The 72089-nt window shown below is 43.3% G+C and overlaps 1 protein-coding gene across 1 annotated transcript; it reads right to left on the bottom strand.

The window, feature by feature from the left end:
• Positions 1–21020: 21020 nt before the first annotated feature.
• On the bottom strand, positions 21021–55377 carry LOC141102991 (uncharacterized). Its single transcript, XM_073592081.1, has 7 exons — positions 55104–55377; positions 54336–54423; positions 51500–51568; positions 29807–42754; positions 28090–28187; positions 25408–25521; positions 21021–21791 (listed from the first exon to the last, which is right to left on the bottom strand). The coding sequence occupies exons 2-7, from the start codon at positions 54376–54378 to the stop codon at positions 21765–21767; spliced, it is 13299 nt and encodes a 4432-aa protein (XP_073448182.1). The 5' UTR covers positions 54379–54423; positions 55104–55377; the 3' UTR covers positions 21021–21764.
• Positions 55378–72089: the final 16712 nt, after the last annotated feature.

Genomic DNA, 72089 nt, shown 5'->3' with positions numbered 1-72089 from the left:
CCTGGGCACGGTCTCTGAAATCCAGGCACAGGGATGGAGTTGTGTGGGCATGCTGTATTCTCTTCAGTTAATACCCTGTCCTAAACTCCTTGCGTACCTTAACTAGTGGTCTGTGTCCTGCATGACAAGAAGACCAGTGCCCCATAAGGTGTGCAGCCTCTATAAAGAAACAAGTGTGCCTGGTGGCAGGTGGTTTTCAATCCGGGTATTCTGACTATTTCCCATCCTTAGGAAAGAGAGGCTTAATGGAGACTGTCTTTGGAGCTGGAGGTGGGGCACTGGGTACCTTAAAGCACTATGGAGCTGGAGATATTCAGGATCACATTGGGGGGGTTTTGTGCTACAAATCAGGGAAGGGGCCAACTTGCTCTGTCCAGCATCACTTTGCAAGGACAGACGGGGGGGGGGGGGGTCTTATCCAGGTTGTCTATGAGTCGTAATAGATTGGTGGATGACTTAGTTCCAGGATTGTCAAAAATCTTACTTGCACTGTTCTCATCCCTAATGGCAGGGATGGAACATTGTGCAGATATCACGGTCAGTCTGGGTAATATCCTATCAGACTCTACTGGATTACACCCTGGAGTCCATCTTGTTCTGATGGTTTGAGTATGGACAGCCTCAGATGACTGGTACTGATGAATGCTGGATAAAGGAAGGTGTTGTGCTATGGGAAAAGGCAACAATGCTGGCAGAGGTGGGGGTCATGTCTAATAGAATCCGGGGTAGTGTCCCAACTGGTCCTAAACAAAGTTAAAACTACGTGGGACTGGAGACCAGGGTACTGGTGCTGGTATCACATGTCTAATGATGCACTGTTTTCAGCATCAGGTTAAATGGTACTCAGCAGGGTACACTACCTCAGGGAGTCTATGGTACACCTCCTCTGGCCCGTGGCATGGATATAGCAGGAACACCGGGTGGTACCCCGATCACCCCTGAAGAAAGGTTTTATAGCAAACCTGACATTCCCTTACACCTACAGAAACTTCCTCTGGGATTTGGGGCTGAGTTAAAAGCTTGGCTGATGGATTTCGGACAACAGGATTAAATATTAAATGTACTAAGAGATGCTGAAAAACAAGCCACCATACGACTCACCCATGATCAAAATAGATTGATCCAAGTATCCCCCGCTTTAGACGCAGACGCTAAGATTTCCTGGTGGGTAATAATGTGCGTTACTATCAGGAGAATGAATGCCAAAGCTATGAGAATGTGCACCTCAACGAGGTATCTTCTCTCAAGGAACAGAAAGGCCACTAACTCAGAAACAAATCTCTGAGGAAGCCAGATCCAATCCAGACCAGTACACAGAAGTTGCGCATTTAAGAGAGGACCCTAGAACTATATTTTTCTTGTTCCAGGGATAAGCCTCTTTAATTTTTAGTAATAAAGTGCAGTCAGGTTTACCTAAATTCCAAAAGTTGTTAATCATTTTTTATTATTTTTTAATTTTTTTTTTCTCTCCCTTTTGTTGTTAATATCTGTGTACCTGACCTGCAAAAATACTGTTAATGGGAGAGGAGTTTTTTTTAAAGAAAAACATTTGTTTTGTTTTTTTGTTTTTTGTTTTTTTATTATGTATTAACCAATGTATTCATCTTTTTTTATATACGGATTCAAGGCTCTTTAACAGTCTTGGTTGGAGCAGCGTTCAATCTGTAGTTTTTTTTTCGTTTTTTTTTGTTCTTTTTTTCATTATTATTCCCACTATTTTTCCTGTTCATTTTCATTACTCACCTCTCTTCCATTCCTTTTTCTTCTTTAATATTATGCTCTCTGAGTTTTTCCTTTGGTTTCTATCATCTATCTTCTCAAGATAATGTAACTAAGACATCAGTCATATCATTTTTGTTTAAAAAAGACTTTGCCTGCCCACAAGTACCATATTTTAACTAAAGTATCCCTGGACATCCAGTTTTTATGTCTTAATGTAATTCCACCTCCTCTAGTCTACCTACTGCTTTAACCTAAGCCCTGTGAGCAGGTGTGGTGAACCCAGGGACCTGGAAATAACAGACAGTATTGTCTATCCCTACCATCAAGGGCCATGGATGATACTGGCTGTTGCTCAGACTCTGTACCCTGTGGGAAACCCACTCTACTCTTCCACATTACACCCTTTATGAGTATTTAGTCTTAATGGCCAACACTCTGCTCCTGTCCGGCATTTCTCCAATATCTGTACACTAACGTTCTCCTCTCTCTTTTTGTATTCATGCACGACTGTCTGGAGGCCCGCCCGACCCCCACCTGAAGAAGCAGCGACCACCAAGGTATTTCTTGAGATAAATGTGTCACGAATAAGACTTTCCTAAACTTTCCTTCACCATGCTGAAAAGTGCTGTCTCGCGGTCCGATCCAATCGATGCAACCATTACATGATCTTACAAAGATACAGGACTAGATATGCCAGGATCCCGCCATCAATGTTGGAGTTCCGCTCTTCCAAGGCAGAGGGGCGATGAAACATTGCAGTACAGACACTCATGGTTTGGATGTGAAGTCTCAAAGGCACCAGGATTTCTTTGCTATCTTAAGCCTACCTTGAGGAGTTCCGGCGTGTTCAAGAAAGGAAGAGGAGGCCGCAGTGGTGGTGGGGAAGGGTCGGGGCTTCTGGGCTGTTGTGGGTGGGTGCAAGATCATTGAAGGAGGACATAAGTTCAAGAATGAACTTCAGGGGAAATGTGATGGAGATATTGAATTTCATATTTATATCAATGAGGTTCAAGTGGACCATTGCAAGGACTCCAATTAAACTGCCTTGCCCCATAGGATGTATGTATGTGTATATATGTGTATATATATATATATGTAGTATGGGTGTAACTTTAGTTATTGAATTACAAGAAACTTAGTAATAGTTTTAAGGTGATTACTTATATATATATATTTCTATATATGTAAAATGTATGTTTCTGAGCTAACAGATGGCCATTCACAGAGGGTCATTGTCTCTGAACCATTCTCTGGCTAGCCTATTGTTAGTACCAGATTAAACCAGCTTTTCGCGCCTGATATTTTGCCTTTAAAAAGTCAGACAATAGAGCAGAGGATTGAACTGCAATGAGGACGTAAGAGGTCCCCAGATCTTGGACTGTCGCTTCCAGAACTATCTGAAAACTCAGAAGTTGAGAGGTTCCCTGGATTGAATGCTAAATTTATCCTGTATTGTAACATCTGTAATACATCTTTAATCGAAGCTAAGTAAATCTCTTTTATTACATTCTTTGTTTTGTGTTTTAATCATTGCATTTACTGACCACATATCTAAAAGGGTAAATATATAAATGAATCTATGAATAAATGTAACACAGAATTTAGCCCCTTGTTACATAATGGCGCTGTGAGCAGGATATTTAACCCTTTCAGTGCTGGTTTGAAGTGCAGTGATTAATCCTAGTAATACTGTTGTGAATTGTAATGTTTTTTGACAATTGGGAAACTGTATTATTAGTGTGCACTGTGATGGGAGGTTTGTTGCTAGCTTTGCTTTGGTGGCAGTTAGTGGCAGATATGTTTAACTGGATAAAAGAAGCGAAGGGGGGAGACAGTCAAAAGAGCCCCATCTCAGAGTGGTCAGATTCTAGACGCTGGTCTACTCTGGCTCGTGAATTGATCAAGTATCAGGATGCATTTAAAGTGGATGACCCCCGCCACTGTCTCCTGATTCTTGATTTGTTTCGATATTCAAAATCGGAACAGAAAGCTGCATCTATATTAGGATGGATATTTTTGCAGGCATTGAAACAAAAAGGGGGTAGATGGTCAAATGTTTCCACTCATTGTGTGCTTAGCGAGCCCCCGGCAAGCTTTTGATCTTTTGAGATATAGAACAGATGAGCTGATGACCGCGTTAGGTGGATGAGTGGCCCTTTCGCTGGTGCTCACATAATTGTTCTTTGAGGTTTGAAAACGATGAGCAGAAAACAGGTAGGAAAAGGAAAAATATGACCTGTATTGATGCTTAGATTGTGATTACTTGGCTACTGATGTTTAAGTGAGTTTTTGCATGTTTGACTGAAAAGATCAGTTAAACATACAGGAATGGCTGCAACTTTCAGTACCCCCCCCCCCCCCTCCCCGGACAATGGACAATAGTCCAGCATGTTGTGAAAGGAACTGCAGCTGTAGACTGCTTGGATTTGTGAGAGCTTAAGAGAGGGGGACAGAGTTGTTGCAGCTATTCCCCCTCAAACCCCCCCTCCCCGGACAATGGACAATAGTCCAGCATTTTGTGAAAATAAGAGCTGCAGCTTTAGACTGTATTTGTGAGAGTCTGCCTGAATGAGACGATCCCTAAGAGAGGGGGATAGAGTTTGTTGCAGATATTCCCCCTCAAACCCCCCCTCTGTAAAAAAGCTTATGCCTATGATAAAACAGGACAGTGCTGAACATCTGAGAAATGTCTAATCATGTTGAAAAAATAACATCCTAGTTGAAATTGTTAGTTTTTTAAATCTAGGATTATTTGAAACAAAGAAAGTAAATGGCTGATTGATGTTAACACCCTTTAAAATCCTGAATAGCAGTCATGATTATTATAATTTTATTGGTGAATGTAATAAAGTGTCATGTTCTAGGATACAACACTAATGTTTTTTATTTAAGTTTTTCGTTAATACAGAAGGAACCAGATCTATTCCTAGAAGTTTCGTAGATCTGTATGGTATTGAACGAGAGGTTGCAATAGAAACATCAATATGAGTTTGGTGATGTATAATGTTTGTGCACAAATGTAATGAACACCATATAATGTTCTTGTGAATTATTTCAACCATGGTTAATGACAACTTTGAATGGACGTCCTTTAATGAAAATCCACGTGGTGATAATTAATTAAGTAATATGAGCTCAATTAATAAGGGTAATAAAAGTGCACTCATGAATAACAGAAATAATGGCCATATGTTTTGTTGTTTGTGGAAAGTGTTGGTTAAATGTGTTTGTTGCTAACTATTTGTTACTTTCTAGGAAGGAACGGTAAAAATATCACACTAAATACCTTTTTTATTTTGTTTAGTTCCTAGACAATATTAAACAGCATCAACCCACCTGTCTGATATGGTTTGATGTCCAAGAATTAAAGATGAAGATTACAGTCAAACTAAATACTTTATGTTGTTTTTGTTGTTATTTTTATGCAATATGCAAATGTACTGAAAGTTTTCATTGGAACTGATTGTAAACCAGAGCAGCTAATACTCTCGATGCTGCATAATAGATTTATAAGGGTTTCCTCTGATTGAGTTGAATTTAAAATGATATAGAACAAATAATGTTTGAATATTGACAGCAAGATTGTTTTGATATCTGGAATGATATAATACTTGAAATGGTTTGAAGGGTGTAAGAATACCCAAACATTTACATATTGTTCTTTTCTGTGTATATGTAAGCTAAATTATGGCGGCATCTATACTTCTGTATATTCTGCCATAATTATTTTGGTACCACTGTGGGAGTGTGCCTGGGGTTTTACATATAAAGTACATTTTTCTGTATGATTGACAGTTTAAATTTAAAAATATCATTTTGTTTTTTCAAGAAAAAAAGTACTTATGTCTACTTATAACTGTACATTTAGGTTAATATTATTGCACTGAACACAATTTTTAAGTCTATCAACATGAGGTGTTCTAGTGTTATATATATGGTCAGTTATATCTGACACTCAGTGATTCTTTGACCACCCTGTTCTATACACCTGGTTGAGTTTTCATAAAATTTTCTTGGTAAAGGAAAAAGTTATAAAATAGGTTCTTAGGTTTTGTTTTCCTCAATTCTCCTTGATTGCTTGGGGCGGGACTGGCATGTAGAGTACAGTGACACATATGCATGGGCATATTATATGCACATATTGGGATCAGTGTAGACAAAAGAGCCAGTTAGCCTGCCAGAATGTCTTTAGAGTGTGGAAGGAGATCAAAGTGCATAGAGGAAACACACATGAAGTAGTTTAAAGTTGGGCCTATAATTTGAGACAGAGTAGTGTATAGTTCAGGTGGGGGATGAGTAATATACCTGTAATAATATTTCACCTTTAATGTAGACAGCTGAGTTTTTCAGTGTTAAGACAGGTCACTAATGATTATCGATTTGCCTGTTCAGAAATCTATAATGGGCTATATGGGCATTGTTGTTAATTAAGGAATGTTGGACTGACATATTTGGTAACACACATGTCAGGATGTCAACTAGAAGCATATTGGAGAAAGGAGACAAACACTTTTGACAGCAGCAATAGTCTATAAAGTCTTTACCAATGATCAGCAGCTGAACTGTTGGTGCAAGTTCCACCTGTTCTGAGGGTCGAGTACCTGAACTGTTCCATCCGCTATCATGGTTAAGTACCTGAATCTGATGGTGAAGTACTTGAACTGTTTTATCTGCTCTGATGGTCATGTGCCTGAACTGTCTGTAGAAGTTCCAGCTACTATGTGGTTATGTGCCTGCACGTTTGTGACTTGTGAGCTGCAATAGTCCGAAGGATATGGACTTTGTATTCTACAGTTCTTTCAGTTCTACAGTGTTTCAAGTGTCATGCTGCAGCTGCGATCTGGTAACCGGATGTCTAAGACTCTGCTGTCCATCACCAGATATGGAGGACTTTGACAAGTATCTATGCGTTTAAACTCTTGGAAAGGGAACTTTGATGCTCATGCCTGTACTTTCAAAAGGAAGTTTGGTGTTATTCTGTTAGTCCAACATATAGTTGTTTTTATAAGCCTGGATATTTTTTATATTTTTCAGCCCTAACATAGCAGAATGAGATTTCCTGGACAGGTAAATCAGACAGAGAAAGTGGGTCAAGAGATAGAACTTTAGATAAATAAGACGAGGTGTGGAAGGATGTAAAACTGTTATACATTGATTTACATGTGGAAAATACCCAAGGGGTGGGATATATGGGACCATATTTAATAATGAGGAGTGTTTCGCATACATACTTATAATACTGGAAATGTGAAGGATGAAATTAATGAAGTCAGAAATGTTTATATTGGAGTACAAGCGAAAGGACTACCTTAAGTAGAACATCTTGATATATCTATAAGTAATCCTGAGTATTATAAACTAAACTAAGAATCTTGTAAGTCAAGGGGTGGAATGTAGTATGGGTGTAACTTTAGTTATTGAATTACAAGAAACTTAGTAATAGTTTTAAGGTGATTACTTATATATATATATTTCTATATATGTAAAATGTATGTTTCTGAGCTAACAGATGGCCATTCACAGAGGGTCATTGTCTCTGAACCATTCTCTGGCTAGCCTATTGTTAGTACCAGATTAAACCAGCTTTTCGCGCCTGATATTTTGCCTTTAAAAAGTCAGACAATAGAGCAGAGGATTGAACTGCAATGAGGACGTAAGAGGTCCCCAGATCTTGGACTGTCGCTTCCAGAACTATCTGAAAACTCAGAAGTTGAGAGGTTCCCTGGATTGAATGCTAAATTTATCCTGTATTGTAACATCTGTAATACATCTTTAATCGAAGCTAAGTAAATCTCTTTTATTACATTCTTTGTTTTGTGTTTTAATCATTGCATTTACTGACCACATATCTAAAAGGGTAAATATATAAATGAATCTATGAATAAATGTAACACAGAATTTAGCCCCTTGTTACAATATATATATATATATATATATATATATATATATATATATATATCTACGTGTATATGTGTGTATCTATGTGTGGGTATATATATTTATATATGGGTATATGTTTCTTAATATCATGATAGAACATAGCTCACCTTAGGAATGTAGTTACACGAGAAGGCCCCCCCAGGCGTTAATTGGATCAAAGGGTATTGGCAGACCTTAAGGCATCCATTCTTCAGGGGGCCATTAACATGCTTCCAATACACTGGTGGTCCCCAGGCGTTAATTGAATCAGCTCACCAGGGGGCCATTAACATACTACTGTCGGGACTGTTTGGGCTGGGAGATTAAAGGAGATTGTTCATTAATTCATAGACTGTTAGGCACGAGGGGTCGTAATCTCCCAACAATGTTCGAGCATGAACTTTTAGACAGCTTCAGATATGACCAATCAGAATTTAAGGCAGCTGTAAGCCAATTAGCAAAGGGGCTTCAAATGTAGCCAACCAGACTTTGAGACATCTCTGACCCAATCAATATGTTGCATCTGTTGATTGGTGGAGAATGCATATAAAAGAGAGAGGGCTAAATGGTTTTACATTGTCCAGCCCGAAACCATCTAGGGGATATGCTGTCTGAGTAATGTATACTGGAATCTCTGTCTTTCTTTCTAACCTTTTTGTATCCTAGGATTTGTCTTATGCTATTGTATATCTTGTGTATGTCCATTGTAAACATTTATGAGTTCGGCCTAAATTAACTTTACAGCCTAGAGCAACACTGTACTTATGACATCACTGGAGATATATGATAAATTCTAATTATTCTAACTTTCTTTTCTGTGTAAATAAATGTAATTGTTTATCTTTTTCCCAGTTATCGCTCGTTTTTATTCTTATATAGACAAAGGTTTAATCACTAATATTTGTATCGTTAATCGTTTAAGTGAGGTATAAATATTTCCGAAACACCTTTCATTATATCTTGTAATAATATTTCCTCTTTTTTTAGCCCATCTGGTGAAATATATGTGTTCCTCTTTCCCTGGCTTAAAATAATTTGTGCCCAATATCAATAGTAGTGGTGAGTTATGGTGCCAATGGTGCGTTCTTCCTAATCCATCCCAAATTTTAAAGGGGTTTCTAGTTAGTGGATTTGTACTGTTAGCTAATTCTCGGTGCTGCCGTGGTATCCAGACCATCTTCCCTAAGTCAACCTTGCTTTGTGAAATCTCCATGTTTATCCAACTTCTCCCCTCTTTATTATAAATCCACTCTACCAATCGAGAAATACAAATCGCCTGATAGTATATAGTAGTATATTAGTCAGTTTTCCGTATCTTGTTAGCTCATCTGGAACGGGAATTGTTATTCTAGGGCAGTGATGGTGAACCTTGGCACCCCAGATGTTTTGGAACTACATTTCCCATGATGCTCATGTACTCTGCATTGCAGTTGAGCATCATGGGAAATGTAGTTCCAAAACATCTGGGGTGCCAAGGTTCGCCATCACTGTTCTAGGGTTAGACACATAAAAAAGCAGGTCTTCAGCATATGCAGCGAACTTAAACTCCCTTTCCCCTACTTTTACCCCTCCAATATCTGGGTTTTTACGGATAGCCGCTAACAGGGGTTCCAGTGCTATTACAAACAGCATTGGCGACAGGGACAACCCTGCCTTGTCCCATGAAATAAGTCCAATAAGGGGGATAAATTCCCATTTATTCTAATTTTGGCCGTTGGGTGGTGATAAAAGGTCGATATCCATTTCATAATTTTTGCCCCAATACCCAGATGTCTTATACCGCGTACACACGACTGGTTTTGCTGTCGGAATAAACTCCGAAGGTTTCTCCAACGGAATTCCGCTCAAGCGGTCTTGCCTAAACACGGTCACACCAAATTCCAACCAACTAGAAAAACGAAGTTCAATAGCCAGTAGCCAATAGCTTCCGTCTCTTACTTGTTTCAGAGCATGCGTCGTTTTTGGTCCGTCGGAACAGCATACAGACGATCGGTTTCCACGATAGGAATTGGTTCCGTCGGAAATATTTAGAACATGTTCTCTTTCTAGGTCCGTCAGAATTTTCGAAAAAGAAAGTCGGATGAGGCCCACACACGATCGGAATAGACGATGAAAAGCTTCCATCTGACTTTTTCTGTTGGACATTCCGCTCGTGTGGACGCGGCTTAAGTGTAAGTGTTCCAAACATGCAGCCCGGTTGTCATAGGTTACTAATGCATAAAAATAGCTTTTTTTTTTTTTTTTTTTTTATTATTTTCTTTTTCTCTGATTTTATGTAAAGTTTATCTGATGAGACAACAGACATGATCTGGTTTCTATTTGCCTATTCCTGAGTCTGTTTCGGCTCAAAAGATTAATAGTCCTCCTTAATTACAAGGGACAGTCATGTCAATAAATGAATTAGAATAGCAATGTTTTCTTTACACATAAGTGGTGCAATGTTCCCTTCATATATGCAGAAAATACTTCAATTAAATCAATTCCCTTATCAATTATTAAGCAGTTTGCCTTGTTGGATCCTTAGAACAACTGCACTGTGTGATTGATGACCTTGTCATCCACGTGCGATACGGTGTGGTGTGATCATTTTGAATTTGTTAGCTTTAACCTATATGATTGTGTTTTGTTGCTGGCAGTGTTCACTGTGGGGACTGTGAAAACCTATTTTGGTGCCCACTATGCATTGCGGTTCCCATTTAAATTTGTAGCCGCCAAGTAAAGGCAGATGGACTCCCTAAGATGGCCGCGGCGGGTTTGCGCATGCGCGGTACGGCGCGATGTGTCGACTGCAACCTGCAGGTCTTAGTGGGCCCATTTTGAGTATCTAGCTATTGGTGATCACTGTTGGGACAGAGAGTATACATTTCTGTGTCCGTTGTGGTCCGCTTAGTCTGCAATTCACCTTAGCCGCCGAGTATCCTACTCCAGCAATGAAGTCCTTTGCTTCCTGGGGGTGTATAACTATTCTTGTAATTCTTTTGTTTTTTTCAGGGGTTAATCCCTTGTGATAGATTGAAAGTAGTTTTTCAATCTTCACTGGTTAAAGAGGTGTCATACTGACACTGAGCTAAGGAACAGTGGTAAACTGAAAGAGAGGAATGCTCAGGTAAGAGCTGCATGATAGCCAATTAAAATCTTAGCAAGACACAGTGGCAGCTGGTGCTCAAAATTTTTTTTGGGGAGCGTAAAATTTTTTGGAAAAAAAAATCATCAATTGCAGCCACTGTGCCCTCAAATGCTGCCACTGTGCCCATCAAACGCTGCCACTGTGCCCATCAAATGCTGCCACTGTGCCCATCAAATGCTGCCACTGTGCCCTCAAATGCTGCCACTGTGCCCATCAAATGTTGCCACTGTGCCCTCAAATGCTGCCACTGTGCCCATCAAACGCTGCCACTGTGCCCATCAAACGCTGCCACTGTGCCCATCAAATGCTGCCACTGTGCCCTCATATGCTTCCACCGTGCCCTCAAATGCTGCCACTGTGTCATCAATTGCAGCCACTGTGCCTTTAAACGCTGCCACTGTGCCCTCAAATGCTGCCACTGTGCCATCAAACGCTGCCACTGTGCCATTAAACACTGCCAGTGTGCCCATCAAATGCTGCCAGCGTGCCCATCAAATGCTGCCAGCGTGCCCACCATATGCTGCCAGTGTGCCCAGCAAATGCTGCCAGTGTGCCCATTAAATGCTGCCAGTGTGCCCATTAAATGCTGCCAGTGTGCCCTTGAATGCCCCCAGTGTGACACCCCGCCCGTGTGCGTCTCATGCCATCCTCATCTCCTGTCCTCTCCTCCTGATAGGCATCCAATAGTGGCGCCTGTCATTTCAGCCAATCAGGTGACAGATAACAGACCCGAGCACCTGATTGGCGGAGAGGCGGTTTAGTGTTAGGAAAGCGAATATTCATTTGCTTTTCCAACACAGCTGAGTGACCTGCGAGCGCCCAGGATGGCGCTCGCAGGTCACCTTTTTTGACGCCTATTAGAGCCTATGGCTCTAATCAGGTGCTTCAAAAACACACCCCCCCCGCTGTAATTCAGGTGCCTGGATAGGGGGTGGCAGCAGCGGCCATAGATAGATTCATGCAATGCATGAATCTATCTATTGGTAATAGAGGGGGTGGCAGGAGAGAGGGGGTGGCACCCGTGCGCCCTTAATGCACGGGCCGCCACTGGCAAGATTTTATTTGTTTAATTAGTAAAAGCCTTACGTTTAATTAATTATATTGTTAATGGCATAATTTCCCCGAAAAATTTGCTGGCACCAGAGGAAGTGTTAATATATTAATTTGATAAATTGATCCCATTACTGCTGTTGCTTGTGTGGGTGGGAAGTGTACTGCGCTAATCCCTGCTGACCCTCCTCTCCTATTTATCCCATGTGATTGGCGCAGTACACATCCCACCCACACAAGCAGCAGCAGTAATAAGATGCTCCGCCTCGAGGTTCTTCCTTAACCCCCTGCAAAGGGCATGGGTGGGGCCTCATGTCTAAATTTTGCCTAAGACCTCACAAATCCTTGCGCAGTTCCTCTGTTCGGGTTCACCAGATCGCAACAGGAATACACCGAACCCGGGCAAACTCCCCCATCCCTGATCATGCTCTGATTTTTATCTAGATATTAGCAAAGCAAAAACTCAGTTGCTTATCCCTGGTTGCTGGAAGTGACTTCACATCGGAGATCTTTCCAATGTGTTACTAGAAAAAATCCCAATTGAAGATTTAAGGATGGTACCGCAGTCTGCTCACATAATTTGTAATAAAAATATCTTTTGCCATTCTGAAGCTTCCCTCCAAGCACTTTGCATATTATTTTATACATACTGTGATTCTGTACTTGCCAAATATGCTGCAGAAATCTCCCATCACTGAGTCTGGCTGCGGCCATTTTAACTGTGGGCAGCTGAAGCAGCTGGCTGTTCACTTCCTGGATTCACACAGAGGCACACCTCCAGCTCTGCAGCTCTCATTGACCCTCTTATGACTCATCCCCCCCCCCCTCCATTCCTGGCAAACTCTCACAAGAGTAAGAGAGAGCTGTGTATGATGTTATAAGCCCAGGATAATGACCAGACAAGAAACAGGAAGTGGGCTGTATAAGGGATTTACTGGCAGAAAAAAAAATGTTTTACTATCCAAAGTTAAAACAACAACTAAAGCAGAAGATTTAATAGATGGAAAGTTGAAAAAAATACCGAAGGTCCGCTTTAAGGATGGCACTGTAGTGTAGATGACTTGAGATCATGTGACCTGTTTCATTTTTTGCTACATTCTCTGACTGCTGTGAGGCTTCTGCAATTATCATCGGAGATACACAAAGATATCAGAGGAATGTAGTTTGATCAGACGGCACGCTTTTTTATGTAGGTCAATGACATGAAATTATTTTATGCATTAACAAAAGCACTGCTTTACTGATATTTCCAGCTCTGAATTCAATAAAACCACCAGGTTTCTGTATGTCACTATATTTTATTGGTTTGTAATGTTTTGTACCAGCTGCTGTTGTTACCCACACATTTTACCAATTGCCTATTTGTTTCTCCCATATTGTCAATTCATTTTCTTAAAATTGTAACAACTGCCTGTTTGTTGCCCACACATTGTCATAAATACCTGTTTGCACTCTGTGTAATATTATAAATGATTTTTTTGTTGCCCACGTAGTATAACGATTGTCCATTTGTTACCCACCAAACGTAACTATTGCCCATTTGTTGCCAGAGTATTGTAACAATTGCCTGTACATTGTCCATAGATTGTAACAATTTTGTAACGATTTTCCATTTGTTTTCTATGCTTTGTAATGATTGCCCATGTCTTGGAATCATTGCCCGTGTGTTGCCAGCATATAGTAATGATTGCGTACATGCTGCCCAGTGCCCACATCTTATCATGATTGGCTGTTTGTTACCTGCATATTTACTGTACATAAACTCTCATTTGTTACAGGTGGTGTATTATAACGAATACCTATTCATTGCCAGCCTATTGTAACACTTGCCCCTATATCTGATCTATGTCTGTTTGTTGAATGTACACTGATGCCCCGTACACACGGTCGGACATTGATCGGACACACGGTCGGACATTGATCGGACACACGGTCGGACATTGATCGGACATTCCGACAACAAAATCCTAGGATTTTTTCCGACGGATGTTGGCTCAAACTTGTCTTGCATACACACAGTCACACAAAGTTGTTGGAAAATCCGATCGTTCTGAACGCGGTGACGTAAAACACGTACGTCGGGACTATAAACGGGGCAGTGGCCAATAGCTTTCATCTCTTTATTTATTCTGAGCATCTGTGGCACTTTGTGCGTCGGATTTGTGTACACACGATCGGAAATTCCGACAACGGATTTTGTTGTTGGAAAATTTTATAGCAAGCTCTCAAACTTTGTGTGTCGAAAAATCCGATGGAAAATGTGTGATGGAGCCTACACACGGTCAGAATTTCCGACAACAAGGTCCTATTACACATTTTCCGTCGGAAAATCCGACCGTGTGTACGGGGCATGAGAGAGATGGATGTGGCGGTAATAGGGTGCTTGAGATCAGGGCCGGCGCTACTATGAGGCAAACTAGGCAGACGCCTAGCGCACAGCCATGGCCAGTGCCACATTCCTCTTCTGTCACCATTGAAGGGGAGCAGTGTGTGCCAGAAGGGGGCAGTATATACAGGAAGGAGGGTTTTGGTTTAAAGGGGGGAAGTGTGTGAAGGAAGGGGGCAGTGTGTGCAGGAAGGGGGTGTAGGGTTAAAGGGGGGAAGTGTGTGAAGGAAGGGGGCAGTGTGTGCAGGAAGGGGGTGTAGGGTTAAAGGGGGGAAGTGTGTGAAGGAAGGGGGCAGTGTGTGCAGGAAGGGGGTGTAGGGTTAAAGGGGGGAAGTGTGTGAAGGAAGGGGGCAGTGTGTGCAGGAAGGGGGTGTAGGGTTAAAGGGGGGGAAGTGTGTGAAGGAAGGGGGGCAGTGTGTGCAGGAAGGGGGTGTAGGGTTAAAGGGGGGAAATGTGTGAAGGAAGGGGGACAGTGTGTGCAGGAAGAAGTGTAGAGTTAAAGGGGGCAGTATGTGCAGGGGAAATAGGGGGGCAGTGTATACAGGAAGAGGGGCAGTGTATATAGGAAGGAGGGTGTAGGGTTAATGGGAGGGGCATTATGTGCAGAAAGGGGGGTAGTGTGTAAAGTTTTATTTTTATTTATTTTTTGGAAGGGGGGTGCGCTGTGCCCGCAAAATGCGTTGACCTTCCTCATCTCTCTACGGTGTTCAGTAGTTGTATTTCGTTGCCTTTTATATTTTTCCCTTTGTAGTTTGAGCACAGTACCCCTACTTATGCACACAACAAAAAAAATTAAAAATAAATAAACACACTTACACAGTGTTTGCCCTGAGTTTTGAAGAGGCATTTTTATGAACTTGGTGAGTTTAAATGTAAAAATAAATGTATTTTCTAAATGAAATGCTGTGTACATGTGTGGTTTGTTATTGTAGCACCTGAAAAGTCCCCAAAAATTGTTATTGGGTTGTATACGCTCATGCAAAAATCACATGCTGCAGACAAGCGTGTTTCTGATAAATATATTCCTTTTGTATCTTTTGCTTCAGCCTGTAATAACAAAATGATAGATCAAATCTGGTTTAGTTACATTGTTTCCAACAGGCGGGCTGGAATCCACTTCTTCATAATGACAACAGCAGACCTTCCATAATACTTCTTTATTAAGAAAAGCATAAACATAATAAAGTTATGGTGCTTAAATACAAAATGATAAGAATCAAGGGCTGAGAATCGAGAGCGACGATTGGAACGCACGCCGGCTTCATGCTGGATGTGGTGGTGACAGTGGCAGCTGGTGGTATATTTTTTTTGGGGGGGGGGGGCCGTGGCAAACAATCCACCCACCGCCACACCCCTGATCGGTCGGTCACCACCCCCGCACTTACCCCATCTAGGTCGCAGGCGGCGCTTCCTCCAGGCAGCAGTTTCATATCCTCCCTCCTGTCAGAAACCATGAAATCAGGCCGAGACAGAAGTACAGTTAAACCACACTTGTTTAATAATAAAAGTAGATAGAACAAACATAGTCAAAACATAGTCAAAGTTCAGTAACCGGAACGGATAGTCAGCCAAGCCAGAAGTCAGGGATCAATGTAGTGGAACAGCAAGCAGGATCTGGAGCCAGAAGGGATGTCAGCAAAGCAAGTCTTGAACAGGATCGCAGGAGATCGTTTCTGTGATGTTGACCAAGGCGAAGGCAGAGATCATCTGGGCTGGATGGCTTAAATAGGCAGGACTGACGAGCAGGATATCATCAACAGCTGAGTAACTGTGGAGAGAGATGGGAGCTGGCAATTAGCCAACAGCTGAGCAGCCAGCTCAGAGAAGGAAGGGCTGAGCCCAGCCCTGACATCTCCTCCTCCTCGGCGGCCAATAGAATCGTTTCTCCTTTCGGCCAGTCGGGTGAAGGACCCGCCTCATAATTAGCCGGGAGGAGAATCAGGAGGACAATAGCGAATATTAATTAACTATTGTCACACAACTGGGTGGACTCGGGCGCAGTGCTCTGCATCCCAAGCCCACCCCTTTTTTTTTTGTATTCTTTTTCAAAAGATTAAGGTTTAACAAAACAGAGCCTCTGGGCATTCCCCGACACGAACATAACATCAAGTCCTACTGCTCGGTTCCACCAAAAGACAGGAGTAGAGGGAATTGTCATAGGATATAAGAACTGTCACTTAACCACCTTTTTATTAAATAAACGTATTACCTGGATATGATCCTAATACAACTTCTGACTCAGTAAAAGTACATAAAGGAGGGGTACCGTTAAAGAGAACTTGGGGCTTAGAATTATGCACGTATGGGGTGCTACTCATTGGGAGCACTTCCTAGGTTTCGTTAGTAGAAAGGGATTCCGTCCAGATGTTCCACACTTTACCGAACTTGGCTGGCCAGCCTCGTGAGGAGTGGGTGGCTTTATATAATGGGAAGGCATTATTTATCAGGGATTTCCAGAAATTTAGAGCTGGTACCTCATTCAGCTTCCATTTAAGCACTATGGCTTTCCTTGCATAGAATTTAAGCCAATTAGCTTCACGGTTGCTCGGAGAAAAGCCACGGATCCCACTAGACCAAGCAAGCATATTTCACTTGGCTACCGGGCCATAGTCAAATGACGTCCTCACTTTGGGGGGGGGATATCTGAATGGTGCCTGTAGCTACAGACATCATTCATATATCATTCTTTTCAGCCGGCGATTCTGTGCACGATAAGAATGATCATAGCGGCACTTCCACCACTTGATCGTTCTTATAGGCGATGGGAGGGGACGCCCCCCCCTCCCACCGCCATCCGGTGCTTCTCCGGGCTCTCCCGTGCCATCAGGAGCCTGGAGAATGAATCGGCTGGCGCCGGATGAGGACGATAGAGATGACTGGTGACCAGATGGTCACCAGTCATCTTTATTACCGTCGGAGGCCCGGGCGCGATGTTATGACGTCACGCCCGGACTCCGCATTGTAAACAAACCCACGATCGCGGCTGTCAGCATGAGATCGGAGAATTTTTTTTTCCCGATCTTATGCTTTACAGCCTGGAGGAGAGATGTGGGTTCTTACTGACCCCGCATCTCTCCATAAAGAGGACCTGTCACGATAGATTCCTATTACAAGGGATGTTTACATTCCTTGTAATAGGAATAAAAGTGATCAAAAAAAATTTAATGTAAAAAAAAAAAAAGTGTAAAAATAAAAAAAAGTAAAATAAATAAATAAATTTAAAAAATATATTTTTTTAAACGCCCCTGTCCCCGGTAGCTCACGCTCAGAAGCGAACACACACGTAAGCCCCGCCCACATATGTGAGGTGTCGCCGCGTGCATTAGAGCGAGAGCAATAATTCTAGCCCTGGACCTCCTCTGTAACTCTAAACTGGTAACCTGTAAAAATTTTCAAAGCGTCGCCTATGGATATTTTTAAGTACCGAAGTTTGGCGCCATTCCATGAGTGCGCACAATTTTAAAGTGTGACATGTTAGGTATCTATTTACTCGACATAACTTCATCTTTCACATTATGCAAAAACATTGGGCTAACTTTACTGTTTTGGGTTTTTTTTAGGCACAAAACAGTTTTTTTTCCAAAAAAAACGTATTTGAAAAATTACTGCGCAAATACCGTGCGAGATAAAAAGTTGCAACAACCGCCATTGTATTCTCTAGAGTTTTTGCTAAAAAACCATATATAATGTTTGGGGGTTCTATGTAATTTTCCAGCAAAAAAATGATGATTTTTACATGTAGGAGAGAAATGTCAGAATTGGCCTAGTAAGCAAGTGGTTAACAAGAGGATGTAGATAGTAGTTAGAGAAGAGACAAAATCAGTAACCTCTACCCAATACCTACTCACGTTGGGACATGTGTTTGAAGTCCACCATGGTTTCCATGCATTTCCGAGCCAACCCATTTTTGAAGCAAATTAGAGCCTCGGGCTCTCACCATGTGCTTCTAAAAAATAAATAAAGAAAGAAAACCCTATTGGAATCCATGCGTCCAGCGCCTTGCATGTAGATTAGGGGCCGAGTGCATGGATTGTGGGGGCGGCGCCCCTGCGCCCCTAATGGACGGGCTGTGCCACTGGGCTGGTGCCGGTTTCTATGCACCAATACATGTTAGCAGGGCTGCAGTTAAAAATCACGGGGCCCCGTACAGCTTATCTGATAGGGCCCCACCCTCCTTTTTTTTTTTTTTTTTTTAACATCAACCTGTCACTGGACAGTGAATGAATAGGAAGCGCTCTGAGGCTCCCATTTCCTTCACAAACACAGTTTACTATGCTTCAGTGATGAATGGACACAGTGCCAATCACTCCCTGTGTTCATTGAGGAAAGGAAGGGGCTGGTAAATAGGACACATTTACCGCACAATCCCCGCTCTCCATCCTGAAACATCCCCCTGTGTGCCTTCAGCAGCTGCTGGCGGGAGAGGAGAGGAAGGAAGCTGGCAAGGCTGCAAGGGAGGGGGGCACACAGGGGGGCACACAAGGAGGCCTGGTCACCAGGTGGGTGTAGCGCAGCCGGAGGAAGAAAAAGGAAGAGCTGCAGTGGGAGCCGCAAGAGTTGGCAATCAGGCTGTACAGCCATCGCTCCTGCTTAGCAGATGCCTGGACCCCTCTTTTGAAGTGATGGGGCCCGGGCCCGGGACAGTAGGGCTGGCTGTACTGCCTTATCAGCGGCCCTGCACGTTAGTGTAAATTATTTTTATTCTGCCAACGAATTTTAATAAAAAATACTTCACTACTATGATACTTTACACCTGACTCCCGTTTGGTCATCTTATGCATGAGTGACACCAAAAATGGAGGAATTACTGGCGCCTATCCAAGGGGGGGGATCCTAACCTCTGAGAGCAAAAAAACGCTTTTTGAGCTGCCTGTGTAAAAAAGGGCGCATCCATATTCTGCGCACAAGCGGTTAAGGAATTTGGAAAATTGCGCTGGAAGATCTTTTTTGGTTTTGGAATTATATCCCATTGGACTATAATACAAATTTCACTTCCCACCTTGCGGTATCATATTGTATTTAAAACGCCATACCTTTATTATGTTTATGTTATACATGGATTCATTCCATCCAAAGGGGCAGCTACTTTTTGTATATTTTCAGATTATACTGTATGTTTTAGAATTAGGAGCCATACACTGGTTTAATATTAAAATTATTTCACTTTATTAGGAATAGAATTTGTTATAAATAATAAGATTAATCATCATAAATATTGGGTGCCATGTCCTGACATGTTCCCACAATTTCACAGAGATACATGGTATAAAATATATAAAATATATAAAAATAAAATCAAGTTTAAAATAAATAAATTAAAATACATTCGCTAAGTAAACACATTCAATAAAGGAGTATTAGGCCTCATGCACACGGGACGTTAAAATAACGTTATGAAAACGCCAGTAGCTTTGCAGTGAGTTTTTTAAACTTTTTTCAGCTTTTTTCAACGTTTTTGCAATAGCGTTTTTTAGCGTTTACTAGCATTTTTAGCGTTTTTAAGCGCTTTTCCGCGTCAGCGTTTTTTAGCGTTTTTTTTTTTTTCCAATTTTTTTTTTTTCAATGGATCAAAAACGTTAAAAAATGTTGGTGAGTGACGTTTTTGAGCGTTTTTGAGCGTTTATCAGCGTTAGAGCGTTTTTACAGCTGAAAAACGTCTCTCAGAACCCACTGGTCCGGGGGTTTTTTTACAGCTTAAAAACGCCTATGCCATTTGCAGCTCAAAAACACCTAGGTGGGCATGAAGCCATAGACTAACATAGACGGGCGTTTTTAAGCTGCAAAAAAAAGCGGCTGTAAAAATGTCCGTGTGCACGAGGCCTTATAGTTAGGCAGCATTGTGTTACATTAAAAAGGTAATATAAAAAGTGCATTTTGTATGCAAGTATATAGATAACACCAAAATGAGGGACAAATGAGGAGGAAAGAGCGGCAGAGGGACATTGCTCCAAATCAGGGACAGTCCCTCGAAATCAGGGACAGTTGCGAGCTATGTGTATATCAGCTTACCAATCATTAGCTGTGCATTTGTTTTTTGTTTTTTTTAGGCTTTTTTCCCCTCTGTTTTCACCTGGTGATCTGGCCAGCAGCACACCTCCTGTGTTGGAGTGCCTCTTTCATATTCAAAAAGTAGGCTGGAAGGGCACTTGCCTTGTTGTACTGCAGTGGCCATTTTAAGTGTGGGCAGCTGAAGCCAGCGTCCTTTGATTTCCTGGTCATTCAGCTGAATCTCTGGCCCCTCTAATTGCAAGTGTCATGCACGAGCGGTGCGGCCGCTTTTGCACTGCACATACGTGTGGCTCGGCGGTCATAGTGCGCGTCCGCGCACCTCGGCAGTTGTACTGCGCACGCACAGTGCCAGCGGCCGTAATGTCTGAACCTTGAAAGTTGCCGTTATAGAGGGTGGATAGGCGGCTGGTTGGTGTGGGCGTGTACCTGTGAATGAGCAGTGCGGGCGCTGCGCGTGCACGGCAAGGACAGTGAAAAAAAAGAAAACCCGATAACTCCTGGGATTACCGACCATTGTATCCCAGGAGTCATCGGGACTGCATCTGCCTACGTCATTCCCCTAGGCGTATGACCTTAATGGAAACATAAAGTGCATGAATAAGGCATGTACTGGCACCAAATTGTAATTTTCTTTTTGCAAAAAAGACAGCAAAGAAGGGGCAGAGAATTGATACTAAAGAAACTTTTTTAAAAAATGACTGAAGGTCCGCTTTAAGCTTCAAAAAAAAAAAAAAAATTACTGCTCCTGTCTTTCACAGCTCGGTCACTGTGAGGTCCATAGGCGTGCGCACAGGGTGTGCCGATGTGCCTGGGCACACCCTAATCAGGAGCTCAATAGCACATCATTTACGGTCTACCCGTCAATTACGGGTCAGGTGATGGGTAGAATTTTCCTTGCCAACCCCCCAGAAAAAAAAAAGAAAATTGTAAAGAATTATAAAAAAAAAGAAAAGAAAGCTGGAGACCGCCTTGTGCTTTTATGTATACGGCAGAGCGGCTTCCGAGTTCCGACAACGCTCATCCCTCTGCAGAGGAGCTGAAAAGCGTTGTCAGACCAGGACAAGATATTAATTCAGATTGGGGAGCAAAGACTGGATCACCAGGTACACAAAACAAGGCTTTCACCAATGAGCATACTGCCAGCGTACATCAAAGTTTGCCAAGGATTGCTTATCATTTTTTTTTTGGCTGGAGAACAACATCAAGCTGTTGGTGGCGATGCCCTGGATCTCAACCAGAATGAGTCATTAGATAGATTCCGTCTGTACTAATATACATGAGTCTATTTCCACTGCAAAGAGTGGCCTGAGAGGTAAAGTTCAGTGCAATTCAATTCTTAATAAATATGTCCGGCGTGCCGGAATCCCAGCCAGGGATAGCAGCATTGTAAACAGATCCACCACGTGGCTTCATTATCGGTGATCTCTGCAGAGCCGAGGCGTGGACAGTATAACCGTTTCTTATTGCACGTGTCCCCGGATAAAGTTCAAACATTCCGATTTCTCCCAAAGTATTCCGATGTGGCCGGTGGTCTTGAGCTAGTGGATTAGTCTATCTGGGCATATTATACCTTCCAGTCTGTAAAAAGAAGAAATTATTAATAGGTGTGGGAACAAAAAAAAAAATACCAGTTCTGCCAAAACAGACCCATAAAAAATACGGTAAGTTTTAGGGGTCTAGGTACAAAACGTTCAAATAATTAGGATGAAAATTGTGGTACTTTTCCTATTATGTGAGCTTCTTATATCATCAGCACCACCTAGTGCAGGGGTAGGCAACCTGGGGGGCCCTCCAGCTATTGTGGAACTACATTTCCCATGAGGCATTGCAAGGCTGGCAGTCAGAATTACTCTCAGAGGCATGATGGGACTTATAGTTCTGCACTGGGCCAGTGCTACCACTAGGCAAACTAGGAAGCCGCCTAGGGCGCACTTCTGCCTAGGGCGCCCGGCCACTGGTGTTTCTACTTTTTTCTCTCTGCAGCAAGCAACTTAATCTCAGCATCAGCAAGCAGCCAGCTGTGTCCCGAATCCTGAATGAATGGAAGCAAGCAAACACTCATTGATGGGCACTGGTAGGCTACATTGATGGGCGCTGGTAGGCTGCATTTAATGGGCACTGGTGAGGCTACATTTGATGGGCACTGGTGAGGCTGCATTGATGGGCGCTCGTAGGCTGCATTTAATGGGCACTGGTGAGGCTGAATTTGATGGGCACTGGTGAGGCTGCATTGATAAATGCTGGTAGGCTGCATTTAATGGGCACTGGTGAGGCTGCATTGATGGGCGCTGGTAGGCTGCATTGATGGGCGCTGGTGAGCTGCATTTATTGGGCGCTTGTGAGCTGCATTTATTGGGCGCTGGTGAGCTGCATTTATTGGGCACTGGTAAGGCTGCATTTGATGGGCACTGGTAGGCTGCATTGATGAGCGCTGGTAGGCTGCATTGATGGGCGCTGGTGAGGCTGCATTTGATGGGCACTTCATTAAAAAGGTGGGGTATACATGGGCAGGGCAAAGGGGGTGGAGTCGGGGGGGGCGGCAAAACAAGGTTTTGCCTAGGGTGTCAAAAATCCTTGCACCAGCCCTGGTTCTGCAACAGCTGGAGGGCCCCAGGTTGCCTACCCCTGATCTAGGTGTCTTTCCTTCCCTTATTGAGGTATTTCTGGGAAAAAAACTATTACGGCCACTGATGAAAGAACTGCACATATTATAGACATGACGGCAATTTTCATCCTGACCGTGTGAATGTTTGTCATGTCCACACAGCAAACATTTTGCAGCTACTACCGTAATTGTCACTATCTTCTGGGTCCTAAGCCCTGCTGCATAGTAACCACAGGGGCTTGCTCACTCTGCATAGGCACCACTCGCAGAGCATTTTTCTCAATGAACGCAAGACCTTTCTCTGAGTGATGTCACAAAACCTCCCAACCTGTTTAAGGCAAGGATTCTACCTCGCAGAATAGCTTGAAGGATCCTAGAAGTGTGTGATAATTTTGAGGCTTATAGTGCGCCAGATTGTATCTGCCTTTGTATGGCCAGGCAGCTAGATATGTAGTGAATGGTGGCCTAGATATTGAAGGCTGCGAAACCTTTACCTGTCCAGGAAGGTAAAGCCAGCTGTGAAACAGGTTTCACAGCCTCACAGCAGGTTTCGCAGCCTCATTTCTCCTCCACCAAATAAGGTTCTCGTCCAAGTTAGTGATTTGCTGCAGGCCTGTGTTCTTGACATATGGGTACTTCCCTCCCCCCACCTTTTTGTTACTATAACAGCCTCTGATCTTCAGAGATGCCTTTTGCACAAGATTGGAAGGGGGTGTCTTTGGGAATTTGTGCCCATTTGTAAAGTCAGGTTCTAATTTATGCGATAAGAAGACCTGGCTTACAATCGTTGTTCCAATTTATCCCTAAGGTGTTCAATAGAGTTGAGGTCACGGCTTTTTGTAGGATACATGAGTTCCTCCACACCAAACTGGTCACACCATGTCTTTATGGAGCTGGCTTTGTACACTGGGCACAGTCATGCTGGAACAGAAAAGGATCTTCACCAAACTGTTACCACAAAGATGGAAGACCGTGGAGGTACTGATGTTGGATGAGAAGATCTGGCTTGCAATCAGCATTTTAATTCATGCCAAAGGTGTTCAGTAGGGTTGAGGGTTGGGGCTCTGTGTAGGACACACAAGTTCTTCCACACCAGACAGGTTACACCATGTCTTTATGGAGCTGGCTTTGTACACAGGGCATAGTAATGTCGGAACAGAAAAGGATCTTCACCAAACTGTTACCACAAAGATGGAGGACCTTGGGGGTACTGATGTTGGATGAGAAGATCTGGCTGGCAATTGGCATTTTAATTCATATAAAAGCTGTTTAGTAGGGTTGAGGTCAGGGCTTTGTGCAGGACACTTCAGGTTCTTCACACCAAACTGGTTAAACCATGTCTTTATGGAGCTAGCATTGTACAAAGGGGCGCAGTCATGCTTGAGCAGAAAAGGGTCTTCACCAAACTGTTACCACAAGGATGGAAGAGCATAATTGTCTACAATGTCTTTGTATGATGTAGTATTACCAGTACCCTGACTAGAAACACCTGAACTCAATCACTTGGAGGGAAGTCCACACACCGTTGGCCATATAATGTACGTGTCACTTTAAGGCCACTAGTAGACAAGGTACACTGGCACACTTCCAACTAATGGAGGCAGGACTATCGAAAGTGTAAAAAAGCTAAAGCCCAAACTCCAGCCAAGTTTCTCTTCTTTAAGTTTTGTACAGTTGGGAAGTTTACTGGTATTTATGTTCCTGTTGGATAGGTGAACACCTTTCTGTCCTGTGACAGGGAATCATAAGGACAGGAGATATTTCTTTGATAGAAATCAAGAACTTAACAAAAACACTTCCATTTAGTAGAGTGGGGGATGGTAATACACGTCAGGTTTTTATTGGTCCCCGTGTCTTTCTTTTCTAGAGAAACATGATGACACCTGGACACCCAAGGTCACCTCCTGTTTCCAAGACAGAACGGCAAAGCTGACCATTAAAATAGAAAAATTTAATTTGATTTTTTTTTTTAAGAACCTTTCTTTGATTGTCTAATGGTTAATGGGGGTCACAATGATGAAACATTCAATATAGTTATTTTCAGAAAATTCAATTCACTCAAGATTCCCATTGTTTTCTGTCCCAGTGACAATGGTCACCAATGATTGATAACCAGGACCAATCGAGATGGTGAAGTTTCAAAACAGAAAAAAAGGTTTTGGCTCTACACTTTAAATCTTGCTTAACACTGGAAATAGATGGTGTCTCTTTTAGTAGATGAATCCACTTATATAATGGCAGCCCTTCCAATGTTGTAAATGAAAATAAAATAATCATTAAATGCTTTTATATTGGTTCCATTGGGGGGGGGTTACTAAAAATGGACCATGCAACATCTGGTGCAGCTCTGCATAGAAACCATTCAGCTTCCAGGTATTTTGTCAAAGCTTCATTGAACAAGTTGAAGTTAGAAACTAATTGGCTACCATGAACAGCTGCACCAGATTTTGAGTGTTCCAGTTTTAGTAAATATCCCCCCCCTGTCTCACCAGTCAGCCCCCTACAAATATTGTATATGGGACTAAATCACTTTTTAACCCACTCAGTAAGTGCAAATTTTCAATTTTAAGATGAAATGAGTCTTGTTACCCTGGATGATGGCATTCGCAGTTCGAAACTTCGCAGCCTCATTCCAGTCTCTGGAAAGTTGTATAACGGGACCTCTCTTGGAACGAAGGTAGCAAAAAATCCCAGTTTGGCCACCTGTGGATCAAAAATTGATGAGGGTGAGCAAGCAAAACAAATTGTATAAAGTTGTACAAACCTATAAAATTGCATAATTTATATATATATATATATATATATATATATATATATATATATATATATATATATATATATATATATATATAAAATAAAAATCAAAACGCTATGTGTGGTGGAAAATTAACACTGCATATCACCCTGAACACACCATCCCCACCGTGAAACATGGTGGTGGCAGCATCATGTTGTGGCAATGCTTTTCTTCAACAGGGACAGGGAAGCTGGTCAGAGTTGATGGGAAGATGGATGGAGCCAAATACAGGACAATCTTAGAAGAAAACCTGTTAAATCTGCAAAAGACCTGTGACTGGGGTGGAGGTTCACCTTCCAGCAGGACAACGACCCGAAACATACAGTCAGAGCTACAATGGAATGGTTTAGATCAAACCATATTCATGTGTTAGAATGGCCCAGTCACAGTCCAGACCTAAATCCAATTGAGAATCTGTGACAAGACTTGAAAATTGCTGTTCACAGACGCTCTCCATCCAATCTGACAGAGCTTGAGATATTTTACAAAGAAGAATGGGGATAAAATGTTCCTCTCTAGATGTGCAAAGCTGGTAGAGACATCCCCAAAAAGACTTGCAGCTGTAATTACAGTGAAAGGCGGTTCTACAAAGTATTGACTCCGGGGGGCGCCATACAAATGTACCCCACACTTTTCACAAAAATTGAAAACCATTTATCATTTTCCTTCCACTTCACAATTATGTGCCACTTTGTGTTGGTCTATCACATAAAGTCCCAATAAAATACATTTCTGTTTTTGGTTGTAACATGACAAAATGTGGAAAATTTCAAGGGGTATAAATATTTTTTCAAGGCACTGTAAAAAAAAAAAAAAAAAAAAAAAAAATATATATATATATATATATATATATATATATATATATATATATATATAAATTTTAGCATTAAATATAAATACTATCAGCACCTGCAACCACAGATCATTCTGCTCCCGTGTAAACTGACACCAAGAAAAGTTTCTGAAGAGTTGTGATGAAGCAATGTTATTATTGCTTCGTTGTAACTTCTTAGGTTTAATTATAGCAGATAAAATGAACAACTTTGCAAGTAAAAAATAAATAAGAGAATAAATAAAAATAAACTGTTTTCCTAATTGAACCCCTTAGTAACCCATACCCAACCCTAATCATCCCTATTTATCTTCTTCTTCTCTTTTTAGCAGTTTTTTTTTTTTTTTACAGATTTCTTAAATTTATTTCTGGGTGTTTCTTCTTTCAAACCCTTGGGATCACCATGTTAGCACGGATGTATTGATCACAAGGCTTTGTTAGAAAACAAAGACATATGAATTTTTTTTTCCAATAAAATTTTGCCTATGTAGTCTGTATAGGTGTCAGGGCCTTCCTTCTCAAAGCTGGCTGCTCAGCTGTCGGCTAATTGCCAGCTCCTTTCTCTCCACAGTGACTCACCTGTTGATGATATCCTGCTCGTCAGTCCTGCCTACTTAAAGTGGATGTAAACCCAATGTCATCCTTTCTTAATTACTGCCATAGGGGTTATCTATAAGGATATACATGCCTCCTGCATGTATCTTTACCTATCAATTGTCTCCCCTCTGTCTGTTATGAGACCCAGAAAACTGCATATTCTGTGGGCGGGTCCGTTGTCTGGAGCTCGGTGGGTGGAGTCGTGATGTCAGTAGACTCCCCGCCCACCTCTACACTCCCCTTGTCAATATGCATTTTCTCCTGTGTATTTCTTACACTGAACTTCTGCTATGATCTCTAACATCCAGTGAAAAGACAGGAAAGTAACCACATGACTTCAGCATGCCAAATCATGGTGAGGTGTGGAACAGCCAATCCTTGCAGAGCTGCTGAAGAAAGGAGTCGGGGAGGAAATTAAAAAATAATGCATGTCTTAGGCTATTGCACGAGATATGTAAATGACCTGCAAGTGGGAGGATTTGACAAAGTTTTTCTCTGTTTGTCAAGTTTTATCTCACTGAACAATAAAAGAGGATTGCTCAGAGCTGGATTAACTCTGTGTGGCAAGACTGGGCTCAAATTATAGGAAATCTTATACTTTACATTATGACATAAAAAAAAAAAAAAATTCGGGTTTACATCCACTTTAAGCCGTCCAGACCAGATGATCTCTGCCTTCGCCTTGGTCACATCTCTAGAGATGCTTTCCTGTGTTCCTGTTAAAGACTTGCTTGGCTGACATTCCTTCTGGCTCCAGATCCTGCTTGCTATTCTACTACGCTCATCTCTGGCTCCCTGACGTTTTGGCTTGTCTGACTATCCGTTCCGGTTTCTGAACTCTGGCTATGTTTTGACTAAGTTTATCTCTGTTTACCTTTTTATTATTATTATTAAACAAGTCTGATTCATGGTTTCTGACAATAGGGAAATGAGAGGCTCGTTTGAGATAAGCGGGAAATTAGCGATATTGTGGCAAAATCAATTTTGGCTAAATTACTGTAGTACACACTATATGAATGTGCCATACTGGAATGTTGACACTTACCAGATATACCACTATCGGTATGGCAACCATCACAACAGCTATCACTGCAATGAGAGCAATAGCATAACCAGGGATGGATCCGGATATACCACTTTGTGCTAGATGGGAAAAAAAAAGAAAAAAAAAGTTGTGTTAAGACTTAAACAAAAATACATTTTTTAATTTTTCCATTCTGCACGTGTCTATGCATGGCCATACCCAAAGGTCTGCACATGTGTATACTGCTGCTCATAGTCCCTACATAGTGAGGGCTGTGCGTACCTCGGTGTGCATGAATTAGAATACACATTTGGCACTGGTTTTTGGTGCTCAGAGCCTTGTTTTAAAGCACAGCACAACTAAAGAGAATTGCTGAGTGGTCATCAGCTCCTGTGACCTATGACCTGACCTGCATTCTGGTACTCCTTGTTTGACCCAGATTTCCTCCTGATTCTGCTGTATCCCAATCTCTCATTGCTAACTGTGGCTGTTCCCTGACCTTGCCATCTTCTGCCCGTTGATTTGGTACCTTTGCTGCCCATCTGATATCAACCCCAGCCTGGCTTCTGACTCTGGACCTGCCTTCCAATTTGGTACCTCAGCTACCCAGCCAAGAAAAACTTGAACCACAGTTCATGGACTTTATGGGAACAGCCACACCAAATAAAATAACCTTGCTACCCAGCTGCTGCTCACTCATCTTGACTTTGGCTTGTTTCCTGCCCGTGTGGGTTCCCATGCTCCATCCATGTGCCAGCATTCTGCACAAATTCCAGTATGAGAATCCACAGCATGCCAGCAGTATTCAGACTATTATCAGATCAACCACTACATCTGGACTCACTGTGGTCACCAAGCCACTTTTTTTCGACTAGGTTACCCCCTTTCACTGACACAAGAGGGTATTGAACAGGAAGTGTAAGGATCGGTTCACATATATGTGGTGCAGGAAACACAGCCAATCCTGAGCGTTTCCCGTACCGCATTGAAATCGCATGACGTTCATGCGATCTGCCGCCAGTGTCAATGTTAAATCAATGACACCCTAAAAACAGATTCCAAAACGCAATACAATTGTAAAAATTGGATCGCATGGGTGTGAACACCCCATGCAAACCGGTTCCGTTGCAGAAAAAAATAAATAAAGGTGCCTGCACCTTTTATGTGCGGTGCGTTGTGAATTGAGCCCATACAAAATGAATGTGCTCAAATCGCACTACAAAGAATAGCATGTGATTTGAATAGGAATTGGTGCCTGAATCACATACGGTGTCCCGCACTGCATATATGTGAACCCAGCCTAAGGGAAGCCCGCTCCTTGGCTCAGCTTCTACCAGGTACTTGACGGTAGTTTTAAAGCTTATATGAGATTCTAGTGATCGGGTTAAGATCTAGAATTTTGGAGAATACGGCAAAGAGTGGCAACACTTCATTAGGTGGTGTTGCTCTGTGCAGCATTTAGATGTGTCCACCACTGGAGGAAGAAAAGGATGGAGAGGACCTGTGACATTGTGAGCCAAAGGCACATAGAAAAAGGTTTGTACTGTATATGGGGTTTTTTTTTTTCAGAGGTACAGGGGTGCATCTATGAGGGGCAGGGATAAACAGCAAAGGAAATCCTGAGTCCAATTTTGGGTTTAACTCCCTGACAATAACTCCATAATACAATACACTGCTTACTACAAACTGTATCGACATACATGTTCTGATTGAGGGTGTAGGGCAAATCAAAGCGTACCTTGTGTAGTACTGTTTTCAGATGTTGCATTGGCTACAGTTGCACTGGCAGAAACTGTGCTTGCTCCTGATACTGTTGTACCCGATCCAAGTGCTGTACTAGACCCAGGTGCTGTACTGGTTCCTGGAGTTGTGCTGGATCCAGATGTTGTACTGGTTTTTGGTGTTGTACTGGCTTCTGGAGTTGTACTGGATCCAGGTTTTGTACTTGTTCCTGAAGTTGCACTGGATCCAGGTGTTGTACTGGCTTCTGGAGTTTTACTGGATCCAGAGGTTGTACTGGTTCCTGGAGATATACTGGCTTCTGGAGTTGTACTGGATCCAAATGCTGTACTGGTTCCTGGAGTTGTACTGGATCCAGGTGTTGTACTGGATCCGGATGTTGTACTGGATCCGGATGTTGTGCTACTTCCTGCAGTTGCACTGCTTCCTGCAGTTGTACTGGATCGAAGAGTTGTACTGGCTACTGGAGTTGTACTGGCTACTGGAGTTGTACTGGATCCAGGTGTTGTATTAGTTTCTGGAGTTGTACTGGATCCAGGTGCTGTACTGGCTGCTGGAGTTGTACTGTATCCAGATGTTGTACTAGATCCAGGTGTTGTACTGGTTCCAGATGTTGTACCAGATCCAAGTGTTGTACCGGTTCCTGGAGTTGTACTGGTTCCTGGAGTTGTACTGGATCCAGACGTTGTACTGGCTTCTGGAGTTGTACTGGATAAATGTGTTGTACTGGCTTCTGGTGTTGTACTGGATCCAGGTGTTGCACTGGATCCAGGTGTGGTACCAGCTTCTGGAGTTGTACTGGATGCAGATGTTGTACTGGTTCCTAAAGTTATACTGGATCCAGGTGTTGCACTGGTTCCTGGACTTGTATTGGCTTCTGGAGATGCACTGGCTCCAGGTGTTGTACTGCCTTCTGGAGTTGTACTGGATCCAAGTGTTGTACTGGTTCCTGGAGTTGTACTGGATACAGGTGGTGTACTGCCTTCTGGAGTTGTACTGGATCCAAGTGTGGTACTTGTTCCTGAAGTTGTACTGGATCCAGGTGTTGTACTGGCTTCTGGAGCTGTACTGGATCCAAGTGTTGTACTGGTTCCTGAAGTTGTACTAGATCCAGATGTTGTACTGGTTCCAGATGTTGTACTAGATCCAAGTGTTGTACTGGTTCTTGGAGTTGTACTGGATAAATGTGTTGTACTGGTTCCTGGAGTTGTACTGGATCCAGCTGTTGTACTGGCTTCTGGAGTTGTACTGGATACATGTGTTGTACTGGCTTCTGGAGTTGTACTGGATCCAGGTGTTGTACTGGCTTCTAGAGCTGTACTGGACCCAAGTGTTGCACTGGTTCTTGGAGTTGTACTGGTTCCTGGAGTTGTACTGGATCCAGGTGTTGTACTGGCTTCTGGAGTTGAACTTAATCCAGGAGTTGTACTGGTTCCTGGAGTTGTACTGGATCCAGGGGTACTGGTTTCTGGAGTTGTACTGGATCCAGGTGTTGTACTGGCTTCTGGAGTTGTACTGGATCCAAGTGTTGCACTGGTTCCTGGAGTTGTACTGGATCCAGGTGATGTACTGACTTCTGGTGTTGTACTGGATCCAGGTGTTCTACTGGCTTCTGGTGTTGTACTGGTCCCTTGAGTTGTACTGGATCCAGGCACTGTACTGGCTGCTTGAGTTGCACTGGATCTAGGTGTTGTAATCATTCCTGGAACTGTACTGGATCCAGGTGTTGGACTAGATTCTGGTGTTGTACTGGTTCCTGGAGTTGTACTGGATCCAGGTGTTGTACTGGCTTCTGGAGTTGCACTGGATACAGGTGTTGTACTGGCTTCTGGAGTTGTACTGGAGCCAGGTGTTGTACTGGCTTCTGGAGTTGTACTGGAGCCAGGTGTTGTACTGGCTTCTGGAGTTGTACTGGATCCAGGTGTTGTACTGGCTTCTGCAGTTGTACTGGATTCAGGTGTTGTACTGGATCCAGGTGTTGTACTGGCTGCTGGAGTTGCACTGGATCCAGGTGTTGTAATTGTTCCAGGAGTTGTACTGGATCCAAGTGTTGTACTGACTTCTGGTGTTGTACTGATTCCTGGAGATGTAATGGATGCAGGTGTTGTATTGGCTTCTGGAGTTGTACTGGATCCAGGTGTTGTACTGGCTCCTGGAGTTGTATTGGATCCAGGTGTTGTACTGGCTTCTGGAGTTTTACTTGATCCAGGTGTTGTACTGGCTTCTGGGGTTGTACTGGATCCAGGTGTTGTACTGGCTGCCGAAGTTGCACTGGATACAGGTGTTGTAATTGACCCTGGAGTTATACTGGATCCAGGTGTTGTACTGACTTCTGGTGTTGTACTGGTTCCTGGAGATGTACTGGATCCAGGTGTTGTACTGGCTGATGGAGTAGCACTGGATCCCGGTGTTGTACTGGTTTCTGGAGTTGTACTGGATCCAGCTGTTGTACTGGCTTCTGGAGTTGTACTGGATCCAGGTGTTGTATTGGCTTCTGGATTTGTACTGGATACAAGTGTTGTAGTAGATTCAGGTGTTGTACTGGCTTCTGAAGTTGTACTGGGTCCAGGGGTTGTACTAGATCCAGGTGTTGTACTGGCTTCTGGAGTTGTACTTGATCCAGGTGTTGTACTGGCTTCTGGGGTTGTACTGGATCCAGGTGTTGTACTGGCTGCCGGAGTTGCACTGGATCCAGGTGTTGTAATTGACCCTGGGGTTGTACTGGATCCAGGTGTTGTACTGACTTCTGGTCTTGTACTGGTTCCTGGAGATGTACTGGATCCAGGTGTTGTACTGGCTGATGGAGTAGCACTGGATCCCGGTGTTGTACTGGTTTCTGGAGTTGTACTGGATCCAGGTTTTGTACTGGCTTCTGGAGTTGTACTGGATCCAGGTGTTGTATTGGCTTCTGGATTTGTACTGGATACAAGTGTTGTAGTAGATTCAGGTGTTGTACTGGCTTCTGAAGTTGTACTGGGTCCAGGGGTTGTACTAGATCCAGGTGTTGTACTGGCTTCTGAAGTTGTACTGGCTTCTGGAGTCATACTGGATCGAGGTGTACTGGTTTCTGGAGGTGAACTGGATCCAGGGGCTGTACTGGATTCAGCTGTTGTACTAGTTCCTGGAGTTGTACTGGATCCAGGTGGTGTACTGGCTTCTGGAGTTGTACTGGATGCAGGTGTTGTACTGGCTTCTGGAGTTGTACTGGATCCAGGTGTTGTAATTGTTTCTGGAGCTGTATTGGATCCAGCTGTTAGACTAGATCCCGGTGTTGTACTGGTTCCTGGAGTTGTACTGGATCCAGGTGTTGTACTGGTTTCTGGAGTTGTACTGGATCCAGGTGTTGTACTGGTTTCTGGATTTGTACTGGATCCAGGTGTTGTAGTAGATTTGGGTGTTGTACTGGCTTCTGAAGTTGTACTGGGTCCAGGTGTTGTACTGGCTTCTGGCATTGTACTGGGTCCAGGTGTTGTACTGGCTTCTGGAGTCGTACTGGATCCAGGTGTTGTATTGGCATCTGGATTTGTACTGGATACAAGTGTTGTAGTAGATTCAGGTGTTGTACTGGCTTCTGAAGTTGTACTGGGTCCAGGTGTTGTACTAGATCCAGGTGTTGTACTGGCTTCTGGAGTTGTACTGGATCCAGTTGTTGTACTGGCTTCTGGAGTCATACTGGATTGAGGTGTACTGGTTTCTGGAGTTGAACTGGATCCAGGGGCTGTACTGGATTCAGCTGTTGTACTAGTTCCTGGAGTTGTACTGGATCCAGGTGGTGTACTGGTTTCTGGAGTTGTACTGGATGCAGGTGTTGTACTGGTTTCTGGAGTTGAACTGGATCCGGGGGCTGTACTTGATTCAGCTGTTGTACTAGCTCCTGGAATTGTACTGGATCCAGTTTGTGTACTGGCTTCTGGAGTTGTACTGGATGAAGATGTTGTACTGGCTTCTGGAGTTGTACTCGATGCAGGTGTTGTACTGGCTTCTGGAGTTGTACTGGGTCCAGGTGTTGTACTAGATCCAGGTGTTGTACTGGCTTCTGGAGTTGTACTGGATCCAGGTGTTGTAGTAGATTTGGGTGTTGTACTGGCTTCTGACATTGTACTGGGTTCAGGTGTTGTACTGGCTTCTGGAGTCGTACTGGATCCAGGTGTTGTACTGGTTTCTGGAGTTGAACTGGATTCAGCTGTTGTACTAACCGCCGGAGTTGTACTGGATCCAGGTGTTGTACTGGCTTCATGAGTTGTACTGGATGCAGGTGTTGTACTGGCTTTGTGAGTTGTACTGGATGCAGGTGTTGTACTGGCTTCTGGAGTTGTACTGGATCCAGGTATTGTACTAGATCGATGTGTTGTGCTGGCTTCTGGAGTTGTACTGGATTCAAGTGTTGTACTGGATCCAAGTGTTGTACTGGCTTCTGGAGTTGCACTGGATCCAGGTGTTGTAATTGTTCCTGGAGTTGTACTGGATCCAGGTGTTGTACTGGCTTCTGGAGCTGCACTGGATGCAGAAGTTGTACTGGTTCCGGGAGTTGTACTGGATCCAGGTGTTGTACTGGTTTCTGGAGTTGAACTGGATCCGGGGGCTGTACTGGATTCAGCTGTTGTACTAGCCCCTGGAGTTGTACTGGATCCAGGTGTTGTACTTGCTTCTGGAGTTGTACTGGATCCAGGTGTTGTATTGGCTTCTGGATTTTTACTGGATCCAGGTGTTGTAGTAGATTCAGGTGTTGTACTGGCTTCTGGAATTGAACTGGGTCCAGGTGTTGTACTAGATCCAGGTGTAGTACTGGCTTCTGGAGTTGTACTGGATCCAGGTGTTGTACTGGCTTCTGGAGTCATACTGGATCCAGGTGTTGTACTGGTTTCAGGAGTTGAACTGGATCTGGAGGCTGTACTGGACTCAGCTGTTGTACTAGCTCCTGGAATTGTACTGGATCCAGTTTGTGTACTGGCTTCTGGAGTTGTACTGGATGCAGGTGTTGTACTGGCTTCTGGAGTTGTACTGGATCCAGGTGTTGTACTAGATACAGGTGTTGTACTGGCTTCTGGAGTCATACTGGATCCAGGTGTTCCACTGGTTTCTGGAGTTGAACTGGATCCGGGGGCTGTACTGGATTCTGCTGTTATACTAGCTCCTGGAGTTGTGCTGGATCCAGGTGTTGTACTGGCTTCTAGAGTTGTACTGGATCCAGGTGTTGTACTGGCTTCTGGAGTTGTACTTGATTCAGGTGTTGTACTGGCTTCTGGAGTTGTACTTGATTCAGGTGTTGTACTAGATCCAGGTGTTGTACTGGCTTCTGGAGTTGTGCTGGATCTAGGTGTTGTACTGACTTCTGGAGTTGTACTGGGTCCAGGTGTTGTACTAGATCCAGGTGTTGTACTGGTTTCTGGAGTTGAACTGGATCCGGGGGCTGTACTGGTTTCAGCTGTTGTACTAGCTCCTGGAATTGTACTGGATCCAGGTTGTGTACTGGCTTCTGGAGTCGTACTGGATCCAGGTGTTTTACTAGATACAAGTGTTGTACTGGCTTCTGGAGTCATACTGGATCCAGGTATTGTACTGGCTTCTGGAGTCATACTGGATCCAGGTGTTGTACTGGTTTCTGGAGTTGAACTGGATCTGGGGGCTGTACTGGATTCAGCTGTTGTACTATCTCCTGGAGTTGTACTGGATCCAGCTGTCGTACTGGCTTCTGGAGTTGTACTTGATGCAGGTGTTGTACTGGCTTCTGGAGTTGTACTGGATCCAGGTGTTGTACTAGATCCAGGTGTTGTACTGGCTTCTGGAGTTGTACTGGATCCAGGTGTTGTACTGGCTTCTGGAGTCATACTGGATCCAGGTGTTGTACTGGCTTCTGGAGTCGTACTGGATCCAGGTGTTGTACTGGTTTCAGGAGTTGAACTGGATCTGGGGGCTGTACTGTATTCAGCTGTTGTACTAGCTCCTGGAGTTTTACTGGATCCAGATGTTGTACTGGCTTCTGGAGTTGTACTGGATGCAGGTGTTGTATTGGCTGCTGGAGTTGAAGTGGATCCGGGGGCTGTACTGGATTCAGCTGTTGTACTAGCTCCTAGAAGTGTACTGGATCCAGGTGTTGTATTGGCTTCTGGAGTTGTACTGGATGCAGGTGTTGTACTGGCTTCTGGAGTTGTACTGGATCCAGGTGTTGTACTGGATACAGGTGTTGAACTGGCTTCTGAAGTTGTACTGGATCCAGGTGTTCTACTGGTTTCTGGAGTTGAACTTGATCCGGGGGCTGTACTTGATTCAGTTGTTGTACTAGCTCCTGGAATTGTACTGGATCCAGTTTGTGTACTGGCTTCTGGAGTTGTACTGGATACAGGTGTTGTACTGGCCTCTTGAGTTGTACTAGATACAGGTGTTGTACTGGCTTCTGGAGTCATACTGGATCCAAGTGTTCCACTGGTTTCTGGAGTTGAACTGGATCCGGGGGCTGTACTGGATTCAGCTGTTATACTAGCTCCTGGAGTTGTGCTGGATCCAGGTGTTGTACTGGCTTCTGGAGTTGTACTTGATTCAGGTGTTGTACTGGCTTCTGGAGTTGTACTTGATTCAGGTGTTGTACTAGATCCAGGTGTTGTACTGGCTTCTGGAGTTGTGCTGGATCTAGGTGTTGTACTGACTTCTGGAGTTGTACTGGGTCCAGGTGTTGTACTAGATCCAGGTGTTGTACTGGTTTCTGGAGTTGAACTGGATCCGGGGGCTGTACTGGTTTCAGCTGTTGTACTAGCTCCTGGAATTGTACTGGATCCAGGTTGTGTACTGGCTTCTGGAGTTGTACTGGATCCAGGTGTTTTACTAGATACAAGTGTTGTACTGGCTTCTGGAGTCATACTGGATCCAGGTATTGTACTGGCTTCTGGAGTCATACTGGATCCAGGTGTTGTACTGGTTTCTGGAGTTGAACTGGATCTGGGGGCTGTACTGGATTCAGCTGTTGTACTATCTCCTGGAGTTGTACTGGATCCAGCTGTCGTACTGGCTTCTGGAGTTGTACTTGATGCAGGTGTTGTACTGGCTTCTGGAGTTGTACTGGATCCAGGTGTTGTACTAGATCCAGGTGTTGTACTGGCTTCTGGAGTTGTACTGGATCCAGGTGTTGTACTGGCTTCTGGAGTCATACTGGATCCAGGTGTTCTACTGGCTTCTGGAGTCGTACTGGATCCAGGTGTTGTACTGGTTTCAGGAGTTGAACTGGATCTGGGGGCTGTACTGTATTCAGCTGTTGTACTAGCTCCTGGAGTTGTACTGGATCCAGATGTTGTACTGGCTTCTGGAGTTGTACTGGATGCAGGTGTTGTATTGGCTGCTGGGGTTGAAGTGGATCCGGGGGCTGTACTGGATTCAGCTGTTGTACTAGCTCCTAGAAGTGTACTGGATCCAGGTGTTGTATTGGCTTCTGGAGTTGTACTGGATGCAGGTGTTGTACTGGCTTCTGGAGTTGTACTGGATCCAGGTGTTGTACTGGATACAGGTGTTGTACTGGCTTCTGAAGTTGTACTGGATCCAGGTGTTCTACTGGTTTCTGGAGTTGAACTTGATCCGGGGGCTGTACTTGATTCAGTTGTTGTACTAGCTCCTGGAATTGTACTGGATCCAGTTTGTGTACTGGCTTCTGGAGTTGTACTGGATACAGGTGTTGTACTGGCCTCTTGAGTTGTACTAGATACAGGTGTTGTACTGGCTTCTGGAGTCATACTGGATCCAAGTGTTCCACTGGTTTCTGGAGTTGAACTGGATCCGGGGGCTGTACTGGATTCAGCTGTTATACTAGCTCCTGGAGTTGTGCTGGATCCAGGTGTTGTACTGGCTTCTGGAGTTGTACTTGATTCAAGTGTTGTACTGGCTTCTGGAGTTGTACTTGATTCAGATGTTGTACTAGATCCAGGTATTGTACTGGCTTCTGGAGTTGTGCTGGATCTAGGTGTTGTACTGACTTCTGGAGTTGTACTGGGTCCAGGTGTTGTACTGGTTTCTGGAGTTGAACTGGATCCGGGGGCCGTACTGGATTCAGCTGTTGTACTAGCTCTCGGAATTGTACTGGATCCAGCTGTCGTACTGGCTTCTGGAGTTGTACTGGGTCCAGGTGTTGTACTGGATCCGGGTGTTGTACTGGTTTCTGGAGTTGTACTTGATTCAGGTGTTGTAATTGCTTTTGGAGTCATACTGGATCCAGGTGTTGCACTGGTTTCAGGAGTTGAACTGGATCCGGAGGCTGTACTGGATTCAGCTGTTGTATTAGCTGCTGGAGTTGTACTGGATCCAGGTGTTGTACTGGCTTCTGGAGTTGTACTGGATCCAGGTGTTGTACTGGCTTCTGCAGTCATACTGGATCCAGGTGTTGTACTGGTTGCTGTAGTTGAACTGGATCCAGGGGCTGTACTTGATTCAGCTGTTGTACTAGCTCCTGGAATTGTACTGGATCCAGGTTGTGTACTGGCTTCTGGAGTTGTACTGGATGCAGGTGTTGTACTGGCTTCTGGAGTTGTACTGGATCCAGGTGTTGTACTAGATACAGGTGTTGTACTGGCTTCTGGAGTTGTACTGGATTCAGGTGTTCCACTGATTTCTGGAGTTGAACTGGATCCGGGGGCTGTACTGGATTCAGCTGTTGTACTAGCTCCTGGAGTTGTGCTGGATCCAGGTGTTGTACTGGCTTCTAGAGTTGTACCAAATCCAGGTGTTGTACTGGCTTCTGGAGTTGTACTTGATTCAGGTGTTGTACTGGCTTCTAGAGTTGTACTTGATTCAGGTTTTCCACTGGTTTCTGGAGTTGAACTGGATCCGGGGGCTGTACTGGATTCAGCTGTTGTACTAGCTCCTGGAGTTGTGCTGGATCCAGGTGTTGTACTGGCTTCTAGAGTTGTACTGGATTCAGCTGTTGTACTAGCTCCTGGAGTTGTACTGGATCCAGGTGTTGTACTGGCTTCTGGAGTTGTGCTGGATCCAGGTGTTGTACTGGCTTCTGAAGTCATACTGGATCCAGGTGTTGTACTGGCTTCTGGAGTTGTACTGGGTCCAGGTGTTGTACTAGATCCAGGTGTTGTACTGGTTTCTGGGGTTGAACTGGATCCGGGGGCTGTACTGGATTCAGCTGTTGTACTAGCTCCTGGAATTGTACTGGATCCAGGTTGTGTACTGGCTTCTGGAGTTGTACTGGATCCAGGTGTTGTACTAGATACAAGTGTTGTACTGGCTTCTGGAGTCATACTGGATCCAGGTGTTGTACTGGTTTCTGGAGTTGAACTGGATCCGGGGGCTGTACTGGATTCAGCTGTTGTACTAGCTCCTAGAGTTGTACTGGATCCAGCTGTCATACTGGTTTCTGGAGTTGTACTCGATGCAGGTGTTGTACTGGCTTCATGAGTTGTACTTGATCCAGGTGTTGTACTGGCTTCTGGAGTTGTTCTGGGTCCAGGTGTTGTACTAGATCCAGGTGTTGTACTGGCTTCTGGAGTTGTGCTGGATCCAGGTGTTGTACTGGCTTCTGGAGTCATATTGGATCCAGGTGTTGTACTGGCTTCTGGAGTCGTACTGGATCCAGGTGTTGTACTGGTTTCAGGAGTTGAACTGGATCTGGGGGCTGTACTGGATTCAGCTGTTGTACTAGCTCCTGGAGTTGTACTGGATCCAGGTGTTGTACTGGCTTCTGTAATTGTACTGGATGCAGGTGTTGTATTGGCTTCTGAAGTTGTACTGGATTCAGGTGTTGTACTGGATCCAGGTGTTGTACTGGCTGCTGGAGTTGAAGTGGATCCGGAGGCTGTACTGGATTCAGCTGTTGTACTAGCTCCTGGAATTGTACTGGATCCAGGTGTTGTATTGGCTTCTGGAGTTGTACTGGATGCAGGTGTTGTACTGGCTTCTGGAGTTGTACTGGATCCAGGTGTTGTACTGGATACAGGTGTTGTACTAGCTTCTGGAGTTGTACTTGATCCAGGTGTTCTACTGGTTTCTGGAGTTGAACTGGACCGAGGGGCTGTACTGGATTCAGCTGTTGTACTAGCTTCTGGAGTCATACTTGATCCAGGTGTTGTACTGGCTTCTGGAGTTGTACTGGATGCAGGTGTTGTACTGGCTTCTGTTGTTGTACTTGATCCAGGTGTTGTACTGTCTTCTGGAGTTGTACTGGATGCAGGTGTTGTACTGGCTTCTGGAGTTGTACTGAATCCATGTGTTGTACTGGCTGCTGGAGTTGCACTGGATCCAGGTGTTGTAATTGTTCCTGGAGTTGTACTGGATCCAGGTGTTGTACTGACTTCTGGTGTTGTACTGGTTCCTGGAGTTGTACTGTATTCAGGTGTTGTACTCGATCCAGGTGTTGTACTGGCTGTTGGAGTTGCACTGGATCCAGGTGTTGTAATTGTTCCTGGAGCTGTACTGGATCCAGGTGTTGTATTGGCTTCTGGATTTGTACTGGATCCAGGTGTTGTAGTAGATTCAGGTGTTGTACTGGCTTCTGGAGTCATACTGTATCCAGGTGTTGTACTGGCTTCTGGAGTCATACTGGATGCAGGTGTTGTACTGGCTTCTGGAGTCGTACTGGATAAAGGTGTTGTACTGGTTTCTGGAGTTGAACTGGATCCAGGGGCTGTACTGGATTCAGCTGTTGTACTAGCTCCTTGAGTTGTACTGGATCCAGGAGTTGTACTAGATCCAGATGTTGTACTGGCTTCCGGGGTTGTACTGGGTCCAGGTGTTGTACTGGCTTCTGGAGTCGTACTGGATCCAGGTGTTGTACTGACTTCTGGTGTTGTACTGGTTCCTGGAGTTGTACTGGATCCAGGTGTTGTACTCGATCCAGGTGTTGTACTGGTTCCAGATGTTGTACTGGTTTCTGAAGTTGAAATGGATCCAGGGGCTGTACTGGTTTCAGCTGTTGTACTAGCTCCTGGAGTTGTACTGTATCCAGGTGTTGTACTGGTTCCTGGAGTTGTACTGAATACAGGTGTTGTACTGGCTTCTGGAGTTGGACTTGATCCAGGTGTTGTATTGGCTCCTGGAGTTGTACTGGATTCAGGTGTTGTACTGGTTCCTGGAGTTGTGCTGGATCCTTGTGTTGTACTAGTTCCAGGAGTTGTACTGGTTCCAGGTGTTGGTGGTTCAGTGGTGGTTGTGGATGTTGGTATTTCAGTACTGGTTGCTGCTGAGGTGTTTGGAGTGTCAGTGGTTGTTGTAGTTTCAGTGCTGGTTGCTGTTGGGGTGGTTGGTGGCTCAGTGGTTACTATCATAGTGGTAGCTTCAGTGCTAGTTGTGCTGGATGTGGTCAGAGGCTCAGTGGCGGATGTTGTTGTTGTTGTTGGAGTTTCGGTACTGGTTGATGTTGAGGTGGTTGGAGGCTCAGTGTTTGTTGCTATCATGGTGGTGGTTGGAGTTTCAGTGCTGGTTGCTATCATGGTGGTTGGAGTGTCAGTGGTGGTTGGAGACTCAGTGGTAATTGTTATCTTGGTGGTTGTTGGAGTTTCAGTGCTGGTTGCTATTATGGTGGTGGTTGGCGTTTCAGTGCTGGTTTCTGTCATGGTGGTTTGAGTGTCCATAGTGGTTGTTGTGGTTTCTGTTGTAATGGTTGAAGTGTCAGTTGTTGTTACAGGCCCGGTGGTGGCTGCTGTGTTGGCGGTTGAAGATTCACTGCTGGTTGTTGTCATGGTAGTTGGCAGTCCGGTGGTTTTTGGTGTTATGGTGGTTGTTGGAGTGTCAGTGCTGGTTGCTGTTGTAGTGGTTAGAGATTCTGTAGTTGTTGTTGTCATGGCAGTGGTTGTTGGACTTTCAGAGCTGGTTGCTATAGTGGTGGTTGTAGACTCAGTAGTGGTTGCTGTCATGGTAGTGGTTGGAGTTTCAGTGCTGGTTGCTATAGTGGTGGTTGGAGGCTCAGCTGTGGTTGTTATCATGATGGTGGTTTGAGTTTCAGTGCTGGCTGTTGTCATGGTGGCTGGAGACTCAGTTGTGGTTGTGAGAGGCTCAGTGGTGGCTGTTATCATGGTGGTTGTTGGAGTTTCAGTGTTGGTTACTAATATGGTGGTTGGAGGCTGAGTGGTCATTGACATCATGGTGGTTGTTGGAGTCTCAGTGCTGGTTGCTATCGTAGTGGTTGGAGATTCTGTAGTTGTTGTCATGGCAGTGGTTGAAGTTTCAGTGCTTGTTGCTGTCATGGTTGTTGGAGGTTCAGTGGTTTTTGGTGTCATGGTGGTTATGAGAGTTTCAGAATTGGCTGCTATAGTGGTGGTTGTAGACTCAGCAGCTGTTGTTGCTGTCATGGTAGTGGTTGGAGTTTCACTACTGGTTGCTATAATGGTGTTTGTAGACTCAGCAGCTGTTGTTGCTGTCATGGTAGTGGTTGGAGTTTCACTACTGGTTGCTATAATGGTGGTTGTAGACTCAGCAGCTGTTGTTGCTGTCATGGTAGTGGTTGGAGTTTCACTACTGGTTGCTATAATGGTGGTTGTAGACTCAGCAGCTGTTGTTGCTGTCATGGTAGTGGTTGGAGTGTCACTACTGGTTGCTATAATGGTGGTTGTAGACTCAGCAGCTGTTGTTGCTGTCATGGTAGTGGTTGGAGTTTCACTACTGGTTGCTATAATGGTGGTTGGAGGCTCAGTGGTAGTTACGATCACGGCGGTGGTTTGAGTTTCAGTGCTGGTTAATATCATGGTGGTTGAAAGCTCAGTTGTGGTGGTTAGAGGCTCAGTGGTGACTGTTGTCATGGTGGTTGTTGGAGTTTCATTACTGGTTACCATTATGGTGGTTGGAGTCGCAATGGTAATGGTTGGAGTTTCAGTGCTGGTTGCTTTCTCCATGGTGGTCGGGGGTTCTGTGCTGCCCGCCGTTGTTGTTGGATCCTGAGTGCTCATTGTTGATTCAGCAGTTGTTATCGTGGAGGTCATATCTGGTGCTGTCCCTGTTGATGGTTCCGCTGTTGCAGTTACATCTATTGTTTCAAAATAAAGTGTTAATAAATTGTTTTGAGCTATACTTTATATACTTCATATTTAATGTCATATCTTAATATTTCGTTTGTAACACAGAAACACATACAATGCAGTATTTTGATATTTTCATAGTATTTTGTTATATCATGAGTCATACTTTGTACTTTCTTTGAGGTTTTTGAGTGGTCAAATCTAAACAAACATACTGAGCACAGCTCTCCATTACATGAACTTTCCCATCTCTTCATGGTGCTGTACAAAAAATAAATCCAAGGATCCTGCCAGAAATGCAGCCAGCTGCTAACTTCCTGCAGTGGCCTGACAACACTTCCAATGCTGCACAGACTGGGGGAGAAACAGCAGGCCACTGGTATGGAATGGAAGGGAGTGCTGAGAATGTAAACCTGGAGAAGTTATGGAGATGAGGAGTTGGGGAGAAGTTATGGAGATGAGGAGTTGGGGAGAAGTTATGGAGATGAGGAGTTGGGGAGAAGTTATGGAGATGAGGAGTTGGGGAGAAGTTCTGTAGTCCAACAGTGCAGGACTTAGGTAGGGCAGACAACATTTCAGTGCAGTGTGGTCAGATCACTGCAGGAAGTTGAATGCTGACCACATCTCTGTCAGGATCATCAGGGACTTTCAGTACTTACAGTGCAGTTAAAGAGACCGGGAAATGTCTATTTATTGCAAAGATGTGCTGTTTTTGTTCAGATTTCGCCCACACATACACCTTAATCCCTTGCCTACTGGGGCAATTTTTTAATGTTTCACACACATGTTAAAATCATCGTTTTTTGCTAGAAAATTACTTGGAACCCCTAAACATTATACATACCTCCCAACTTTTTGAAATGGGAATGAGGGACACCTATCGACAAAAGCATGCAGGCATAGGACACACCCCTTGCCACGCCCACTTAAAGGAGAATTGTACAAAAAAACAAGATTGGTTAAACCCACAAGTGCTTTTTTACCACTACTATTCCTTTATATTGGCTTTTGGAATTTACAAATGCAGCAATTTAGAAATCGGATGAAAGGTTTAGCGCTGGAAAACACTTTTTGATAGATAAAAAGTGCATTTTATATACAGCTATATAGATCAGACCAAAATGAGGGACAAATGAGGAGGAAAGAGGGACAGAGGGACATTGCTCCAAATCAGGGACAGTTGCCTATAGTTCAACTTTAAATCTATTTTAGTGCCCACAAACACAATATAGTACCCAATTTTTTGTAAAATATAAAAGATGATCTTGTGTCAAGTAAATAGATACCAAACTTGTCAAGATTTAAAAAATTGCTCGCTCCTGTGAAATGGCAGCAGAATATGATACTTAAAATTGTCCATTGGTGACGGCTTTTACAGTTATCATTCTAGAGTTAATTGTGAATTATAGCTCTAGAATTATTGCTCTCACTCTGATGTTTGTGGCAGTAGCTCACATGTGTGATTTAAAAAAAATATATATTATTATTTTTGATTTTTTTTTCCACTTTTTTTTTCATTTAACCACTTGCCGACCGCCGCGCACCGATGTACGTCCAAACTTTGGTGGCGGATATCGTTGTTATGGCAGCAGCAAGTATCCCCGTTTTCGTGCGGCGGTCGGCTTTAAGATAAAAGTGGTCTCTGCGGCGGATTCGCCGCGAGATCACTTTTATCAGTGGCGGGAGAGGGCCCCCCTCTCCTGCCACGATCTGGTGCCCCTCCGCCGCTTACCGGAGCCGTCTGTAGCGGCGGAGGCGATTGCGTCCTTCTCCGTGCTGTGCCTGGAGATGAGTGAGGCTAAGATGGCGCCCACTCGTCTCCATGACAAAACGTCACTTCCGCCCATACTTCTTAAAGGCACATTTTTTTCAGTGTAATTTTTTTAAATTACTTTTTTTTGTCATTTGTCATCCTTTATGCCCTTATCACTTTCAGTGTTTGCATACTATTTTTTTCACCATTTATGATTCACCAGTTGAATACCTACTCCCAAAGGTGATCCTGGGGGGTTTGTGTTCCCTAAGCGCTGCATTTTAGATTTTTTAAATTTTTATCAGTGCTCAATGCCCATCGGTGCTGCCTATCAGTGTTTATCAATGCTGCCTATCAGTGCCACCTATCAGTGCTCACAAATGCTGCCTATGAGTTCTGCCTATCAGTGCTCATCAATGTCACCTATCAGAGCTCATCAATGCTGCCTGACTTCTGCCTATCTGTGCCCATTAGAGCCTCCTATGAGTGCCCATCAATGCCTCCTATCAGTGGAACAGCACAGAGCCGGCATTGACAGTTCTATCTCCCCCTCCGTCCTCTCTTGAACGGGATGAGACAGGACACAGCCGATCAGCTCCCCCTTCTCCCTCTCCCCTCTCCTGTGCGCGCTCCGTAGGAATGTGAGCTCGTTAGCTTCACACTTGACTGCCCGCAGAGCACGCAAAGGAGAGGGGAGGGGGAGAAGTGGGAGGAGATCGTCTGTGTCCTGTCTCATCCCGTTCAAGAGAGGACGGAGGGGGAGATAGAACTGTCAATGCAAGCTCTGTGCTGTGAGATTGACACTGTCAGCTCAGAGCCGTGCGACTATTAACTCCGCTGGGGCCCTCCGACAGTGGCGGAATGCCAGGGCCCCTTCGCAAGTGCGACTGTTGCGAACCTGGTAATTCCGCCACTGTGTAGATGTTTATAGGAAGTTGTCCCTGAAGTTTTCTGAAGCCAAATGGGCATCCCATAACCTCCCATCTCTATACAAGTAACTCTCTAAAAACCAACAAAAAAACAAAGCTACGGACTGTTTTCTGACTCTGTGTGCCTGTGAAGATTTGGTGCCCCTGGCTGTGCAGGAGTGGGGGATCCCTGTTCATCTGCAGGTCCTACATGGGGTGTGCTACATATAGTTTATAAGACGTTTATTTAAAGGTTAAACATGTACACTAAGTCAGTGCGTTTTGGGGGAATGGACCCCTCCTTCTTCAGGGCTGTTGCTACGTGCTATTGGATGGAAATGGTTCCCCAAATGATATATTAATTACGAGATTCCAGAAAGCAGAATTGCAGAGTGCCGGCTAAGGAAGCAGAGGTTGCCGATGCATCCCTAGCCATCACTCTGCCATTTTGCTTTTCCAAATGTTTTGATTTTAGTCCTACTTTAAAAACTTCTCACCGCTGCCTCTCGGCCCTTTAAGAGCTTCTTAATGCAGGGAGGCAGAGGCGGGGATCGGATCATGTGACCGCTGTGATTGGCTGTCACAGCAGTCACATGGTCAGAAAGCTCCCAATCGCAAGTATGCATCAGGAGCTTTCAAGTCCCCGCAAGTGACCGTGCTGGGAGTGCGCAGGGGGCACGCCCTCAGCATTGAAAGCTGTTTACATAAGGCCACATATATGCGCCACATCGGCAGGAAATGGTTAAAGCCAGAGAGAGACAGATATAACTGGACTTATGGTCTGTGTGTGGGGATATATGGACAGTTTAGTTGAAAAAAAGACACCATCTAGTTCAACCAATAGAGAAAAGAAAGAAAAATATGAAAAACAGAAAAAAAGAAAAAAAAAGAGAAAAGGATAAAAAATTAGGGGAAAAAAGATATAGAAAAAATTGAAAAATAGAGGAGAAAAGAAAAAAAAATAGGGAATAAAAGAAAAAGAGGAAAAAAAAAAGAAATATAGAAAAAAAAAAGAAAATAACAACTAATTACTTTACTTAGTTATCTTCTTCTTCTTTTTAAATTTTCTTCTGTACATGCCTTTTCCAGCCATCATATTTTTTCTGTATGATCTCCTACCCATTCATCAGCTAAAAATCTGAGCTATGTGTTGTCCCGTTGCCCATATAATCCTGTGGCGCCCTCTGGTGTATGCTGCCGTTGTTGCATTGTGTGGTTCAAAGGAGGAATTATTCAAAGGAGAAACTCTCCCATTAGGGGATATAACAAATTAACGTCAGTAAGCCTTTATACCTGTATAGGTCACACTGTCTGCCTCAATTTGTTTTAAACGCTTGTATATTCATGGTGAAAACTAAATAAATGTACTTCTTGAATTGACGTTCAAAGCATCAAATGCAAGATTGTCACTGGAGATATTAGACTTTTTTTTAATAAAGGAGCCCTTGAAATACATTAAAATTTTCAGGTCTCAGGGAGCCCCTGCTAAAACCTATTATATCTACAGCTCATGGTTCATTAGTGCAATGAATAGGTTGTAGATAAAAAGATACATTTAAAAAAAAAGTAAAGAATAAGGAATGTGCCATATTTCGCGTGTCCGATACCATAAAGTGTATATACCCAATAAGACAAACAGATTTTCAGGAATAATAATGCAATTAAACAAATAATAATATGGAAATAAAAGAATAGAGCAATAGAGCCTCCCTTACGTTGGTGGTAATTGCAAAAAAAGGGTCCCCTTACATTAGTGGTCTGTGTAGAACCCCTATACCTTCATGATGAGTGGAGAATGGTCCCCTTACAAGAATGGTGAGTGGGGGTGGGCCCCCTTACTTTGCTGGTGAAGAAGGGCCCCTGTATATTAGTAGTCAGTAGAAGGCAGGGCAGCTGTTAAAAATCATGGGGCCCCATACAGCCTTCCTGATGGGGCCCCCCAAACCTGCCTACACCACCCAGGATGCAGTGGAACAGCAGCACTGACTTTATCCACCTACACCCCAAATATTAAAAAATGGCCCTCTGCTGTTTCACGTCCTGGGCCCCTCTGTTGACCTCAAGGGGCGCAGGGAAATGTAATTTAAGCTCTGGTAAGCTAGTAGAAGTGGGGGTGTGGTCTAGTAAAATCCATCTATTAATTTAGGCAGGAATGGACAATAAAGCTGCCCTGGGCCTCCCTGTTTAGTTGATGGGGCCTGGGCCCAGTACAACAGGACCAGTTGTACTGCATTATCAGAAAAGGGTAGAAGGACCCCTTTACATTAGTCATTGGTGAAGAAGTGAGCCCTTACATTGGTGATCAGTAGAAAAAGTGCCCCTTTACATTGGTGGTGAGTGGGAGACAGGCACAATTATATTGGTGGTCAGTGGAAAGGATGACTAAGTAAATTGGTGGTAAGACCCCCCCTTATAGTGGTGGTCAGTAAAATGGCCCTCTTATATTGGTGGTGAGTGAAGAGCCCCCTTACATTGGTGGTCAGTAGAAGGGCCCCCGTTACATTGGTGGAGAATGGAGAAGGGTCTCCTTACATTTGGCATGAATGGAGAAGGGAGCCCTTATATTGGTGGCGATATAGGATGAAGTGTCCTATTACATTGGTGATGGGTGGAAACAAACCCCCTTGCATTTGAGGTGAGTGGAAAGGGGCCTCTCTATATTGGTGGCCAGTAGAAGTGTCCCTTACATTGATGGTATCCGGCCCATCCCTTGTCCCGGCCCTGTTGAAGATGGCCACCCTTACACTGGCGGTCAACAAGGACCCCTTGAATTGGTGACCAGTAGAAAGAATACTCCCGTACCTGACAGCTCAAAAGATCTAACTAGGTGTTAGTGGTTACCTACCTGAGAGACAAAGGGGGAAACTCCATTAATCCTACACCTCTGGCTTGGCCAAGCAATGTTGGTCCCAGGAACTATACAGGCATGGTAAAGGGAGAGAATAATTTTGCCATTGCTTACTGATCAAGAAACCCCAAGCAGCCTCTGAAGGAACGCCAAGATTCCACAGAGCCCTGGCTGAAAAAGAGTTGGCAGAGTATCCATGAGATAGAAGAAACTGTCATGTGATTTAACTCCACACTATCTAATAAACGCAGAAATAACAGTTCTTTGGACAGTCAATTGATGTCACCATCCATAGTGCGAAATGAACAACCTGACAGCCCTGCTTCTACTTACTAGAGGAATAAAAGAAGCCGGTGGTCAATCCAAAAGTTAGAAGGGTTTTTAAACTAGGCGACTGGGGGGAGGGTCCAGAGGTAGAAATAGTCAGGAACATATTCCAGAGGGTAGTATTGGGGGCATTAGTGGTAGGTTGACTAAAGCACATAAACCAAAGGTAAGTATAGTAACAAGTCCTAGTTGAAATCTCGGAACACCCAATAAGAGGATAGTATGCGACTGGTCTAAACTATGTGGCATGTTCACCAATGCCAGGTTCCTGGCGGACAAGATGGGTGAACTAGAGATACTGTTGTACGAGGAGGATTTGTATTTTGTGGGGATTTCAGAGACCTGGTTCAACAGCTCTCATGATTGGCTGGCAAACATTCAAGGGTATTCCCTTTATTGCAGGGATAGAGAGAGTAAAAAAAGGGGAGGGGTATGCCTATATATCAAGAATAATGTACAAGTGAATGTGAGAGATGACATCACTAAGGGAGCTAGGGAGGACGTGGAATCCTTATGGGTAGAGCTCCAAAGGGATGAAGCTAAGGGGAAAATAATACTGGGAGTATGCTATAGGCCCCATAACCTGAGGGAGGAGGGGGAGGCAGATCTCCTATCACAAGTTGGATTAGCAGCAAGGATGGGAAGTGTTATCATAATGGGGGATTTTAATTTTCCAGACATAGACTGGGCGGAGGGGACCACGCATTCGTCTAAGGCTCGCCAGTTCCTAAATGTCTTGCAGGACAATTTCATGGTTCAGATGGTATACGCACCAACTAGAAATAAGGAGTTACTAGATATACTGATTACCAACAATACAGACCTGATCACGGATGTGGAAATATGGGGCAATTTAGGAAACAGCGATCACAGGTCAATTGGCTTCAGTATAAATCACACAAATAGGAATACAAAGACACTGAATTTCAAAAAAGCCAACTTCCCTAAACTACGAACCTTGTTTAAAGGCATGAATTGAGATTAAATCTTAGGAACAAAGAATACGGAGGAGAGATGGGTTTGATTTAAGAGCATATTAAAGAAGGGCATTAGCCAATGCATCCCACTGGGCAATACATTTAAAAGAGCGAACAAAAGTCCTGGATGGCCTAACTCCAATGTAAAAATGCATATAAAAGCAAAGGAGAAGGCCTTCAAAAAATATGAGGTTGAGGGATCATCATCAGCATTCAGACTTTATAAAGAATGCAACAAGAAATGTAAGGGTGCAATTAGGGCGGCTAAGATAGAACACAAAAGACACATAGCGGAGGAGAGCAAGCAAAATCCCAAGAAATTCTTTAGGTATGTAAACAGTAAAAAAGGGAGAACAGACCATATTGACCTCATAAAGAACGAGGAAGGGCATCTGGTTACAAAGGATGGGGAGATGGCGAAGGTATTGAATTTTTCGTCTGCTCAGTCTTCACGAGGTAATATGGGGGCTTCAGTAACCAAAACTGCAGTGTTTATCCTCATGACACATCATAGGAAGCACCTCCATGGTTAACAGAGGACAGAATTAAAATTAGACTTGGGAAACTTAACATTAATAAATCACCGGGACCAGATGGCTTGCATCTGAAGATACTTAGGGAACTTAGTCAAGTAATTGCCAGACCATTGTTCCTAATTTTTACTGACAGTCTACTGACTGGAATGGTACCAGCTGATTAGAGAAAAGCCAATGTAGCACCAATATTTAAAAAGGGCCCAAAATACATCCCTGGGAATTACAGACCAGTTAGCCTAACATCAATAGTATGTAAACTCTTGGAGGGGATGATAAGGGACTATATACAAGATTTTAGTAATAAGAACGGTATCATTAGCAGTAATCAGCATGCATTCATGAAGAATCGTTCTTGCCAAACCAATTATCCTTCTATGAGGAGGTGAGTTGCCATCTAGATAAAGGAAGGCCCGTAGACGTGGTGTATCTGGATTTTGCAAAAGCATTTGACACAGTTTCCCATAAATGTTTACTGCACAAAGTAAGGTCCATTGGCATGGACCATAGGGTGAGTACATGGATTGAAAACTGGCTACAAGTTCAGAGGGTGGTGATAAATGGGGAGTACTCAGAATGGTCAGGGGTGGGTTGTGGGGTCCTCCAGGGTTCTGTGCTGGGACCAATCCTATTTAATTTGCTCATAAACAACCTGGAGGATGGGGTAAACAGTTCAATCTCTGTATTTGCAGACGATTCTAAGCTAAGCAGGGCATCTCAAGATGTGTAAACCTTGCAAGAAGATCTCAACAATTTAATGAGGTGGGCAACTACATGGCAAATGAGGTTTAATGTAGAAAAATGTAAAATGTAAAAATGTAAAATAATGCATTTGGTTTGCAAAAATCTGAATGCAATCTATACACTGGGGGGAGAACCTCTGGGGGTATCTAGGATGGAAAAGGACCTGGGGGTCCTAGTAGATGATAGGCTCAGCAGTGGCATGCAATGTGAAGCAGCTGCTAACAAAGCAAACAGAATATTGGCATTAAAAAGGGGATCAACTCCAGAGATAAAACGATAATTCTCCCGCTCTACAAGACTCTGGTCTGGCCGCACCTGGAGTATGCTGTGTGGTTCTGGGCACCAGTCCTCAGGAATGATGTACTGGAAATGGAACGAGTACAAAGAAGGGCAACAAAGCTAATAAAGGGTCTGGAGGATATTAGTTATGAGGAAAGGTTGCGAGCACTGAACTTATTCTCTCTGGAGAAGAGACGCTTGAGAGGGGATATGATTTAAATTTATAAATACTGTACTGGTGACCCCACAATAGGGAGAAAACTTTTTCTGGATTGCTCATTTGTGTGTTTCAACAGTTTATTACATTCTATACAGAGCAAACTTTCTCTTATAGTCACACCTGTAGTATTCCAATTCAGTACAATCTACTGGACCTCCACTTACCTGTTAATGTAGAATTAGAGGTAGCTGAAGTGGTAGATTCAGTCTGAGCTTCTGTGACCACACCTAGGACTGAATGTTACAAAAAAAAAACAGTTAGAAGGAAAATACACTAGTAACCCCTCCCCCTTACATTGGTGGTCCGTGTAGTGCCCCCCTTACATTGATGCTGAGTGGAGAAGGGTCCCCTTACTTTTATGTAATAGTGAGTGGAGTTGGGATATTTACATTAGTGTTGAGTGGAGAAGGGCCCTTTGCATTGGGGGTCATTATATAATGAGCTTACGTCTAGGGACAGCCAACAATAAGTTGGTTCTCATTAATATAGCTAAAGGATATCCATAAGGTGGATGGAGACCCTAAGTTGTACTTCTAATACATTTAGCACCCATGGGACTAAATGAAGAATTATAGATCAATACTGTTATATTAATCCTCTCATGGTTTTGGGCACTCTGAGCCCTAATTAATGATACAACCGAAGACCACGAGAGGATTCATAGATACATGCATAGGTTACAAGAAAGTAACTCCTCATGGTGTAGTATTTAAAACACCTTTTGGGGTTTCGTCTAATAGGAACGTTGTACGAAACGCCGCGTAGGGATGTCACTACACTGTAGCGTGCCGACTGCGGCCATCTTTGTGGTTGGAAAAATCTACTATCCATGATGAATTGCAACTTTTGATATGCCTGTTTTTATTTCTCAAAATGTGAGTACCCTGGCTTTTCATAAGAAATTAATTTACCTTGGTTTTAAATACTACACCATGAGGAGTTGCTTTCTTGTATCCTATGCATGTATCTATGAATTACCATTGAGTGGGACTACAAGATGCAGCCTTCTATGAAGTGGTTCTGTGGCGCTGTGGATATATATCATGCTTGTTTGACAACCTGTAATTCAGTGATCAATTTCCTTTGGTAAGAGGCCCCATGTGTTGATGTTCGGTGGAGGATAATCTCATGTTCACCGTATTGTATCTCTGTCTGCACCATGGGTGGTTCCAGTATTTCCCCTGAACAAAGACTCTGTTTCAACACTATGGGCTATTATTTTATAATTTGATGCTTCTGGCGCTGCATATATTTAACCTTTTATGCTTTTTATTGTCACCATACAATTTATGTCAGCTGCTTTATTATTGTTAGCGTAGTGATTAATTTAGAATTTAATATTGATTATCTGGTTACAATGGCACCTGGAAGTGGGTGAGATATATTTTAGGCAGCAAGTGAAAACGTTGTCCCTGAAACTGATGTGTTGAAAGAACAAAAAATGGGCAAATGTAAGGATTTAGGTGACTTTGGCAAAGGCCAAATTGCAATGGCTAGATCACTGGACCAGAGCAATCCCAAAACTGAAGCTCTTGTGGGATGTGCCTGGTCTGCAGTGGTCATAACCGACCAAAAGTGGTCCAAGGAAGGAAAACTGGCAAACTAGCGACAGGGTTATGAGCAGTCAAGGCTTAAAGAAAGCAATGCATGTAGGCAGCAAAGGCTGACCCATACAGTCTGATCCAATAGAAGAGCAACTTGAGCTCAAATTGCTTAAAAAAATTCTGCTGGTTCTGATAGAAAGGTGTCAGAACACACAGAGCATCGCAGTTTGTTGTGTATGGGGCTGCCCATGCTGACCCATCTCCACAGCCAAAAATGCCTACAATGGGCAGGTGAGCATCAGAACTGGACCATGGAGCAATGGAAGAAGGTGGCCTGGTCTGAAGAACCATGTGGATAGCTGGGTGCCTGTGCATCACATACCTGGGGAAGAGATGGCACCAGGATGCAATACGGGAAGAAGGCAAGCTGGTGGGGGCAATGTGACTTAAAAGATCTGTTACTGACAGCTTGGTGCCAGATACCCCAGCATACCTGCAGAGGTCTAGTGGTGTCCATGCCTTAATGGGTCAGGGCTCTTTTGATGGTAAAAGGGGGGTTATGGCTGATCAGTGTATATATATATATATATATATATATATATATATATATATATATACATACATATATATACTGTATATTTTACTATTTATAGATTTATACTTTTCTAGCCCAAATTTTTCTTTTCTTTTCTTTTTTAAGCTCTCTTTTCTTTTGGGTTTTATTTGTCCCCTATTAAGTCACAACAATATGAACATGTAGTTCTATAGATACCTAACCACAAGGTCCCCTTGCACTTAAAAAGCCTCCTCCCTTGGTATGTCAATAGGCTTGACAAAGAGGTGGTACTGCCCCAAAACACATTGCCACACCCCCTGTGCACATCATGTGTGGTGTCATCTTTAGCTCCGGAGTGCCAGTCACTTCCCCCCCATCGCTCTCCAGTCATCACTCAGAGAGGACCCAGCCGTCCAGCTACTTCTTGGTTTCACTCTGCTACTCCTAACTGCTTCCCTGATGAACTCTGCAGACTACCTCCAGGAACACTGGACTTGGGCTGTCTGGTAGGCTGATCTATTTATTTCCACAATTAGTGCATATGTGTGTTTAACGCTTTTATTAATAAATCTACACTTAGATGGTTGCGCCCTCGCTCTCTCTTTCTTCCTTTGTGATATTACCAGTGGGATTACCCAAGTACCTACTTCAACGAGGTGCTGCAGCCATGCCGAGTGTTTTCCACTTCCACATGATATTGGACTTTTTAAGGACTTACACAGTGTTTAGGTTTAGGGCATGTTGGGATATACCACTCATTGTTGCACCATAGTTGTGATAAAGTTGGGAAGTATGCTCTGGGCACAGTTTATTTACATATTTTGCTGTGAAGCAGAATTACAGCAACCAGAACATTTGTAGGAAAAGAGGGACAATCTTATATAATATCTTTGTACTTACCTATTAGGAGAAGCAGCAGACTGGCTAGTGACTTCCAGTTCATTCTGAGATCACAGTTTCAGGTGAGGTCCTTTTGCCTCCCCAGTATCTGTTGGTAAGCAGAGAGAAAAAAGAACACACAATGGTCACTTCAGCACTTAGAGCAGCTCAGGGTGCAAACATTTCCATTAAAGTGTTTGTGAACCTCTGAAATGAAAAACTAACTAAGCATATCCTTCTATAACAGTGGTGGTCAACCTTCTTGGCATGGGGCCACCAATAGAATTCAAGAAATGTGCCAAAGATAGCAGACACACAACAAAATATAGTCAAGGACTAATGTCATGATACAGAAGATGGTCAGAGACTGCAGACATGATATAGGAGATGGTCAGAGACTGCAGACATGATACAGAAGATGGTCAGAGACTGCAGACATTATACAGGAGATGGTCAGAGACTGCAGACATGATACAGGAGATGGTCAGAGACTGCAGACATAGTACAGGAGATGGTCAGAGACTACAGACATTATATAGGAGATGGTCAGAGACTGCAGACATTATACAGGAGATGGTCAGAGACTGCAGACATGGTACAGGAGATGGTCAGAGACTGCAGACATAATACAGGAGATGGTCAGAGACTGCAGACATGATACAGGAGATAGTTAGAGACTGCAGACATAATACAGGAGATACAAAAAGAGAGAGCGATAGCGCTGGCCCCTAGTGCAACACCGTTTAATGAATGGAGATACAAAGTAACAAGAAAACACTAAACACTTACATTGTGTTCCTAGAGTAAAAACGTCAGTGGTTGTGCTGTAATGTAGCTCAGGCACACAGGGCTCCAGGCAGGGTCTGGACCGAGTGGTGGTGAATAGTCCCAGTGGGAGGACGTGCAGCCGCCAACAAGCCACCCACTCACAACGGAAGTCCTTTGATGATGAGAGAACCCGACTGGACTCCAAGGACGTCTGATGCACGGGTTGGAAGAGCTGAAAAGTGACGCTGGTGGTTGCTATGACAACGCGTTTCACAGGGCGTGGAGTCCTTCCTCAGGTATCAGTGTCTGCAGATATAATACAGGAGATGGTCAGAGACTGTAAACATTATATAGGAGATGGTCAGAGACTGCAGACATACTACAGGAGATAGTCAGAGACTGCAGACATACTACAGGAGATAGTCAGAGACTGCAGACATACTACAGGAGATGGTCAGAGACTGCAGACATTATAAAGGAGATGGTCAGAGACTACAGACATATTACAGGAGATAGTCAGAGACTGCAGACATTATATAGGAGAGGGTCAGAGACTGTAGACATGATACAAGAGATAGTCAGAGATTGTAAAGGTGATACAAGAGATGGTCAGAGACCATAGACATGATATATGAATTGGAGACTGGAGCTTCTGGCTCCCTCACCCCCCCCCCCCACGAGTGCCCACCCCAAAGCACATTTGGGATGAATTAGAGCGGAGACTGCGAGCCAGGCCTTCTCGTCCAACATCAGTACCTGACCTCACAAATGCGCTTCTGGAAGAGCGGAGTACGGAATGGGAACCAGAGCGGAGCACATAGGGGGACCGGAGTGGAGCACAGAGGGGGACTGGAGCGGAGTACAGAGGAGGACTGGAGCGGAGTACAGAGGGGAACTGGAGCGGAGCACAGAGGGAGACCGGAGCGGAGCATAGAGGGGGACCAGAGCGGAGTACAGAGGGGAACCGGAGTGGAGCACAGAGGGAGACCGTAGCGGAGCACAGAGGGGGACTGGAGCAGAGTACGGAGGGGGACCGGAAGAGAGCACATAGGGGGACCGGAGCAGAGTACGGAGGGGGACCGGAAGAGAGCACATAGGGGGACCGGAGCAGAGTACGGAGGGGGACCAGAGCAGAGTACGGAGGGGGACTGGAGCGGAGCACAGAGGGGGCCTGAATTTACAATTTATTTATTTTTTGTTACTTTTTTTAATTCATTTTTTTTTGGGGGGGGGGGGGGGGAGTGGACGCTGTCAGTGTGTTTTTTTTTTTTTTTTTTTTATTATTTTTACATTGAAACCTTTTAAATATTTATTTATTACCATTCTTTATTTTTTAAAATGTATTTAAATTTATTTTTATCAGCCCTGTTGGGGGGCTTTGGTGAGATATCAGGGGTCTTAACAGACCCCTGACATCTCTTTTTTGAGACAGGGAAAGGGACTGAGGACCCAGATTCCCCAGTCCTTTTCTCTGCGGCCTCAGCTGCACATGAGATGAATGGAGAGGAGACAGAGAGGGTTATTTACTAAAACTGAAGAGTGCAAAATCTGGTGAAGCTCTGCATAGAAACCAATCAGCTTCCATGTTTTATTGCCAAAGCTTAATTGAACAAGCTGAAGTTAGAAACTTTTGCCTTTTCAGCCCCCTTGTATGGCTTGAGCAGTGCATCATACTAGAGCATTATGTGGCACTTACCTGTGTCACGTCACATTCGGGTACCCATCACATTTTGCTACCCGCTGGACTGCGCATGCGCAACACCGCCGTATGCGTTCCAACACTGTGGCGATCTGCGCTTGCGCAGAATTTTGTGGCCACACCCCTGAGTCCAGGTTCAAGCCCCACCATCCAAGTGGACATAGAGCTAGATTATAATTATGCCAAGCGAAGCGAGGCCGTACCCGAAGCGTGGCGAGCGAAGCAAGTCCGCCAAGGGATCCCTGTGGCAAAGTGGTCTTACAACAATGTTGGAACGCATATGGCGGCGGTCGCGCATGCGCACTCCAGCGGGTAGCAAAATGTGATGGGTAGAGGAATGTGACGTAACACAGGTAAGTGCCACATAATGGGCTAGTATGCGATGAATACTAGTCCATTATGCTTTTATTTTGCAGGGGAATAAAGAGGAAGTTAAAACCCATCAGGATTTACTTCCTCTTTAAGTACGACCTGACCAGATTTTTTTTTCAACTTATGTAACATGCTACGTTATTAATGCTGTTACTTGTCTTCACCTTTCATTCACCGAAAGGGTATAATCGCAAAACTCCCAACTTTTTAAGATGGGAACACCTATTACCCTGTTTCCCCGAAAATAAGACCTAGCGTGATTGTCGGTGATGGCTGCAATATAAGCCCTACCCCCCAAATAAGCCCTAGTTAAAGTCCTTGTAGGTCCTATTTTCAGGGTAGGGCTTATTTTCGGGGAAACAGGGTAGGGCTTATTTGGGTTGTAGGGCTTATATTGCAGCCATCACCGACAATCACGCTAGGTCTTATTTTTGGGGAAACAGGGTAGCAAAAGTATGTAGGCAAAGGACACACCCACTGCCACGCCCCCTTAAAGGAGAAGTATACAAAAAAAAATGATTAGTTAAACCCACAAGTGCCTTTTTTTTTTTTATACCACTACTATTCCTTTATATTGGCATTTGAAATTTACAAATGCAACAATTTAGAAATTGGATGAAAGGTTCAACACTGGGAAACACTTTTTTTTAAAGATATAAAGTGAATTTTCTATACAACTATAGAGATCAGACCAAAATGAGGGACAAATGAGGAGGAATGAGGGACAGAGGGACATTGCTCCAAATCAGGGACAGTCCCTGGAAATCAGCCTTTTGATTGTTGCTATTGTTTTCCTATTCTGTGAAGTTACTATCTCATTGTATCCATAGCGCATTTCTTAAATAAAAACAAAGTTAAAAATAAATAAATAAACTTGTTACATTTTTGCACATAAAAGTACCGTCTCTGTATATACGTAAAACAGTAACACGAAGGTACAGACATTTCTCGGTAAAATACGGAGTGATTTGTCTTCTTAGGTCACCTGGAGGTTGAAGGACAGTGGAATCCTCGGTGCTTTTAGAAAGTAAAGTATGTAAATAAAACGGAGATGAATGTATTCTTTCCATAACGTTTGCATGTCTTTTCATCAAGTTACTCATGCAATTAGAAAAGAGAGGACAAACACTGGTTGCTAGCATGTGATTTCATTTCCATTGAGGCTTTTGTCGGATGCGCCACAAAACCATTTATATGTTTTTTGGCTGTGTTTAATCAGAGGTGTATTTATGAAAACCTTGCATAGCTGTTTGTCCATTGAAAAGGCACGTCTGTTTTTAAATAGTAGGGCAAAACTGAATGTGCTCAGGCTTTATTCTCTGCAGATCAAATGTTGTTCATTAAAAAAAAAAAAAAGCAAGAGCAGGGAAAATACTGCATTGTGGCCACTAGATGTCGGTGAGTATCATAGGAAATAAATATACTCCTCAGCTCCTTCTAGTGGTCATGATGCGGTATTTGCCCCATTCACATTGAATAATATCTAATTGGCAGAGAATATAGCCTGAAAATAGCCTAAATATAGGGGCGCCACCCCCCCCCCCATCCATGCGTCAGGCCCCCTAATCTACATGCAAGACGCCGGATGCATGGATTCCAATGGGAGATGATGATTATATAGCCAGAGGCTCCAATAAGCTTCAAAAAAGGGTGGGCTCGGGGCACAGAAGAGCACTGCTCTCCAAACCCACCTAGTTGTGTGACATTTGCAAATATTCGCTATTCTCAAATTGATCCTTCTCCCAGCCAATCAGGAAGTGGGTCCTGAGACCCGTCACCCGATTGGCTGAAAGGACAGGCGACCCTATTGGATGCCTAGGAGGAGGGGGGAGGAGACGCACGGCAGAAGCCGCCGCGATGCAGAGGAGACGCCCGCCCGCTGTCCGTCACCCGTAGGAGCACTGCCTGTCTGGAACCTAGATGCGGTAAGTGCGGGGTTGGACGACTGCGAGACCCCCGGGGGGCAGCGGGTGACCCGACCGAGCGGGAGCCAAGAGCGGTGGTTGTTTGCCGCCCCCCCCAAAAAAGTCACCAGCCGCCACTGGCCCCATGTGCACAGAAGGAATTGAAATGCAATGTCCATGGATGAGAAGCTTTGCAAATTGTTTTTACCTTTAGTAAATTCACCCCTTTACCCATGTGCATAAACACTGCTCACTGCTGCCCTCTCTCTCCTTGAGCGGCATGACTGGTCTTGTCTCCGCCCCCATCCTGTAGTTTTCTGTAGTGGGTGGAGCCTGTTGGGCCCCTCCCACAGTTCTGCTCTCTGCACAGGCTATGTACAGCACAGTGATGATGTCACTGCTACTTTTACAAGAAAATATCTGGATTTGCAAAGGCATTTGGTGCACACAAAGTAAATGTATATCCTTTGAGGCTACTGAGGAATATATTTTACAAAGTTTTTGTGCCTGGAGTTACAGTGGTTCTAAAGGCTCAAGGTTTTTTTCCTCATTGCATTGTATGCAACAGCCCCCCCCCCCCCCCCCTTAATATTTACCTGAGCCCAATCTTCCTCCAGGGATGTGCACGAGAGCCTCGGCTCTAGACATTAATTTTTTGTTATTTGGAAATTCGTATGTATCCGAACTTCCAAATTACAATAGTATCAAATTGAAACTAATCTGAAAAAAACTAAACAAAATTTGGCTGAAATTCTAATTCGAATCGAATTTGAAAACTAATTTGAATTCAAAATTGAATTTGAAAACAAAGAATAGAATAAAATAGAATAGACTACAACAGAATAGAATCAAATATAATAGAAAATAAAGAAATACAATAGAATAGAATAGATTAGAAAAGAATAGAGTACAACAGAACAGAATAGAACAGAAAACAAAAGAATAGAGTACAACACAGCCAGTGAGCCAATGGGAAGATAGAGGGGGCGGGGCCGAGCCACAGCTCTGTATGTGTGAATGGACACACAAAGCTGCTGCTCGGGAGTGAGTCTGCTTGGGGGCCCCCATTGTAAGCCCAATAACCATAGGGATCTATTTATAAAAACAATGCTGTGTGAATGCTTTACCATTTGCACAGTCATTATGAATAACTGCCATGTTATGTCTAATTTTTTTTTTTTTTTTGCCTATGATCTTCAGCTCCATCTAGTGACCATAATGTGGTATTTTTCTGAAATACCTCAATCAAGAAAACACTGCTTTATGGCCACTAGATGGCAGTGACAATCATAGGGAATAAGCACATTAGACACTTTACGGGCATATTTGCTCAGCAAATTTTTATAAATAGGCCCCCATCAAAACATAACATCCAATAAACACCCAACTGTCTAAAGAAATGCTACATCGGAGGAAAGCAATACAGCACACAGAATGGAAACCTTTGAATATATAGGTATACTTCCATTGTAATAGCAGAATTTATGAATATTATCTATACAACTAAACAGATTATGAAGGATACAATTAAAGAAGAAGTAAGAAGTATCTGTACAGGGCTGTCCAGGTTACACTATCTATATTTATGAATGTACATATGAGTTCTCCTGTCATTACCTGGGTATTCCCGAGAAGTAGTCAAATCTTTCTGAGGACTGACGTGCTAGGACAAGGACAGGGGCTCCAGACATATAACGTTCAAAACATTAACTGGATTTGTTTGGAAGAGTGTCCCTATTTGCATGTGTGTCATTTTACATTGTCCTCATGCAAAACTCCAGAAACCTGAATTAAAGTGAACTTTTCAGGACAGGGTCACCTCTATATACAACAACATACCTGCTAGAAGAAGAAATAATATACAGTACTTTTCTGGTGGTCCATTTGTTACAATGACTCCATTTTGCTTCACCCTGGCTGCTTTGGAAGTAAGGTCCTCTGCAGAAACACCTATTCACCACAAGATGTCCTCAGTCTTGTGGGTTAAATGAGAACCAGCATCATGCAACCCACTTCCTGTGAGACCCAGCTGTCATTGACCTCCCCCCCTGGGCTCAGAGCAGACCGCATTTACATGTCACTACATAATCCAGTTCAGCAGTAAGGATTACTGACTGCCTCTGCTAAAGAAAAACAAAAAAAAGGACCCCAAAAAAAACTAAAAATAAAAAAGGACATCATTGGCTAGAAGACCCTTGAAAAAAAAATGTAAAGAAAAAATTTAAATAAATGTAAAAAGGACCCCTGGCATCATCAGCTGGAAGAAGAAAGAAAGAAAGAAAGAAAGAAAGAAAGAAAGAAAGAAAGAAAGAAAGAAAGAAAGAAAGAAAGAAAGAAAGAAAGAAAGAATTAAAAAAAGGACCCCTGACATCATCAGGACATCATCTGCCAGACCTAAAAAAAAATAAAAATAAAAATAGACCCTTGACATCATCGGCTAGAAAACCCTTGAAAAATAAATAAATAAATAAATAAAGGACTCCTGACATCGCAAGTATATATATATATATATCAGGGAAGGAAAGTACGATTTTTTTCTTCAAGGGTCTTCTAGCTGATGATGTCCTGAAGATGCCAGGGGTCCTTTCTATTTTTAATTATTTAAAAAAATATATATTTTAAGGGTCTTCCAGTTGATGATGTCAGAGGTCCTTTTTATATTCATATTTTTTTAATTAAAAAAAAAAATCTTTTTTTCAAGGGTCTTCTAGCTGATGACGTCCTGAAGATGCCAGGGGTCCTTATTATTTATTTATTTTTTTATTTTCATTTCACGGGTCTTCCAGTTCATGATGTCAGAGGTCCTTTTTATATTTATATTTTTTTAATTAAACATTTAAAAAATAATTTTAAGGGTCTTCTGGCTGATGACGTCAGGGGTCCTTTTTATATTTATATTTTTTTAATTAAACATTTAAAAAATAATTTTAAGGGTCTTCTGGCTGATGACGTCAGGGGTCCTTTTTATTTATTTTTTTTTATTTTTATTTCACGGGTCTTCCAGTTCATGATGTCAGAGGTCCTTTTTATATTTATATTTTTTTTATTAAACATTTAAAAAATAATTTTATGGGTCTTCTGGCTGATGACGTCAGGGGTCCTTTTTTCTTTTCTTTTTAATTTTTTTCATTCAAAGGTCTTCCAGCTGATTATGTCAGGGGTTCTTCTTTTCTTTTTTTTTGTCATTCCAAAGTCTTCAAGCTGATGATGTCAGGAGTCCTAAAACAGCAAAAAGGGGACTTTAAAGGCAATGCACTATGACCAATGGCACACTGTAGATAAAACAAAGATTTATTACATCAAATCAAATGTGATATAAAAAATCTTTGTTTTATCTACAATGTGTCATTGGTCATAGTACATTGCCTTTAACGTCCCCTGTTTTATGGAAAGGAGTGTCCCCTTTTTGCTGTTTTAGGACTCATGACATCATCAGCAAGAAAGAAAAGAAAGAAAAGGAAAGAAAAGAGAGAGAAGAAAGAAAAGAAAGAAAGGAAAGAAAAGAAAGAAAAGAATTAAAAAAAAGGACCCCTGACATCATCAGGACATCATCTGCCAGACCTAAAAAAAATAAAAAAATAAAAATAGACCCTTGACATCATCAGCTAGAAAACACTTGAAAAAAAAAATAAATAAATAAAGGACTACTGACATCGCAAGTATGTACTTTTCTCCTCAGGGGAGGAAAGTACGATTTTTTTTTTCAAAGGTCTTCTAGCTGATGATGTCCTGAAGATGCCAGGGGTCCTTATTATTTTCAATTATTTAAATAAAAAAATTATTTCAAGGGTCTTCCAGTTGATGATGTCAGAGGTCCTTTTTATATTTATATTTTTTGAATTAAACATTTATTTTTTATTTATTTTTCAAGGGTCTGATGAAGTCAGGGGTCCCTTTTTCTTTTATTTTTACATTTTTTCATTTAAAGGTCTTCCAGCTGATGATGTCAGGGGTTCTTCTTTTGTTTTTTTTTTTATTCCAAAGTTTTCAAGCTGATGATGTCAGGAGTCTTAAAACAGCAAAAAGGGGAAATTTCTTTCCATAAAAACAGGGGACTTTAAAGGCAATATACTATGACTAATGGCACTTTGTAGATAAAACAAAGATTTATTACATCAAATCAAATGTGATATAATACATCTTTGTTTTAGCAACAATGTGTCATTGGTCATAGTACATTGCCTTTAAAGTCCCCTGTTTTATGGAAAGGAGTGTCCCATTTTTTTTTGCTGTTTTAGGACTCATGACATCATCAGCTGGAAGACCTTAGAAAGAAAAAAAAGAAAAGAAGAACCCCTGACATCATCAGTCAGAAGACCCTTGAAAAAAATATATATATATATTTTTTTTTTAATTAAAAAATATAACTATAAAAAGGACCCCTGACATCATCAACTGGAAGACCCTTGCAAGAAAAAAAAACAAAAAGGACCTCTGACATCATCAACTGGAAGACCCTTGCAAGAAATAAATAAATAAACAAAAAGGACCTCTGACATCATCAGCTGGAAGACCCTCAAAATATATTTTTTTTAAATAAATAAAAAAGGACTCCTAAAAACCATTGAAAAAAAGTTTTTAATAATAAGGACTCCTGACATCATCAGCTGGAGGCCCTTGAAAGAAAAAAAAAAAAGTAAAAAAGGACCTCTGACATCATCAGTTGGAAGCAGGGGCGGACTGACCACTCGGGCACTGCCCGAGGGCCCCATGCCACTAGGGGGCCCCATCAGGGTTACCAGCCTCAATAAAACCAGGGACAGTATGTAAAAATCTGTGTTTTTTTTTAAACTCCCAAGATTATAGCTGCCCTCCCTCTCCAGTACCCTTTCAGTGTGTGTATGTGTATTCTGTGTGTGTATACTGTGTGTGTATATTGTGTGTCTGTGTGTGTATACTGTATGTGTGTGTGTGTATACTGTGTGGCCCCATAATCTATTGCCTGGGGGCCCCATAATCTCCTATTGCCTGGGGGCCCCATAATCTCCTATTGCCTGGGGGCCCCATAATCTCCTATTGCCCGGGGGCCCCATAATCTTCTCCTATTGCCTGGGGGCCCCATAATCTCCTATTGCCTGGGGGCCCCATGAGTTGTCAGTCCGCCCCTGGTCGGAAGACACTTGAAAGGAATAAAATACGAAAAGGACCCCAGTGGTGTCACTGCTGCCTAGTGAACAGACACATTCCTATACCGGGGCGGTGTACAACAATCTGTAATGCCCCGTACACACGGTCGGACTTTGTTCGGACATTCCGACGAAATCCTAGGATTTTTTGCGACGGATGTTGGCTCAAACTTGTCTTGCATACACACGGTCATACAAAGTTGTTGAAAAATCCGATCGTTCTGAACGCGGTGATGTAAAACACGTACATCGGGACTATAAACGGGGCAGTGGCCAATAGCTTTCATCTCTTTATTTATTCTGAGCATGCGTGGCACTTTGTCCGTCGGATTTGTGTACACACGATCGGAATTTCCGACAACGGATTTTGTTGTCGGAAAATTTTATATCCTGCTCTCCAACTTTGTGTGTCGGAAAATCCGATGGAAAATGTCCGATGGAGCCCACACACGGTCGGAATTTCCGACAACACGCTCCGATCGGACATTTTCCATCGGAAAATCTGACCGTGTGTACGCGGCATTAGAGTGTTACATTTTCTAATCAAATCTCATTTCCTCTTTTTCTCATTTCGAACAAACAGAACTTTCACCAAAACGATCCTGGATGTGTGCTCTTGGCCAGGCCATTCATTTCACTTCCCATCACATTACATGTGCATTCTACCTATTTTAGATATATTATTATTGGCTCCATTGTGTAGAACTGCTGTTGGGTGCCACCATCTTGGATGTAATGTCGGTGGCCCCATCAGACCCAGAGCTGCCGCTTTATAGTATTCCTCCTCACTCCTTCCTACAAGGCTTCATAAAAGCACGTGTAGAGGGGCAAGGGGAGGGGTGGAGGAGCTGGGCCAGCATAAACATTAATTAGAAACTCCCAAAAGATGGGGAGGGGCTGTGATGTGCTAGGAGGGAGGGGGCTGTGCTAGGGAAATAAGTCCTCAACATTTCTAGGACTGCCCATGTCCTAGTAACGAATCGAGTGCTTGCCCTTCCCCCCAGGCCCCAGCATTCAGAGGAGGGGGAAGTACCTCCTCCGAAAACTATACAGTCTCAGTGGCCGGCCTTCCAGCTTCCACCTGTTCTGTAGACAACTGCTGCAATGAGAAGAAATGAGATCCTGATGTAAGCTGGGGTCTTCACAATACTCCCTGCTTCTTCCACTACGCTAACTATTCTCTTAAACCTCTCCACTCTGCTCTTCCCTTCTTACTTTGGGGACCCTATTGAAAGGGAATGGGCTTTAGGGACCCTGATGTAAGGGTGTTTTGGGGACCCTGATGTAAGGTCGCTTTGGGGACCCTGGTGTAAGGGGGGCTCTGGGAACACTGATGTAAGGGGGGCTCTGGGGACCCTGACATAAGGGGGGCTCTGGGGACCCTGATGTAAGGGGGCTCTGGGGACCCTGATGTAAGGGGGCTCTGGGGACCTTGATGTAAGGGGGTTTAGGGGACCCTGATGTAAGGTCACTTTAGGGACCCTGATGTAAGAGGGCTCAGGGATCACTGATGTAAGGGGGGCTCTGGGAACACTGATGTAAGGGGGGCTCTGGGGACCCTGACGTAAGGGGGGCTCTGGGGACCCTGACGTAAGGGGGGCTCTGGGGACCCTGACATAAGGGGGGCTCTGGGGACCCTGATGTAAGGGGGCTCTAGGGACCTTGATGTAAGGGGGTTTAGGGGACCCTGATGTAAGGTCGCTTTAGGGACCCTGATGTAAGAGGGCTCAGGGAACCCTGGTGTAAGGGGGGCTCTGGGAACACTGATCTAAGGGGGGCTCTGGGAACACTGATGTAAGGGGGGCTCTGGGGACCCTGACGTAAGGGGGGCTCTGGGGACCCTGATGTAAGGGGGCTCTGGGGACCTTGATGTAAGAGGGGGTGAATTTGGGGGCCCCAATGAAAGGGGGACTCTGATGTAAGGAGGAAATCTGGAGTCTCTGATTTAAGGAGGGAGGACTCTGGGGATCCTGATGTAAGGGGAGACTCTGGGGATCCTGACGTAAGGGGGAACTCTACTGTAAGAGGGTCAGGCCCAGGGAATACAGGCCTAAAGCTGGGTAAGGGGCTCCAAAATTTCTGGTGGCTGCCCTGTTTGGGGAGCACATGCATGAGCCCCCTGCAGACCCATGCTGTGATTGGCAGCAGATTTCAGGCAATAATTTCAGCTGAAACCTGCTAATCGGTTGTGTCCAATCACACACAGAACTCTGTGTAGTGTGAACCCCTTGATTGCCCCTAGATATTAACCACTTTCCAGCCAGTGTCAGTGTACCCTATTATCATTGATCACTGTATTAGTGTCATTAGTGAAGTCAGTGTCAGTTAGTAACCCTCCCAACCAGTGTCAGTTAGTGTCAGAATGCCCACCACACTATTCCAGTCACACTATAAATCAATAATCACCACCACTGCGGTAGAGTGTCTATACATTGCCTTGAAAAAGTATTCATACCCCTTGACATTTTCCACATTTTGTAATGTTACAACCAAAAACGTAAGTATATTTTATGTGATAGACCAACACAAAGTGGCACATAATTGTGAAGTGGAAGGAATTTTTTTTTTTACAATTAAATATGTGAAAAGTGTGTGTGGGGGGGGGGCATTTGTATGGCGCCCCCCGGAATCAATACTTTGTAGAACCCCCTTTCTCTACAAGTCTTTTTGGGGATGTCTCTACCAGCTTTGCACATCTAGAGAGGGACATTTCTGCCCATTCTTCTTCTTTGCAAAATATCTCAAGCTCTGTCAGATTGGATGGAGAGCGTCTGTGAACAGCAATTTTCAAGTCTTGTCACAGATTCTCAATGTGATTTAGGTCTGGACTGTGACTGGGCCATTCTAACACATGAATATGCCTTGATCTAAACCATTCCATTGTAGCTCTGGCTGTATGTTTCGGGTCGTTGTCCTGCTGGAAGGTGAACCTCCGCCCCAGTCTCAAGTCTTTTGCAGACTCTAACAGGTTTTCTTCTAAGATTGCCCTGTATTTGGCTCCATCCATCTTCCTATCAACTCTGACCAGCTTCCCTGTCCCTGCTGAAGAAAAGCATCCCCAGAACATGATGCTGCCACCACCATGTTTCACGGTGGGGATGGTGTGTTCAGGGTGATGTGCAGTGTTAGTTTCCTCCACACATAGTGTTTTGCTTTTAGACCAAAAAGTTCAGTTTTGATCTCATCTGACCAGATCACCTTCTTCCACATGTTTGCTGTGTCCTCCACATGGCTTCTCACAAACTACAAACAGGACTTCTTATGACTTTTTTTCACCAATGTCTTTCTTCTTGTCACTCTTCCATAAAGGTCAGATTTGTGGAGAACACGACTAATAGTTGTCCTGTGGACAGATTCTCCCAGCTGAGCTGTGGATCTCTGCAGCTCCTCCAGAGTTACCATGGACCTCTTGGCTCTTCTCTGATGAATGTTCTCCTTGCCCAGCCGGTCAGTTTAGGTGGACGGCCATGTCTGGGTAGGTTTGCAGTTGTGCCATACTCTTTCCATTTTCGGATGATGGATTGAACAGAGCTACGGGAGATGTTCAAAGCTTGGGATATTATTTTATAACCTAACCCTGCTTTATACTTCTCCACAACTTTATCCCTGACCTGTCTGGTGTGTTCCTTGGCCTTCATGATGCTGTTTGCTCTCTAACAAACCTCTGAGGGCTTCACAGAACAGCTGCATTTATACTGAGATTAAATTACACACAGATGGACTCTATTTACTAATTAGGTGACTTCTGAGGGCAATTGGCTCCACTAGATTTTAGTTAGGGGTATCAGAGTAAAGGGGGCTGAATATAAATGCACCCCCACACTTTTCAGATATTTGTTTGTAAATACATTTCAAAACCATTTTCCTTCCACTTCACAATTATTTGCCACTTTGTGTTGGTCTATCACATAAAATCCCAATAAAATACATTTACATTTTTGGTTGTGGAAAATTTCAAAGGGAGCTGTGTGTACAATATGGGGTGCTGTGTGTACAATATGGGGGGCTGTGTGTACAATATGGGGTGCTGTGTGTACAATATGGAGTGCTGTGTGTACAATATGAGGTGCTGTGTGTACAATATGGGGTGCTGTGTGTACAATATGGGGTGCTGTGTGTACAATATGGGGTGCTGTGTGTACAATATGGGGTGCTGTGTGTACAATATGGAGTGCTGTGTGTACAATATGGGGTGCTGTGTGTACAATATGGGGTGCTGTGTGTACATTAATGAGGAAAAAAATTAACTTAAATGATTTTAGCAAATGGCTGCAATATAACAAAGAGTGAAGAATTTAAGGGGGTCTGAATACTTTCCGTCCCCACTGTATATATATATATATATATATAGATGTAGATGTAGATGCTATAGCTTTCACACAAACCAATTCATATATACACTTATTGGGATTTTGTTTTTACCAAAGACGTAGTAGAATACATTTTGGCCAAAATGTATGAAGAAATTTGATTTATTGGATACGTTTTATAACAGAAAATGAATTTCAGCAAGGGGGGGGTAAAATCTTCCAGGGAGGGGGGGGCAAGTGGTTAAACGTGAAACAGCAAAAGGTTTCACCTGGCCTATTTAGGGTGTAGAAATAAGTCATCCATAAGGAAGAAAGTCTATAAATGACACTATGACGGCTCTACCTATACAAATCACTCTATACAATGAGTATCAGTGGAGATCGCTGTGCCAAGAGCTGGAACTCAATGACTTTTTTCGTGCCCCGGAGTGATGGAACAGATAGAAGACTTTCCTTCTACATACAACATACATGTCATGACAAGTCAGAAAACAAGAATGAGTCTCACATCTGGTGCTCCATAGAGCCGGCAGAACCGGTTCCCGACACCGAAGTCCTTTGCTGCAACCTCATCTATTGTCACCTGGAGATGAAATCTTTCCTGCGATGACTGGGAATCAGGGAGAGCGACATTGGAAATGCAGGTGCTGAGTGTTCTCCCTGATTAGATTACAATGCCGGCACCCGTCTCCGCACAATCACACCACTTCCCAGGACAATCCCGTCCTCAGATTATATGTTTTACTGCTGTACCTGATTGTTATATACCAAAACCAGCTGCCTTTAATTTTTCTGTTATTTGTATGGAAATTTCAATAAAAATTCTTTAATGATTAAAAAATAATAACGGCTCCACCAAATATTCCCAATAGATGAATAGCGCACCACAAACACAGACCTTTCATCTCTACAAACCAATTTTTAATGATTTTAATTTACACCTCCATGGATCACAGTCAGGGTTAAAGGAAAAAAAAAAAAAAAAGAAATGACCATATCACATACAAAATGTCATGTGGTGCATTTTTTATACAGTAAAACCTTGGTTTGAGGGTAACTTGGTTTGAGAGCGTTTTGCAAGACAAGCAACATTTTAAAATAAATTTTAACTTGATATACAAGCGATGTCTTGATGTACAAGTAGCATCACGTCACAACTGAGTATAAAAGAGAAGAGAGGAGCCTCTAAGTGTAGAAATATGGTTACATTTAATGAAGGTACAACATTGAGCAACTCACACGGTTGATGATTAATCGCTTGCCGACCAGCGCACGACAATATACGTCGGCACAATGGCATGGCTGTGCAAATGGGCGCACCTGTATGTCCCCTTTAAGACACGGCATTGTGGGCACACCCGCGACGTACTCTGTGACTGTGCCCGCGGGTCCCGCAGACTCGATGTCCACCGGTCTCCTGCGATCGTGTCATGGAGCGGCAGAACGGGGATATGCCTATGTAAACAAGGCATTTCCCTGTTGTGCCTAGTGGCATGACAGGGATCTACTGTCATGTCCTAGGTAGCCCCCCCCCCCCACAGTTAGAATCACTCCCTAGGACACACTTAACCCCTTGATCGCCCCTTAGTGTTTAACCCCTTCCCTGCCAGTGTCATTTACACAGTAATCAGTGCATTTTTATAGCACTGATCGCTGTATAAATGACAATGGTCCCAAAATAGTGTCAAAAGTGTCCGATGTGTCCGCCATAATGTCACAGTCACGATAAAAATCGCAGATTGCCATCATTAATAATAAAAAAATAATTATAATAAAAATGCCATAAATCTATCCCCTATTTTGAACTTGCTATAACTTTTGCGCAAACCAATCAATATACGCTTATTGCGATTTTTTTTAACAAAAATATGTAGAAGAATACATATCGGCCTAAACTGAGAAAGAAATTTTTATATATTTTTTGGGGATATTTATTATAGCAAAAAGTAAAAAAATATTGCTTTTTTTTTTCAAAATTGTCGCTCTTTTTTTGTTTATAGCGCAAAAAATAAAAACCGCAGAGGTGATCAAATACCACCAAAAGAAGGCTTTATTTGTGAGGAAAAAAAATACACACATTTAATTTTTGTACAGTGTTGCATTAACCGCGCAATTGTCAGTTAAAATAACGCAGTGCCGTATCGCAAAAAAATTGGCCTGGTCGTGAAGTGGTTTAGCAAATTTATAAAGAAATTTGATTTTTTTTACATTTTTTTGTTGGATGGGTTTAATAGCAGAAAGTAAAAAATCTTTTTTTTTTTTTTTTTTTTCAAAATTGTCGCTCCTTTTTTGTTTATAGCGCAAAAAATAAAAAACGCAGAGATGATCAAATACCAGCAAAAGAAAGCTCTAATTGTTGGGGGAAAAAATTACATCAATTTTGTTTGTGTACAACGTCGCATGACCGCGCAATTGTCAGTTAAAGCGACGCAGTGCCGAATCGCAAAAAGTGCTCTGGTCAGGAAGGGGGTAAACCCTTCCGGGGCTGAAGTGGTTAAAAGAGGCACCTCTAAGTATGCAGGTATCCGGGGTAAAGCTTTTCACATAGACCGTCCTCCGCACCGCCATCAAAGTCGTCCCTTCATCGCTGCGCTCCACGAGCGGTCCAAGCCTCGCTTTCAGAACACTATACTGTAGGGTCGTCTTCCCGATCATGATTGCAGACAGTGGTGAGAGCCTAGCGGTGCGGGGGGATAGTTCCAAAACATCTTGGGTGCCAAGGATCACCATCACTGGTCTATGTGGACAGCTTTATCCCGGATCTCTGCATACTTAGATGAGCCTCTTTTAATCATCAACCATGTGAGTTTCTAAATGTTGGACCTTCACTAAATGTAACCATATTACTACACTTAGAGGCTCCTCTCTTCTCTTTTGTACTCTGGAGCTCCTGCTGGATTTTGCTTCTAATCCCCTTGTGGAGGCTTCCATTTGTAGATGGATATTTTATGGTTACACAACCTGGTCACATCGCTATAATCTTTTTATATGGACTATAAACTGAAGGACTTATGAATAAATGGTTGTGGAACGAATCGTTGGCATTTCCATAATTTCTTATGGGGAAATTCGCTTTGATATACAAGTGCTTTGGATTGCAAGCATGTTTCTGGAACGAATTATGCTCGCAATCCAAAGGTTTCACTGTATATTGTTATTAAAACTTAATATTAAATAAATTCTCACAAATATGAAAAATATGGTCTCCTTTCATTTCATCTCTTCTTCCTCCAATCTTTGGCAGATCCCTACTACACTTATGAAATACCTACATTTGTTTTTTTTCTTAGAGATGCACATCAGTGGCCCTTATCTGGATATTTCTCCTCCCATTCCTTGGCTTACAGATTGCACCTTATTGTTTTAGTTAACTTCTCCTTTATTTTATCTACAAATTTATATACATGAGCATCTCATAAAATTAGAAGATCATCAAAAAATGTATTTATTTCAGCAATTCAATTCAAAAAGTGAAACTTGTATATTTTATAGAGATGCGTTACACATAAAGTGATACATTCCAAGCATTTCTTTCTTTTAATTTTGATGATTATGGCTTACAGCGAGTGACACCCCAAAATTCTGTATCTCAGAAA

This window comes from Aquarana catesbeiana, linkage group LG07 (genome assembly GCF_042186555.1).
Source record: "Aquarana catesbeiana isolate 2022-GZ linkage group LG07, ASM4218655v1, whole genome shotgun sequence".
NCBI lineage: Eukaryota > Metazoa > Chordata > Amphibia > Anura > Ranidae > Aquarana > Aquarana catesbeiana.
This window is presented reverse-complemented; position numbering and strand designations above follow the sequence as displayed.

Bases quoted from the DNA above. Each gene is read 5' to 3' on its own strand.
- LOC141102991 (XM_073592081.1), bottom strand. From the start codon at position 54,378: ATGAACTGGAAGTCACTAGCCAGTCTGCTGCTTCTCCTAATAG. The intron at 42,755-51,499 runs GTAAGTGGAGGT...TTGAAACAATAG, and splicing joins CTCTAATTCTACATTAACAG to ATGTAACTGCAACAGCGGAA. The intron at 25,522-28,089 runs GTAAGTGTCAAC...TTTGATCCACAG, and splicing joins TACCGATAGTGGTATATCTG to GTGGCCAAACTGGGATTTTT.